We start from the raw sequence: 72,089 nt of genomic DNA on the forward strand, positions 1-72,089 counted from the left end.
ATTCTGGTGCATCATTGAAATGAAACGTACTCGCTGCTGTCACAGTTGTTTCCGATGCGGGACATCAAGAACGTGACTTATGATATGTCACACAAACATTTTTACCCATCATGGATGGTTCATTTCTTAATATGCGTGTCAAACATTGTGTGTTTTAGTTATGTACTCGTGCAGGAAAGTAAGATATGACTGTCTTGAAAGAAAAACCTAAACTTGTAATAGGCGATGTTTCGAGTAATGGTCCTTGTTTATACAAATTAGATAGAGTATAACCTTACCCTAAATTTCACCTATGCGTTTTTTGATTAGTTATTCATGGCAATGTGACTGTATTAACGGTATGTTGAGTTTTTTTTTCTCATACACTACTCCCACTGCAGTAGCAACATTTTTTGTCTTGTACGTAAAAAAAGAGTTAACTTAATGTCGTGGAATAATGAATCTGTTTTCCATTATGCATATTTTCTGTCTTAACAAATGGCATTTACAATACGCTATAATTTAGATTTAAATTCGTCTTACATGCAACCTATTCTCTCTCAGTGGATGTGCTACAATAGCAGTTGGGGCATGGCTTTCCTGGGGAAAATTGGCATCTTTATTTCTTGCTACCAGCAGCCAAATTCTATATAATTCATAAACAGTATTTTCTATGAGCTATGTATTATAAACGGTATACACGGCAAGTGACTATATATGGAAGTACTTGTACTGCACACGATATACTGTAGTTTATACACACTAACGTATTTGTCTGTAGGCTGCCAGTGGGTATAAATCGAACGCATGTGTGTGCCAACATGCCCCTCTTACACGAGTGCGGGAATTGCTGTGTTCTGCAACAAAAGCACCGCGGGGGAAATGGAAACATAGCAAAATAAATCTGGGTTTTAATGGTGGAGGAATCCAAAGTAATTTAAATTGTAATTTGAATGCCCCAAAACACGCGGTTGTATGTACAAAAGAACGAAATGCCAGGGTGAAAAGACTGAAAACGATCCTAACTTAACGTGGTTATACTGATTGAGAGTTTGACTAAGCAAGTATATTCCACAAGGTAAGGTAAATGTTTAAAACTTTTAGGCACATCAAACATGCCTCGTAGCATGTGAAAAATGCAATTATATTAATCGAAAGAACCATTAGCAAAATGAATAAAACACTTAAAAGGACCCCCGTGGTATAAATAGGGGGTGTTCTTACCGAAAACATTTGGTCAACCAGCGGAATGCGTTAACACGCTTACTCTGCGTGCTAGAATACTGCTGGCTTACAAAGCATAGAAAGCTGATAATGCTATCAACTAATAACATTTATTTTCATGGGATGAAATGGAATGGAATGTCAACGGATGTATTACTCATAACACTGAAAAGGAGCTTCATATTTTCATGAAAACACGCAAAGTATATGCAGTACCCAGGTTTAAATTCACATTTGTACAGTATTCGAAAAAGTACTCTGAGGATAAAAGTTATTTCGGTCCTTCGTAAGCATCTATACTCTACGAACAGATGAAAAACGTAACATCTCGGGAACGGCAAGACAAATAAGTCATTTATATTTTGTTGATGCACTCAGGTGCACAGTTAATGCGTTTTAGTCTAAATAAATTACGCGAAACGGACTCTATCTAATTACAGTTATAACACATTAATCATGGCACACGATGCCAATAATGACCCTTAAAAGAAGAGAACCCCATTTTTGTAAAATCGAAAATTGTGCGGTGGATACTCCGTTGGCAGTGGTGCAGACACAAATAACGCAAAATCAACAAATTCGTCAATAGCATTGCCCCTAAAGAGGAAACTTACATAATTGGCGACCTTTTGGGTAATGTTGCGCTAGAGCGTTAAGTTACTTATTGGGCATAAACACAGACAGGGTAACTTTAACTCAAATAAGTCACCGTACTTTTTTGTTATTGTAAAACCCACTTGCTCACTCACACCGTCAAACCAGTTTCACTCCCTTTTCACTAAACCCCCCCAAAACGTTCAAGTGAGCAGCAGGTGATGCGTGTGCGTTGTTGTTGCCGCAACCACACAGTAGTAAACGGAGTCTCAGAGCAATCGGCAAGAGCCACAAACACAGGAACACAAGACGTTGAGGGCGGCGGGGGGGGTGGAATGAAGCAAAAGCAAGGGCGTGCCTTGCCCGCGAGTATTCGCGCATGTGATGCATTTAACACGCGCTCGCTGCGTGTCAACAGAGCTCGGCGGCGAACATCAAAGGCGCCGGCCCGGCAGCCAATGGGCTCGCTCCTCTGCCGCTCGGCCCAAGCTCATTGGCCCTCATCCGCCTCGGTCCTTGTGCTCTTTGCTCTGCGGGGGGGGGGGTTTGGGGGAAGGGGAGATCGGAGAGTTTGGTGGTGGTGGTTGGGGTGGTGGTGGGGGGTGGTGGGGGGTGGTGGGGGGGGGTGGTGGGTGGGGTGGTGGTGGGGGGTGGTGGTGTGGGTGGGTGGGGTGGTGGTGGGTGGTGTGGTGGGTGGTGTGGTGGGTGGTGTGGTGGGTGGTGGTGGTGGTGGGTGGGTTAGGGGGTGGTGGGTGGTGGGATGTGGTGGGTGGGTTAGGGTGGGGGGTGGTGGTGGGGGGTGGTGTGGGGGGTGGTGGGTGGTGTGGGGGGTGGTGGTGGGGGGTGGTGTGGGGGGTGGTGGTGGTGGGGGGTGGTGGTGGGGGGTGGTGGTGGGGGGTGGTGGTGGGGGGTGGTGTGGGGGGTGGTGGTGGTGGGGGGTGGTGGTGGTGGGTGGTGGTGGGGGGTGGTGGTGGGGGGTGGTGATGGTGGGTGGTGGTGGGGGGTTAGGGGGTGTGGTGGTGGTGGTGGTGGTGGTGGGTGGTGGTGGGGGGTTAGGGGGTGGTGGGGGGAAGAGTAGGAGTTTTATGGGTGGCTTTTGCAGTAAATTAAAAACGTTAACGTTAATTTAAACACCAAACGCATGCAGATATGTACGGTGGTGTAATGTCAAGTTGCGTTGTTTTGGTTTGATGAAGACGTGCGTGGGAGTCTGGTGGGGGGGTAATTGAATTGACGATAGATGAGGGGGGGGCTGTTATTATTGGTAGATATTGCAGTATATAAAGAAAAACGTGCATTTAAAAGAAAACAAAAAAAACATATTAGCAGTTCAGTGTCGGATAAGGCGTTTCAATGTAGTCGTTGCTGAAATGTTTGATAAAAATTTTGGGCGGATATGACACGCGGTGTTGTTTCGTTTTAAGTTTTTTTTTGTTATAGTTAAGAGAACAAAAACAAGACGTGGAATGGTTAAACATGTGCCGCGTTTGCGGACAACCCCCCCCCCCCCCATGCTTTCAGTCACAGACGACAGTGTGTTTAAACATAAATGCTAGGGCAATGTATCTTTGTAGGCGATACAAAGAAGCAATGAGCACTTTTTTTCTGCTCTCCCCTCCGTTTAACTCTTTAACCGATGTCCGATATAGACTGTAGCAGCGAGCTTAAAATTGCGACTTAAAATTGACAACGGAGAGACACACACGAGCAGCAACAACAACAACAAAAACAAAAACATCGCGTTACGGAACAATCTTCGTCTATAATAATAAAAACCCCGAGCCCGTAATATTTAAACAAAACCACCCGATTTAAAACCCAAGCTTTTCAATACAAACCACGGACACACGCGTGTCGCCTGCAAGGGCTTCACGCTTAACATTCAACGCACAAAAGCATCCACTGGTTGTCGTAACAAGAAGCCTCCGCTATACTTTATATCCTTTATGCATATCGGAGCTTTAACGATTACGCCTGTGTTCCAGCGGAATAGTTGCTGTGTCATTTGATTAGGGTTATTTCCTCCCCCACCACCCAACCCACCACCACCTCTCTCCTGGAAGCAGCTCTTTCTCTCTCTGGCTTCTCCCTCCTCCTCCTCCTCTCTCGCTTCTTTCTCTCTCTCGCTCTCCCTCCCCCCACCACCACCATCACCACCACCACCACCACGACCACAACCACGACGACTCCCCCTCGCCTTGGGGGGAAGCTCGTGTGAAAAAAGAGACTCGCAACACAAGCGCCCTCGAATGGAGCGGAGGCGGGTGGCGAGGATTTGGGGGGGTGGTGGTGGTGTGGGTTGTGGGGGTTCTAGGCCAGCCCTGACTGATGGGAAAACAGTTTAGCTTCGCACAGAACGTGGCCCGTGTAATGCATTATTAGCGGATACAATTATCACTGAGAGGGAATGCCCCCTTTAGTGCTTGTGTGTGTGTGCTTGTGTGTGCGTGTGTGCGGATAACGCTGTTGCTCAGACCGACGCGTCCGTGGATGTAAAATGAACTCACATCAGCAACTTTTGACCGTCTGACGTGCCGCGGGTGTCAACATTCCGACCTATTTTACTTCGCCGCTGTCTTTTTTACAAAGAAAAAAAAACGCGTGTGCGTCTGCGTGTGCCTCTCTGTGTGTGTGTGTATGTATATACCTTAAAACCTTTAAAACAACAGTTATTGGCTTCAAGCGCAACACACGCGCACACGCCGATTTTAGTGGCTTACCACCACCACCAGCACTACTCTTTCGCTCTCTCCCTCTCGCGTTTTTTTTCTTTCTCTCCCCCCCCCCCCTTCTCTTTTTCTCTCGATGTCGCCTTTTGATGTGGCATTGCTCTTGCGAAGACAGAAGATGAACAAGGTAACGGTTGAACAATAGATGCTTTCACTCCACGGCCATCGAGAGTGGCACGGAGCCAGACCGACATTTACAACAAGAAGTTTGTGTTCAACGAGACGGAGAAAAAGCGACGATTTGAACCGTGTTTGACAGGACTTGTTTAGTAGGAGGAGGGGGAAGGGTGGTGAAGATGGTCATCTTAGTTTATCACCGCCGAGTTTTCTTGGGATTGCAACCGGCGGTGTTCTTATTTGATAATCCTCATCGCGTGCTGGATGGATTAGCCGCCGCGCTTTTAAACGGAGGGTGGTGATACTTTTAGATATTTTTTTGTGTTATCTCCCACCTCCTCCCCCCCCTTCTCTCTCTTCTCTCTCTCTCCTCTCTCTCTCTCTCCTCCGTTCGTGTTTGTTTGTTTGGGGCGGCCGGAACCCGGCGTGGGAGAGACACCGCTGCGTCTGGTTATGTTTCTCCACACCGACTACTTCCACTGCGACTACTACGAACGCCGCCGCCACCGCCGCCGTGTCGCGTCCTGGACGCGCTGCATCTGCAGCCTCTCTGCTGCTGCTGCTCCTGTTTCTTCTTCTTCTCCTCCTGCTGCTGCTGCCGCTGCTTCATCTTCTCTTCCTCCTGCTGCTGCTTCATCTCCTGCTCCTGCTGCTTCTCCTGCTTCTTCTCCTCCTCCTCCTGCTTCTTCCACGTCCTGCAAGCGGCGACTGAAATCGTTTGTCGTAGCCGGGGGGGAACGACAACAACAACTGCTGCAACTGCAACAACAACTACTGCTGCTGCTGCTACTGCTGCTGCAACAACAACTACTGCTGCTACTGCTGCTGTTGTTGTGAATGTGAGGACCCATGGAGTTAAAGCGCACGGCGGCTGCGGCTGCGGTGATGATGGTGATGATGGTGGTGATGGTGAAGCAGCAGCAGCAGCAACAAACTTGTTAACGCGTTTAACGGTGACATGCTACGCGCTTGCAGGGGCGCCGCAAGTGCAACGCGCCTCGATCGCACTTGCTAAAGGCGCTGTTCGAATCGTTTTTACTCTCTCTCTCTCTCTGTTGTGTGTGTGTCTATCTCTCTGTCTGTGAGTGTCAAAATTTTTTTTTACCGGATCTAATTTGTCAGCATTTGGGTGGATTTACGTGTGTGCGCTGGGGGGGGGGGGGGGGAGCCGCTTGCTCAAGCTGTATTATTCAGCTTTTGACGTGCGACTGACTAATCGACATCATCAGCCCTTCATGGTGCCAGGGCTGCGACTGCGTTGGATACCAGCATGTCCGTGGTGAGCGGTGCTGCATTAGGGGAACCGAACCCGGTCGATGCTGCGTACGATAGTGGCGACGACTGGGAAATTGGCGTCGGAGATCTGATCATTGACCTGGACGCCGATCTCGAGAAAGACCGACAGAAATTGGAACTTGGCGGAGCAGGAACCCTGGTGGGCAGTGCCACCGCAGCCGCCGCTGGTGGCAATCGGAAAGAAGCAGCAACAGCATCAGCATCATCATCAGCAGCGGCGGCGGAGTGTGTAGCCACTACCGACTGTTCTGGGAATATTAATCCCGACATAGCAGCTGGGACATCTCTGACGGAGAGCATGAAGCTCGCTGCTGCTGCTACTGCTGCTGCAGTCATGCAGCCAACCCAGACGAGCCCCGAAAAGGGCGGCAAATCCAAAGTGAAGAGAAGCAAAAACTCCAAAAACGGGAGGAGGTCGCCCTCCTCGTCGTCCTCGTCGTCGTCTGCGGTGGCGGTGGCCACGACATTCGGCGGTGCCAAGAAGGTGGTGGTGGTGGTGGACGGGCAGTCGGTGCGATCCGGAGATGCGAGTGCATCCTCTCTCACTACCACCACCACCCACGACGACGACGACCAACAACACCATAAACACTTCATCCTCCAGCAACAGCAGCAGCAGCAGCAGGAGTAGCAAGGAGGAGAAGCCGACCCGAGCGGGTCGTGGAGGCTCCAAGAAGGCGGCGGCGGCAGCGGCGAGGAAAGAGAAGGAGGATGTGCTGCAGTGCGTGTCTGGAGGAGGGGCGCTAATCGGCGGCGGTGGTGGTGGTGGTGGTGGCAGCCCTCAGTTTCGGCTGGGATCAAAGGGAGGTCCTTGCCACAGCGACAGTCTCCCGGGCAACAGTGTCCTGAGCAAGGAGGTGTCATGCCGTCTCTCCGACTTGAGCAAGGCGACGAATCTCGACTCGGGCCTGCTGGGCAACTGCATCATCGTGAAGCAAGAAGACGACGCGGATAATGAAGACGTGCCCCAGCCCGCAGCCAAGAAAGTCAAGAGTGAAAAGGTGAAAGTTTTGTTTTTACTTGTGTTCCCTCCCCTCTCTCTCCCCAAGTTGTTTTTAGACACTGCTCTCGTTTGCTGTTATCCTTTTGGCCGTGATTGTGGGGTTTTTTTTTGGGCCCCCTCGGATGTCACAATTCAATGACAGTACCTGGGTGCCTCTGCACCAGCTGCCACTTTTTTGTGTGTGGATTTTGTTGTTGTGCAATCGATGAAAAGCAATTGTGGGATGAGTTTGTGTAGTGGAGGTGGTCATCCAATGTGTGTAACGCGATTTACCTGCGTTCCTTTCAAGTACAGTACTTATAGACTGTATAGGATTTTAAAAGTTACAGAAAAGTGCTTTTCTCATTTGCAATCGAGTACTTCAGAGTGGCAGTTTCAGCAATTGTAAAGTGTTAATTATAAAAAAAATGTTGAGATATTGATAAGCGAGCTGTAACATACTCTTAATTTAACCCACGTTGTGTGAGGACAACATGCCATTGTTGCATCGTACCGTATAACGTTTGCCTTGATGTGCAGTGATTGAGCATTGAACGTTATACAAAGTGATGCTATGTGTGTACGTAATGGAACGTGCCTGTAACAGAGTGCCTTACATGATTATATTCACATGAAAGTTGTGTAATAGCTGGAGGAGCCCCATTTTAGGAAACCAAGAACCTGTGGTGCTTACAGTGACTTTCTCTTCCAGCTGATTTATGGTCTACAGTACTTCAGGATTGAGGACGTGTATCAGCTTTATTAAGTTAATTGTAAAAATGGCACTGGTTAACAAGCTTGATTTTAAAAGGAGAAATTAACTGTGTTATAAACGTCCTCTGTCGATGGACAGGGCCATTGTTAACGTATTAATAGCTTTTAAGAGTCGTGAATACATTTTAATCTTTGACACATTTACCAAAATAGGACTTTTTGTTTTGTAATACGAGACACTTCAGTAAGATATCGCCAAGATACAGTACAGTACTTGAACCAGATTTCTGAAACTAGTACTTTAAATTAGAAAATATACTTTGCATTATAATATAGTGGTGTTGGTTGTGGAAATGCCAGGTAATCTCTGGGGTTTGTTTAGGCATACTGCTGTGTCTTGATAAAGGTGACATCAATTTAAACGTTGACCAGATAATAACTTTTTGTGGTTCAAAATCATGTTCATGGTATTTTAACAAAGTTGTACTATTTAAATGCGGCTGGTAATTGGAATTATGTTGAATAATTAACTCTTTTGAGAAAGTTTCCAAAGCAATTGCAAGTTTATTTGGTTAATGTTTGTGTAATGCAGTACCAACATGGACTTGGACTTTTGTACATGTGTTCAGTCAAACAATACTATAGTCAGCTAGATGTTTAGAAAATGCTGAGGTCAGCAGCTTCAGTTCCACTTATAGTAACAACATCCAAACAGAGCTAAACGCGTAAAACATTTTCTGGTTTCCTTTTCCCTTACGTAACTACTTACACTTTGTGGAAATTCGTTTTGCTTACAAAAATATTTTCTCTTGGCACAGTAGCCTCAAAGCTACAATTCTGTTGGCTGAAGTTGTTTCCTAAACTGCCAATAGTATTTGCTGGCCTTGAGCAACTTCAGACATGCTGTCACATGGTACCAGAGAGTAAAAGAAGGCATGTTGAGGTCATGATAAACATGCCCCTGTGTGTCTCAGAAAAGTGTTTTGTCTGGCAAAGTATCCCTCTGTAAGAGTTTAACAAAGTTGTACTATAGCTTTGTATTTTCTCTCTCACTCTCTCCATGCCATTACCCTCATGCCCATAAAATAAATGTCAATATTCAGTAATTAAGTCGTTGAGCATAGATGATATATTTAGCATAACTGCATGTAAATTGAGTACTCTATACAATGAAATGCAGCAGTACATCTCAAATATTCTCATATTTATATTTTTCATTTTGTTCAGCTTACTTTATTCACCTTTTAAAACTGCTAGTAAAAGGACCCCATTGAACTACTAGTTTCAGGTAAATTAAGTGATGTTGCGTGGTGGGTGAGGTTTTTTTTCGGTTGATTGAGTGGAAGAGTGAGGCATTTTGTGCAACACTCACTGGCGTGTTCGTTTGAAGAGCAGCTTTCAGTTGCACTTGGAATGTTGAGACGCTTTGCTGTTCTGTGAAACTCCCTGTCTCCTTGATCTGCTTGATAAGGGCACTCAGCCCCTTTAGCCACTTAGACAATAGGCACTTTCAGACTTTGCTTTGCCACTTATTGTTAGCAAATTTCACATTTAAGGCGTGATTCTTTTTTTTAACCCAAGGACATGTGTTTCTCATAAATGATGCAAAACACCCCTTCCTTGAGCAGCTGTTATGAGGTCAGAGCTAACATTTCAATATTAAAACACATTTTACATATTTAATTAGCGGTCACATTTGTAATGCAGTCAGGGTTGATATTTTAAGTATTCGATGTGTGTATACAGTGCATGATACAGAACAATTACTTGCTGTTGAAGTACACGTCACTGGATTGTGTACTGTATTTCAGTATATACTAATGTTACAGTGCTGCACTGTGATTGAACGCCCCTTACAATTACTCTCCTGCATAGAAAAATCATACTGTAAAGTACAATAGGAAAGTACAATTTAAGGTAATAACATTAATTTTACATGTTTTTTTTGATAAACGCTAAACACTTGGGCGGTGATCGAAAATTATTATTTAACAGCAATATTAGGTCTTTTTAAGAGTCGGCATACGCATCTTCCATGGTATAAACATGTATAATTTACAAAAAAATAACGTGTGAACACAGTAAGTGCTATATTCGCAAGATATGCAGACAAACTGTTGGTGAATGGGGACGCTTGCAATGCTTGTGCACAAGACTGGTGATGAGGGTAAGGTCGTAGGTGAGACGAAATGGCACAAAAACAGTGATAAATCTGGGAAATTGCTAAAGGGAAAATCTTGAAAGGTGCTGAAATCTTGCTTCCAGTTTCACCATCTGTATGTTGCTTGTCAGGTATTTCAGTTACGTTTCCCTTCCAAATATGTTGATCAAATACCAACCTTCAGTAAGGTTTTTTTTATGTCACCTGAATGAGAATTCCTCCCTATTTTTCTGATTAATTTATTGAAATACAATACAATGCAGTATTCAGTATCTTAAAGTGAATAATATTGCAAGCTGTATACAGTATTGTCTCTTAATTGGGACTGGTTAGAATCAGGATCAGAATCTTTATTTATCCTGGAGAAATCCGATGAGCTATGAAGCTCTTTTTCACAGATGTCCAGTAGGGGCGGGTCATAAAGTTACAACGAAAAACAATTCAATGGGCAAGTGGTGAGTCACGTATGTTGCAACAAGTCTGACATTAAAACAGTGCAGTGTTGCATTTTGAAACCCATTAAGCGCTTAATTTTGGTGTTGGAAAGATCTTCTTGGTTCTAAAGCTTGTTCCCTACGTTGGTGACTTTACCGAAAGAACCAAGAAGATGAATCCCTGCAGTCACGAAAGCTTTAAATTGTTGGAAAGATGTTAACTGTTGACCCTACATTTTTTCAAAGATCTGCAACAAACTCCACAAACCACAGTTCCTTACAGGACTTTTGTGTGGTTCACTATCCCCTCATTGTTTAAGATATGAAATCCTGTTAAGTTGTTTATGTACACCACTGCTTCATTCCACTGTTAGTCATGGTGGTTGTTTAATCATGCTTCACCACACTGGTCAGCGCAGAATATTTGTGAATGGGGAGGGTTAGTGGTTGAAGGGACAAGGTTGCATATTATTCACCTGGCCAGGACTCTAACTTGGGTGTCCAGCCAGGTTCGTTGAACAAGTGCACTCACCACTGCGCGATTATACCGTGACGCTAATAATATTTCGTATTGCGACAGTGCTGTAATAGTACGGAAGCCAATAAAGCATGGTCCGTACGTTGGTCATATTAAACGCAGTAGTTCAATATCGGTCACGTGGAATGAATTGGATACTCAAAATGTCCAGCGCTAATGAGCTCAAAAAGGCAATGCCTGGTGCCTAGAAAAGATTCCATTAAATATTTTACAGTAATTATTTTCATACTCGATTTTGTGATTACCTTGAGATTACCGAGGACTTGATTCAAGACGGGCAATGTGACAGTCACAATTTACTTTTATTACAGATTGTAAAGCATTGTAGGGACATTTTTTTTGTATAATTGTAGTGGTGATGTTAAATTGTCCTCTATCTCTAGTTTGTCCACAAATCTTCACCAACAATGAAGTCTACAGTAGAGCGCAAGACCGTAATACTGTGCAGTAATTCTGTAATTTGTATGGCTTTGTTGTGAATGTCAGTGTGGAAGGGTATACTAAACAAGCAAGACTGTGTTTTCACTGGCTCAGTTTTTATTAACTTAGACAGGGCTGGAACTATGGTGATCAAATTCTGTCTCTTTTACATAGGGTTGGTGACAATAACATGGAGAACTGGCCTCCTTATTAACTCTGGCTGTGTTTACACACACATCAGTTTTAATTACATCCGGTTTCTGAAACCAATCTGGAAACAGTTGTGGCACATTTACACAACGTTTTATTGCCGTGTTTTGAATCATTTTAAGTCCGCCTGTTCACTGAAGACAAATATAAAAGGGCTTCCAATGCATATTGACGAAAACATTTTCCTTACTGTATTCTATTTGTATAGATCATGAGATACGGGTGATATATGCAGCGCTTGGAAAACTAAATTAGCGTCATGTTTGTAAGATTTGTAATTGTACCTAAAGTGATTATGACCACCATCACTTCCAAGACATTCCTTCTCAGGATCTCTGTAATTTGATTTGGATTAAGAACAGTGCAATGCTTAATTGCAATGTATTATTTTGTTTAATAATATATTCACCTGCTCGTCTCCACACGAAACGGCGTTCTATTTCCTAACACTGTACAGTACGTCCACACTACAAACTCCTTTACTTTAATTTCATATTTTAAACAGGTTCTCATGGCCCACAGCCAAAACCTTGCTCTTGCTCTTTGCAAAAGTCATTTTTGTGGAGGCTGAGTTGTGTTTTTGCCACTCTACCATCCCTTCGAAGTCACCGTGATGCGAATAATATTTAGCCTCTTGATCCACTAGGAGCGGTTTTCACGTGTTTGATTTTGCACACTGGAGAGACACCGTGTACAAATGTTGCTGCGTGATGATCAGCTGCTTTTTCGGCTTAATATGATTTACAAAAACAATTATGATTTTCCAATACAGTGACAGGCACTTTGCATTACTACAGTTCACAGCAGAATTCCAATAATCCTTGAATCACTGTAATGTGTGGATCACTGGCGGTTCAGAACTCCTCCCCGTAATCCATGGTGGATAGAAACCGCTTCTGCAGACCACAAACCGCGATCCGTTGAAGTAGGTGGGGCAAGTGCAAAGCTGTGGGAGCATATCTGCAGGGAAAAGCAGGATTTATGTAATGTTTAAATGTTTATTTGTAGACATTGTTATTAGTTTTGCCATGGCGGTTCAGTAGAACATAATATAGGTTTATTTTTTTACTTGGATATCAAGTGATTTTTTTTTAACGAGACGATTTTTTTTCTCTATTTGGGTCTTAGAAAATTCAACCTAATCCGCTCATTTATTGTGGATTAATAAAGCCACATGCCTGCGCTTCCCCTGTAATCGATTCTTTTTTTGCACGGATGTTTCCTTCCATAATCTGCGGCTCACCACGTTTCTGTGAAATATTCGTGGATCATAGAACGATCCATGGATTATATGGTCCCTTCATATTAACGTAGGTTATTGGAGTTCTGTTGTAATGGTCTGTCTTTAGTGGGGACGTTATTTTGTCAAATGGACATTCAGTGGCATCGTCTACCATTTGAGATTACAGTATTGTCATTCTTCTATATTCATTAGGCATTTGAATTTGTGCTAACTGCTTGCATAGATAAACAGCATGCGTTTATATTCAACCCAATTGACCTAAGTAGGATCTGCGGTACTCAATACTCTTAACGACATCTTCACCAGCCTTGAATCTCGTCGCCATTATGCCCATCCTGTTCCTTGACAGCATTTAATACTGGTTGACTACAATGTAACATGACAAATATTAAAATGCCTACATGTTCAAAAGGTTGTAATCAATTGGATCCACAGCTACCTGTCTGACCGGTTCCAACTAGTCTCCATTAATAATGTCTTCTGAAAATATCCCTATTTATTAAGATGAATCCGCAAGGCTCTGTGCTCACCCTATCATGTTTTCCCTGCATGTGAACAATCTAGAAATCTAAAACGTGCACCCTGGCATTAATATTTTTGCCTATGATACAACCCTGATGGTCTCTGGAAGTCAAGGTATGAATTGCAACTACAGCTGTAACAGGCCTTTGATAATCTATAACTTGAGCTTAATGGCTTAAAGTTAGTCGTGCTAAAAAGGCCAAAGTCACATTCTTCGGCTACTCCAAGCCTAGTTTTCCCTGCCTGCGCATTGTGTCTCTGGACTCACATCCCATTGAACAGGTTGATAACTTTTACGTATCAAGGTGTTATATTGGATTCGAAACTGTCCTTCAAGACCCACATTAATACTTTGGCCTACACGAAAAAAATGTATTCCTCTACAGAAATAAAACAGTATCCCACCTCAGCTCCATCTTGATATTTTCAAAGCCATCATCATCCCTATCTTTTGCAATAGTGACATCATCTACCACCTCGCCTCTGAAACCACAAAAAAACATCTTGTTCCATTATACAACTCGGCCCACGACTTTGCCCTTGACGCTCTCTATTGAACACATCATTGTAACCTTTATATCACCTCCAATTTGTCCCCTCCCCCCACATCCAAAGAGACCACTGGGCTGTTTTCATCCTAAAAGTCCTTTTAAACAAATTTGCCAGATATCTAAATCACCTTCTAACCCGGCAAATTCCTCGCCGCAACCTCAGAAATACCTCCCCGTTCTTATTTAAAAATACCATACGTTAAAACTAGATTTGGTAACACGTCCTTCCACGCTGCTGCCCCAACGTTACTGGAAAGCCCTTCCCTCTCACCTTTGGCTTGCCTCCCTCCCTTCATTTCAAATCTACTCCGAGCTCAGAGTGCACAGTTCTGCGGTACCTGTACCCAACCTATTTGCGGTTACATTTTCACATTCCCCTTTAGTATGGTTGGCTACGTACGGTGCGAAAGAAGTTCAACATACACGCATATATGGTAATTTTAAAAAAAATTATCGTTATTTAAGCACGCTGTTTGCCTACACCTCTGACGCATTCTGTTTCGCTGTTGCCAGTTCCTCTGTACAGATCACTCTGCTGGTGTTGTTGTTGTAGTTCTGTGTTTATGCACCACTGATTTCCATTGCAAACTAGCTGGGTAACTGGCTAAACAACACTTTCCGTGTAGCAAATGAACAGTGATTGATTAATTTATAATAAGGCCACATACTCCCCTGCCGATTGTTGTATGTTTGTTTATATGTATGGGGAAAACATATATAACTTACAAAGAGTGTGCATACATATATTGCAAAAGAGTGCTTCTTTAAGAACACCACACTGCATTGGCATAATTTAGGCCACTACATAGTGCAGTATTTTATATCGACACACACACCAAGTAGGCCTAAAGATACGAATGTTTTGTATGCACAAATATAAACAAATTGACATCCTTGAATGGTGTTTTAATGACTGACCACACATCTACATTTGTTTGTATGTATGTATGGGTGCTACTGTGTATTAGCTGCCTGACTGAATTTACAGTGGCTCTGCTGTGGAGGTGTGTTCTCACACCTGTGGATCTATATTACAAGTCGGACTCTTAGTGTGGTATATGACATGTCTTTTTCCCCCCATCAAATATTACTGCGTAATATTTTTTGTAACTTTCTTTTCTGCGCAATACGAAAAACATTGCGCCAAATAATGAATAACTCGCACGTTTAGTAAACAAAAGGCATTTACAAATGCAGTACATTACTAGAAACACAAAAAGATGTGTTAGGAAAACAGGCATTTTTGTTAAGCTCTCTTAAAGATCATTACATGTTACGGCCATGTGGCTGTTTGGTGACGCAACTCTATTACGCCCTCCGCTTTAAATGAGGTTAAATCACGCACCCAGGAACTTTGGCACTCTTCCCACAACAACCCCATGAAATTCAAAACATTTACCTCTTGATCTGCATGAGGCCCTAGTTACAATAAGACCTGGGATGTAGGTTTTTTTTTGAAGTGCTAGCAACTGTTCCTGAAGTGCCTTGGGACATGTGCATGCATGTGCAACAACCTTCTGAGGTGGGTTTTTTTTACCCTCTTCTCTTACACATTTAGGGGGTTATTAACCTTGTATATAGGTCAGTAACTTCTTGCCTTTGGGCAAGGAGTCTTTAGGCAAGAAGTCGTTGGATTATTTTTCAACAGCAGCTTAAACTGTTTCCATTGGGCTTTTCATGCTTAAAGTCCACATGGGTAACTGCTGTTTACTCTCATGCCCGTTTTAAAAACTCATTGTTTTTGTTGGAATACCTGGCGTGTTCATTACATTCCACACTTGCTGGTGGTCAGAGTTACAATGTAACTTTATTTTTTTTTACAAAGTAAAGAAACCACTTTTTAAGCCTTTTATTTTTTCATTATCTTTTTGACACTTGTATTTCAGGTTTTTAACTGGAGTAAAATATAATTGTTATCAGCATCATTTGTAGCATGTTTTTACTTTATGCAGTATTTACATCGCAATCATATGAAAAACTTTGGCATTGCATGAACAAGTTTAAAGAGTAAATGGCATCTTTGTGAAAATTATTATTGGGATAATCCTTGTCTTATTAAAATGCTAAATCATGTAACAAATGTAATTTATTTCCGATGCAAAATGTTGCCAACTAGCATCAGGGGTTGATGTTTAATTATTTCTTGCAAGTGATGTTTGTTAAAAGCAAAAGAGCGTTAAGTCATTTGTTACAGTGAGAGCACAGCCAGCTAATTCTGCTGTTAACAAGTTAAAAATAATTAAGTAAGCAAAATTAAGTTGCAGCTACAAACATAACCCATTACAGTAGATGTTGCTCTTGATTTGGTAAATGTTATTCTAGACTGTATTGAGAAATAAAAAATACTACTGTACTGTCATTTCATCATCATCAGCCTTGATCATTCCACTGCTGGATGATGGCCTCTTCAAGCTGCTGACACCTTTCACGATGCTGTGATGTAATAATCCACTTGGCACCTGCAGAGCAATTGATTTTTGTTTTTTATAAAGCTACCTCCTCCCGTGGGACGTCCTCTCGGATGAATTCCATTCCTTGGCTGCCACTCCGTCATTTATTTTTGGCCATCGGCCACAATCACTTCTAGTAATGTATCCGGCCCGAGCCCCACTTAACACTCGTTTACTGGCACAGAAAAAGAATACGTAATAATTATTCCCGTAAAATTGTAAAAATAATAATTGTAACTCGTCGAGAACCCATTGCACTGCAATGGAAAATAAGAGACTAGTAATTTCCATACTATTCTCACAATCCTGTACTCGGAACACTAAAAGTAAGCTGCTTTTTACATAATAAAATACTTAGATAAGATGTATTGTGAAGGTTTTTTATATATATTTGAAGATGTAAAGAATAGTTTGGTGAAATATTCTTCAATTACATTAATGGCACGTCCAGTTTAACAATTTTAAATTAACCGTGTCGGTCTTCTATATTACTTTCTCCCGCCTCTTCGGTTAAAGCTATTTATTACGTCTTCCGAACTTCTTCATCATCCACCTTTTCAATGCACTTCAATGTTTATTTGTCACACGGAAAATCTCGTTTAGCCAGTTACCCAGCAAACTTCAGTGGCAACAGCACGCGGTCACGAACAACAGAGTTATTGTTAGGGTAGAAAGGAGCCCATCTAGCAGCCAGCCATGAAACTTCGAGACGTATATATTTTTTTATCGTATGATTGAACAACATTGAAATTTGTATAGCATCTAAATGCAACTGCAGCTCAAGACAGGGACAACGCTGGAGACGAAGGTGAAACCTGCATGGGGCATCCACGAGGAGAGTGAGGAGACTCATGGGAAAGATTGCAATCCCGCAAGCATAACCCTTGGCCAACGAGGCCAAGTCTAGGGTCGGCAAAGTCACTGGGGGCAGCATCAATGAGTCCCAGGGACAATGGAGCTGCCAGGACAGTGCTGGCATGTCCCAGACACCAGGGCAGTACCAATAATTCCCAGAGAAACAGTAACAGGAAGGAGAAACACCAAGTCCCATGGTAACCAAGCTACCCAGGACACTCAGAGCAGCATGAGTGAGGCCCGGGGCAGCCAGGGCAGTGCCAGCATGTCCCAGACACCAGGGCAGGTACCAATAATTCCCAGAGAAACAGTAACAGGAAGGAGAAACACCAAGTCCCATGGTAACCAAGCTACCCAGGACACTCAGAGCAGCATGAGTGAGGCCCGGGGCAGCCAGGGCAGTGCCAGCGTGTCCCAGACACCAGAGCAGCACCAATAATTCCCAGAGAAACAGTAACAGGAAGGAGCCAACACCAACTCCCATGGTAACCAAGCTACCCAGAACACTCAGAGCAGCATGAGTGAGGCGAGAGGCAGCCAGGGCAGCACCAATGAGGCCCATTGATGGAGCAATGGGACTCATTGGCAATACCAATGAGTCCTGTTGCTGTACAGCATAGCTTTCTTAAGCAGAATACTGTGCTGGATATAGTACAATACTTTTTGGAGTTTTGGTGTGTGACGAAACAATTACGATTGCTTAAAGGTCACGTTTAAGATGCTTTCCTAATAATTTAATTCCCCAACAATGTATGCAATGCTTATCTCCCAAATGGCCTTGCCACATCTTTTATGGCTATGTGTTTATAGGCCAATTTGTTGTTTTATTATGTGTGCACACGTGCTTAGTGTTGTGCTGTATATATATTATAAGGGCAGTTTACTATACACTTGTGTGTTCCTGATTTGTTGTTACAGGTATTGTAAGTTTGTTTCCAAGAATGTTCAATTGAAATGTAGAATATGTAGATTACATGCAGACTCATTTGAAAATTGTAGGACCGTTCTAATGCCGATCCCCATAGAGCTGTCCTCCCCAAGCACATCCTCAGCTGTGTTGACGTTACAGACAGGTGACGCTGATGAAGTATTTATAACCAGCGGAGTGGAACACGAGTGTTCAGATGTGGTGGGGTGTGACTGGAAACAAAATTAGTGTGGGAAGCGTCCGACCAAAGTCCCTGGCAAGTCTTTTGTGCGGCGCTCACAATGCTTGCTTGCCATAGTGGTCGCTGAAGCCCACTCTGTATGCTCGTTCTCCTGCCCTGTGGGTCAAACAAACTTTCGGTGGTTGAACTGCCAGTGACCTCATCAGCGCTGTCAGTTTTTGTGGAGAGAAGATCTGAGCTTTGGGCAGCGCACTGTGTTGACCTAGCAACTGTTTGGTACATTTGAGGCCATTTAATTTTGACCCGCTATGGCTTTTCATATCAAAGACATTTAATGATTATATATTTGCCCACCTTTTTGTATGTGATGCATGGCCTTGATGTTTGACCAATCAATGGCAAGCAATTAATTTAAACATCCATATTCTGCTTAGGCTGTAACTTTCAATACATCAGGATTGATCAGTACTCTATGTAAATGTATACCAGAATATTTCATGGAATCGACATTACTACTGTAGTTACATGTGTAGTAGGATTGCACTTAAGGTATCATCATCATAAGCCATGATCTATATGAAGACCTTCCTCACGCTGTATATTCCAGTTTCCCTTCGAAAAATCCATCCAGGTCCTGCAACTGAGTGTATTGCTCTGTCTTTGCTTTGGATATCCTATTGGGTTTCCTTCGTTGGTTGTCACTCTATGGTTAGGCTCAGTGTGCCCTGCCCAAACCCACTTACTCTTCTCAACAATGTGATGTCTCTAACTTGTCTCTGATCCACGTGTCACTATTTCTTTTTTTATTCTAAGCATGCACCTATAACTGTTTCTTTCTGCACTGTTCAGCTTTTGATCCATGCTATTTGTCAATGTTCATATTTGTTCATGGATCATAGCAGCTAATATGCATGTCCACTGATTAAAAACGGTATCTTTTCAGCACATGGTTTTCTTGCTTTTCATTCCTGAGTTCAGTTTTACAAAAACACTCAAACCTGCTCTTGTCCACCTGTTTTTTCATCATCATTTCGATCCCATTCTGCCTTTAGTAACTACACTAGGAATGTGTGCTCGGGTGTGTGTTCCAGTTGTCTCCCAACATATACCTCAAAATATCTTCATTTCCGTACTTAAGATGTAACACTCTAAAATACATTGGCTCAATTATTAAATATTTGTTGTTGTTGTTGCAACATAGCCTTTGCGGTGCTTAAAATAGGTTGTGCGATTGCTTTAAAGACCCACTTTTGTCTGTGAGAAGACCACCCCCTCAGTCATTTTCAGTGAGTGAATAGCGTGCATGTTGAAAGCCCACAAGTGTGCCAGGCAGGGGGAGCTGGGATCGTGTGAGTGTGTGGGGGGAGGGGCACATAGGGACCAACATCGTGGACGTTATACATCCTCGGTCGCCTGAGATCTACGGTACTTGCTCGAGGCTTTAGTTTTTGTTCTGTTCCTGTTTCATTTTTCTCCTTGCCCCTTGTTTAATTGTCATCTTAAACACGTGGGTTTTTTTGTTTGTTTGTGTGCACGCATTTGTCCTTTTAAATGAAACCTATTCTTATTCGTCCTTTTGTTATGTTCGTCCAACAGAGATGTACATAACTGTAAATGATGGTCTCTGTATTGGTTTCACTATACTGTAATTACATATGGTTTGTTCAGCGTTATTTACAGTCAGATTTGTTAAGCAATGTGCAAAGTATAATGATTGTCTCTGTGTACAATGGCGTGCAGTAATATTTCATTTGGTCGAGTTTGTATTACTCTTCTGAACTGAATCTTTTTAGTCTTTATGCCACCACATTTTGTCTGCCAATCCTAAAATTTGCGATGCCCTTTGTGGTCCACTCGAACGCCGACACATTGGGGAAAATGAGCGAATTTTAAGAATCGAACAGGCTAAAACCTCTCCTGAAAATACACATCGGGGTTTTTGCCACTGATTTGAGAAGTTTGCTCGCTTAAAAAAACTCACTCAGTGATTTTCCACCAATTTATTGCATTGACAAATTTAGTTTTTTTTATCGCTATACATCGTCAAGTAAGAGGATCCACGGATAGTTTTTCCCACATCAATGGAAATTAGAGGAGTTTAACTGAATTAGTACTGCAACTACTTAATCGAGCAGTAGATTAACATATACGACTGTAAATTGTTTCTTGTTTAGTTGAACCACGTGATGTAACAAAAACATGGCATCTTTACACTGCAGGTGCAGAAGATGTGCTGTATAGGTTTAAACTCGTTTAACTCACTAAATCCATTATCTTCAGGTTTTCCGACTACAGTATTTAATTGAAACACTGTACTCTATTGCTCTACAGGAAATTAATTGCTGCAAACATGCCACAAGGTAATTCTATGCTTGCAGTTTTAGCTGCTCTGGGAATGTGGATTAAAAATGCTTTTTTTGTGTGCAACCCGGCATCTGCACAATCACATAGCATGTGTTGTTGCTTAGTGTCCATGGTAATGCAGCCCACTTAATGGTTTATAATAATGTAATTTATAACGTGGGGTCGTGGAGCTGTGGCACAGCAGTTGGTGAACTGTGATATGAACCCAGAAACTTGATTTTGATTTACAGCCACGACTAAAATCCAATTGGCAAGTGATGACTGTGAGTGTTTGACCATACTGCCCCCATCCCCTTTCACCATTCAACTTATACTGACCAGCGTGGTGAAGTATGGTTCAACAATGCCCATGAACTAAAGTCGTATGGAGCTCATAGTCCAGCAGTGGATAGACGAAGGTCTGTACTGTGCAGTGCTATGTAATGTACATAATCCCACGAGTGTAAGCAAAGCTACAGCATTTTAACAGTATTGAACACGTGTTTTATTGTCTGCCTAGTAATTTATATTCTCTTTTATTTAAGCTGTGTGGTTGCTTTTTGTTTTGTTTAAACACAATTAGCCGTTGATTTAATTGTACCATTATCCAGCTGCCAGATGCACTCTAAAGCAAAGAGGCAGATTTTTCCCATACCTCACTCAAGAAGTTGCAACACAAATTAGTGAGCTTTTAGATCCAGACATCCTGTCCTTATGCGGTTGTCATTTCCGTCTGTTTTGTTCAGGTCACGTTAAGACTTGCCACTCCTATGAAAGGAGGTGTAAATTTAATTCACACACCATCTAGATCAAGTAGTCAAGGTTATCATGACCACATATACTGTTTTTTTTAAAGGTTTTTCTATTCAAAAATAAATCCCCTACTGAGATGTACGGTAATTTTTATTTTATCAGTCAACTCTCATTTTCGCAGTGTTTATTTAACCAGTGTTTAGGGGTTTTTTGTCAGAACAAAAATATAAATGCAGATCTAGCTTGTTTAGTTTTTCGCAGAAAGAAAGCTGAAAATAAATTCGTGCAACTTTTTCCTGAATATCACTTTGTCACGTTCTTAAAATGTTGCAAAACATGTGTTAAATAATGCACCGTCTCATTGCTCATGTTTTGCAACACAGTTTGAGCGTTACTGAGCCAATACAATCTCTCACAACCCATTTTGTCTCCAATAAAGTGTTACGCATGCAAGCCCAATCTCAGGGAAGCAGCAGGGGATACAGTAAAGACATGACACCAGCTTGGCCTATACAATATTTAGCAAAAATATATATTCTGCCATTTTAGTGTACATACGGTCAACATAAGAACCCAACGTAAATAAAGGTGACCATCCTTTTCTGTCATTAGGGCATTGATCCCAGTGTTATTATGAAACATCTCCTACCTTTTATAGGCGTGAAACAAATTCAGCGGTGTTGGATCAGATTGGCCCTGATGAACACGTGGGCCTCTCCAGGCAAATCGGTGCACTTGTGCTTTGTGCAATAACAAAAAAAACATTTTGAAATGGTGTTTGAACAGAGTTGCAATCGCATGCAAACATTATACTCACTCATGCCGCCCATGTTAAACAGCAACGTGGAGAACATTGTCAGGGTGCACTGCCTTGGTGTGCGGTATAAGTCTTATTTTGTATAATCAGGTGAGAACTGGAGAGACCGGGATATTGATTTACAAGGATTTATGGAAATGTTGGTACTGTACGTATAATTTACTGTTCTATGTCTTTTGTATACGGTAAACCTTTTTACGTCCTAACAATAGCGTTCATTATAAAACATATGTTTTATTGTAATGTATTGTTTAAATTGTTTGTGGCACTAGCCAAAGTGCCTTTTGTTCATTTAAAGGGTCTCAAAAAATATGATTAATATAGGTCGTTGGGGCCAGGATGTGGACATTAATTCCAGTGTATTGCTTGGTAGAATGATCTCATTTCAGAAACAACAAAGAATTTTAGCTGAAGACATCGAAGCAATTATAATGCTTTGAGCTCCACGCTACCAAAGTGCAGCCTGTCACAGCTGCTAATCCTGTAATGGAACAGAATTTGGTGGTCTGGTGTCAGAAAGCGTGTTAAAATAAAAGCTAGGAACTCAATGGCAAAGCAAGGGCTGCGGCAGATAATGGCATAGCCAGCAGGGAGGAAAGCCTTCATGCCTGACTAAGCACTGAGTAGATTGCTATTGATTGGAAGCAGACATCTCGATAATGTTACTCTGGCCCTGAAAGGCACTCTTTGTCCATGTCATTTTTGGGGGCATGTATGGAGGTCCCTAAGATGGATAGGTTGTTGTCTACTTTGGATTCTAAGGATTCAGCAAACATGTCATAAGACTAAAAATTCCAAACCTGGGGACCTTACAACACATTTTTTTAAATTGTTGTTTTGACTTTTAATATTTTTAGGTTTTATTTTGGCACAGGTAAAACCCATTGGGTAAATAAATAGCCATTTTCAGTCGGAACCTGGTTACATCATATGAACCTGGTTACAGCAACAACAAAACACGTGAACAAAACAATCCAAAACAATTGTACATGGTCAAGTTCTGAGTGGCAAAGTTGTGCAGAACACGGTTATAGAACACATCACATATAAAAAAGAATGATTGTTAAAATAACAACACATTCTCAACGATAACATTTTTCACGATGTAAAAGTTGATGTGCCGCTCGACTGTTTAGCTGAAAAAATGCAACCAAAGTAGTTTTACTGCAGAAAAACTACACTTACAGATTTGCTTGTTAAGCATGTTCAATGTGACTCAAGATTGTACCTCAAGATTGTACCTCAAGATTGCACCTCGATATGAAACTTACAAAAATAATTCAACCATTTACCTCCGTAAGAATAGCATGAAAGTCAAACCTGGTTTCAGATTGGCATAAACAACCTTTTCATATTTGAGCAGCTGGCCTATATTATTACATTTAGACATGATCTGGTAGTTATTCCCAAGATATTTTGCTGGCATCTTTGAGGGGAAAAAATGTAAGCATCTCCAGATAAGAGTTATATACCTGTAGAAACCAAAATATTTATACATCCAGAAAGTGGTAGCACACACAAAGTGGTAGAAAGGAAAGGGCAGAGTCGAGATTTGCATCACAACTAATGTAGGGCTGAATGTGCTTTGATGTAGAATCCTGATTTAAAATGTTTTACGAGTCATGTTAAAATTTCAAGGGCATTTCGACAGTAGTTGATTATAAGTAGGTTTTTTTTTTTAAACGGATTGATTGCAGTGTAACACTGGGATAAATTACTATTATATTTGATTCATTTTGTCGAGTATCAAGGTATTGTCATGTTAAAACATGCCAGTTGACTTAAGCAGTCGTAGCCTTTTGTGGGCTGTTTTATCGTCTTGAGCCATCTATCATTTTGAGAGTAAGTGGGGGAGCGCACTCTTGTTTGGACAATAGGGCATCACCCCTATTGTTAAAATAAGAAATAAAATAAGAGCAACAAATACAGCCTTGTGTTGTTTTTTTGAGGAGGGTTTGTGCTGTAAATGAGTCAAAGGACAATCTGTTCAGCGTTTGTGTGTTTCAGGTGCACTTTAAATGAGTTTCACGTTTAAATATTTTTTTCATCCACACCAAGGTCTTCTTTCTCTGTAAAGGAACACATGTATTTAAAAAAAGGGTGCCTTCACTGTTTATGTCAGTGACAACACTTTTCCAACTGATCTTACTTCAAATTGAACAGTTTCAACGAGTGGTGAAAATGTGTGGTCTGTAATTAGAAATTATCGCATATTTTTGGATTTTTAGTTGGCACTGGCAATGCAGCATTATTTTGGCAACAATTATTAATTCATGCTTGATGGCAACCAAATATATGGATTTAAAGTGCGTGCCCACACAACGCTGACGTTATATTAGTACACAGTACAGCATTTTCAAAATATACCGCTGGGCAATTTGCACAAAATCCCATTCATTGTTTTAACTTTCTAGTTCGCAGAGAGCGAGCAAGTGAGGTTTGGCATGAGTTGTTTTTTTTGTAGCGAGCCAGAAAGAATGCCTGTTGAGATGGACATGTCTGCTAGTTTCAGTTATAACAAAGCATTTGTTTTAAGCTCGTTTGCAGTCCCCAGCGAAACATAAAGGCCGGCTGGTGGTCCCACCAGCACTCTGCTCTTTCCAGCCACTGGCGTCATTTGCAGTCTCCTCTCTCGGAGGTTTTTTTTTGCTTTTGTGTAAATCTCTTGGCTTCAGTTTTCAGAAAATATGTTGGTCAGAGGACACCTGAGGTTTTTTGGGTTGATCGGCAGGTTGAGCATTTTAAAAAAGATCTAATTGCTTGTCTATTACACTGAAATAGCCATAGATTGTTTTTGCAAACATTTGCAGTGGTTGTACGAATATTAATCTGTTTATATATTATAATGCAGTACTGTGTGTACTGTGTAGTTTTATATTGTACTGTAGTGTGAAATTGTAGAATACTTGTTTTGCAGTGCTATAGTTTGTAGAATTAATGTTTTTTTTCCATCTCCAAAAGCCACACACTGTGAAATTGTATTGGTTTGTAAAATGTACGTTCATGTACAGTACAGTCAAACTCCATTTATTCGTAACCCGATTATCTGTGAATTTGATTATTTGGTACCGTATTGCCGAAACCCAGTTGTCTCTTTCAAATATCCGGGGTCCAGACCATGGTTAAACAGAGTTACTTGGCAAATTATTCCAATTACTCTATTTTATCCATGGTCACTCCCCTGGATAAACGAGTGAATCCCCAGTTGGGACCCCGGATATTTGGAATCGGGTTGCTGCCCCCCCTCCCCACCCCCATTTACCCCCGAGATAAATGGAGTTTGACTGAACTGAACATGAACGTACATTGTAAAGAGGTATGTATATTTCCATCATCGTCATCTGCCAAAATAAACCTCCTTCCCATGCGGCCAGCATTTCACGATCATGTTATGTAATAATTGGAGCGCCATGGTGCCGAGATGTTAACTATCTCACCTGGTATACAGGAAGTCGTGGGTTCGATCCCAATCCGTATGCCTGTATATTTGGAGTTTGCATGTTCTACCAGTGGCCGTGTTGAATTTTCACGGGGTCCTTCGGGTTTTCCCTCCATATTTACAATTAATGTGCATTTTGAGTATTTGGCTGCTAGAAATTTTCACGTGATAAGCCACTTCGTTGAGCTATCATTTGTGACAGGTCGCTTCTGAAAAAGAGCTATACAGCTCAGTGGGCCTTACCTGGTAAAAATAAAAAGTATAGTTTATGTAATAATTCATCCAGCACCAGCATATAAGCTGATTTCCTCGGTGGTCATTCTCGTGCGCACGTTCCTTTCTTTAGCTGCCACGTACCCCCAATACACTTATATTTTACACTGCACATATGCAGAGCTGTATTTAAAAAAGTTAGCCCTGTACATAACATTGTACATGTGTGTAATGTACATATTTGCACTATTGTATTCCACAAACAATATACGGTAGTCCACCATTTTGTTAAATGTTATTTTCTCTGACAAAAAAGTTATTGGAAGATATATTATATTTCTCCTGGTTGTAATAGTGTTGCGGTTAGTAGGCGGCGCATTGAGTTTGATGCCCACTCACAGCCACCAATACCAGTGGCGATTATTTGAATTGGTCCTGGGCCTCCTCTAGGTCGAATGAGTACCTGGTGCGATGTATAATGTGATGTGTAAATATTGCCACTTGGGAAACAAAGGTGGCTGGGTCTGGTACTGGCCACCCACCCCTTTGTGTGTTGTGCTTGTCTTCACAGGTGCTCGCTAACAGCACTTGCCTCAACAGTCTGTTAAGGCTATGCAGGGAATCTTTTTCTTTGTCCATTTCATTTCCCCAGTGTTTATGTTTGAACGCAAATTGTGTTTTGGACGTATCTAACAGGATGGGGCCCTTAAAAAGCTTTTGTCCTGCTTGGAATTCACATGGGGTCTGTAAAGGCTTGGGAATGGGGAGGGGGGGGGGGCTTTGTGATTCATTTGCTAGTTCACTGATGTCTGCTTTCCCCAGTCGACTGTCACTTCCTCAGCTCCTCCCCTTGGATCTCAAGGGCTTTTACCCAGATGAGGTTGAAAAGCGAGCTGTGGCTGACTGCAATAACAATCTTTGTTTCAGTCAAACTAAAATCGACAGCTGTGCAGAAATGTTGAGCGTTTAACAGGAATTTATCTTGGAAGTTTAGCTATGTTGACATGCTTGGTGGTTGTACTTAAGAAAACATGTTAACGAGCTTTATCATAATAAATGTTGAGTGGTTGTATGTGGTGCAAGCAGCATGGGCAGATGACATTTGTAGCTGAAAAAACAATGCATTTTTCATAAGTCATGGTAAAATATTCATGCTTTGATGGGCTAATAATATCCTTTTAACATTTAACTTTTGCTGGAATAGCACATTCACATACAAGTGAATAATGGACATCATTTCATACATTCAACATTTTGAAGCCACAGCTATTTAAAATGAATCATGCGTACTCATTAGTATTTTGTTCACTAAATTCCATGACATTTACTATTTTACTCTACCTCGGTATGAAATTTGCAATAAATAAAGCGTATATATTTTACATTTGAAGTGCCATGTGGAACAGGGACGTAATACAACAGTGTATGTTTAAATGACTTTACCTGCACAGGTATTGCCCTTAAAGTATCTAGATTAGGAAGACTTTGTTCTAATTTAAATCCATACAAAATATAATTTTAAAGCAAATCATTGACTTATCGCATGGGCATGTTTCTATTAAATTTGCATCCTGTGGGGTGGTCTGACTGCTTGTGGAGTTTAAATGCATTGTTGCTTTCATTTACACAAAAGAGCTCGGCTTAAAAAAACTGCAATTGATTTCCCTGCTTAAATTAGCACTGAGGCAGGCGCTTTTCTCTTTTTTACAGCCCTGAGTCAATTGCGCAAATTCCCCATTTCTATGGCAGGTGCAGATCTCCACATTGGTCAACCACTGTTGAATTTACCCACAAAGCGGTACTCATTTTGTTGACCCTGGAAGGATGATGGGTTTAGTCAACCCCCAACCAGGTTTTTAACTTGCAACCTTCCAATTGCGTGCCGCTTACTCTGCAACTGAGCCACCTGGGCAGTGATGACAGCTGTTAATATGACTTGCAGTTTACATTGATCAATATAAAATGTTGCAGATCCTCTGTGAGCTTGCATGTCGTTGAACAGTCATTGCCTTTTAAGGGCTTAACGTGTAGATTGAGCTGCGTATGCTATTTCGAATAACTAAGAGAAAATGTATAAACATGTACAATAATAATTTGTTCAATACAATAGTGTATTTTACTATACAATAGGAGTGTTATTTATTGTCTTCTAATAGATTCTAGCTCTATTAGGCACTAATAAATAGATGTCTCATGGGGTAAAAAGTGAATTCTTGCTTTCATTACCTGGGATCACAATACATACAGTGCAGAGGGTTACACAGAGAAGCAATTACCTGGCTTTGCTTGAGAAGAGAAGCTATAAAGTGTAATGGCTTGTGCCCAGAAGCAATCGTGCGGGTGTATGAAGTCAGATCAATTACTCTGCCCTGTTATAATGACATTTAATTCAAAAGCCCAGGTGCAAAATAGCACCGGATAAGGCCATTCTTAGCGAGATGAAATTAATTGTAAATTATAAGCAGTGATGGAAAATAAGTGCACTATGGACAAACTGTGGTAATCCCATTGATTTATAGTGACGCGCACCATGGTTCAATAAATCGCAATGATCGCTGGAAAAGTGTGCGTTACCAGCTTTGTCCGCAGCACCGAGTCCAGGCCACCGTTAATAGCTGTGACAAATTATATCAAAGCCCTCTTTGTTCACTGGGGGTGGTTTATTCATGCGTCACTGGTGTAATCCGCAGCTGTCCCGCAGCAGGCTGACAGTCTCCACAGAGTCTGAGATGGCGGGTATTGGCATGTCTTTGTTTTCATGCCTGTTCTTTTACACAATATGAGCTCATTTTTCAATCCTTGTTTTTGTTTAAATGTGTCAACATGCTGGGGTTTTTTTTACTTTCGTACTGTGCTTTAGTCAGCTCCAGTGTTTTATTTAAATAGTGTGCTAATTTTAAAATCAAAGGGCTGTGTAATGCATTAATTAAAAAAATTCATTTCATATATTCCATAGAATATTGTATACATCGTAATTGTCATCAGCCGTTCTGTTTCACTACTGCATGAAAAAGTCACTGGCATCAGCATCTTTTAATAATGGAAAATCTACTTGCACTTCATGTCATCATCTTTCCTGCCGCTAAACATGTTACTTCCTTTGGCTAAAATTAACTCATTAGTTTTATAAATTGCTGGTCGTGCGTTATTGCTAAATATTCTGCTCAGCGTATGTTTTCTGCCAGATTCTGTTGGGAATAGTTGAGTACTAAATTAACATTATATTCTACTGTTGACCACATACAGGGTATCGATCAAATGAGAGAACATTTTAATCAAATACCACTATGCTTGGCTTTTATCGATTATGAAAAGGCATTTTATTTATTGAATATGGAAGCAGTCATCCAAGTTCCTCACAAACCAATCCATAAAAAAATGAACATCAGAACCATGTATAAAGAACGGACGTGTGTACATTGAGAATGCACAATGAGAGCTGTGAATTAAAAACGAAGAATCGAGCAAGGAGGTGTGCTCTCACCAAGGTTATTTACAGCAACATTAGAATATATTTTCTTAAATTTACATTGGACAAAAATATGGATATTGAAGTGCTTCACAAAGAATGCTGCAAAGTTGATCTCAAGATAATTAAGCAAAACAAAAGTAAAGTAGAGTAATCTACAACACATTTTCTTAGGAAATAAAAACAATGAAGGGATGCAATGTTAATATTAAGCAGACAATCAAAAACGAGTAATGAAACAGGAGTAGAATTAAATAAAGAGTATGACGGAGTGCCTTTGGAATTTGAAAATTATAGGGAAAAGGAGCATAACCAATGTGGCTGCATCCTTTTATCGATCCTGAGAGACAGAAAAAGAAACGCAGGGATTGGGGGAACAAGCACAAATCGTATCAACTACAGTATAAAGAAAAGTAAATGGCCTTTGATAGAACACGTTGCAAGACAATGCGATGGCCAATGAATGAGATTTGTGACGGCTGGAAACTCATCCAAGAGGACGACCACCGTGGAGATAGCGCAGTGAGATTAGTTCAATAGAGTGAGATGGGTGGCAGCAGCACTGGACTGTGAGGAATGGGGATTCATCTAGCAGTGGGTAGACAATGTCCGATGATGAACACATTATGTATAACGTACTGATAATTCAAAATAATATCCAGAAGAATGCTCTATAACACATCTGTCAAGGGAATATTTGACCATATTTGATCTGCCTGCCTTTAAGCACTGTGCGTGTGGACGTATGCGATCATGCACGTTTCAAGCTCAACGTTCCTGTTTTGTTATCGATTAATCAGCTGTTAAAACAACCATTCTGATTAATGATAATCAGGTCTTTGGTGATTTTATGGATATAATGGCCTGTTTAACATGCATACCGGGCTCTTTGTGAAAATCCAAGCAAGCGTTGTGAAGCAAGTGACCTGTTAAAAGTTGGGTCTGGCATGTGTTTGTTCTAAAGGCCATTAGGCCTGGGCATGCTCCACTGCCAGCACTGGGCTACATCTCGCTTGTAGAACAACCCAGGGCTAAGTAAACATGCCTGAAGTGCTCTTCAATTTCTTAGAAATTAACACTTTAGTGCCAACTACTGGATTCGAATTCAGTACTGTATTTGTAATGGATAAGCAACCTCAACTAAGGCACGAATATAGTCCTCTTTTTCTAGCTGTTAATGCAGCAAAAGAAATGATTGTATATATTTTTACTTTTAATTTACAAAGTGTAAAATATCCTAGTAGATGTCTAATGCATGATGAAATACTCAACTCATGCTCTCAATTTAAGTTTCCATGAAACAAGGATCATAGCTATGTTGTATGAAAGGTAAATTAACATGGGAAAAAGCAGAGGGCACACCACACTTGGCAGTGTGGGTGGCAGCTAAGGCATCATAAATAACTAAATGATCATTAATACATTTGCCTTGGTTTTACATTCACAGCCTATTTTTAATTCAATTTTTAACAACAAATGAAATTGCCGTATTCTCTGGATTATTAAGACACTCTGAAAAGTGAGATGGACCCCCAAAACTTGAAGCTGGTGTCAAAGTTACACACATCCGACACGCAGATACCTACCACAGATCATATGTCACATCCCAAACGCTTGCTTGAAAATACAGGGAGGGGGAAATTGCGTCATTCTGGAGAAGATGGCATTATAGTCCTGGACAGATATGAGTGTTTAAAAAAAAGTGCCCTGTAATGGTTGATTATTTATGCCTGGAGCCCCTGAAAGGGCCGCGGGTAGCTTGTCTGCATTTTCCAGTGCGAACTCTATAATTTGTACCCTATAAGGCCTGTTCAGCCATCTACTATTTAAATGCTAAGTCTCTGGGTGCCTACTCCCTTAATCCAGCACCCACCCCACTTGGCATGCTTGAATAGTAAACCTTTGGGATGCACGTTTGGGGGAGGGGGGGGGGGGTATTTGTAATCTGATGTTGGTTTTAATGAATGGAAATTAAAATTGGTAAATGCCGCCTCTATCCCGCGTCCCCTGCTTTTGTGTCAGTGCCTTGATAGCCCAGGTGAATACTGAGTAGAAGATGAGTAGATCTTGTTCAATGGATATTACCTTTACACTGATGTTCAATAACATCACCAAAAGCAAGCCTAAGTGTTAAAATGCACTCTTTAACATTCAGCTAGACTGCCTATTTTGATCAAATTTAGTATCTTGACTTTAAAAATGTTATTTTTTTCGTGGTGTGTGTTAATCATTAAATAATTTCCCAGGTCATAGTATCGATTTCAATCTCAAAAATTGTATTTACCCAACACATTTTTGTATTTTCAGCTGTGTTGCTGTGTTAATGAAGCAAATATATATTAAAATAGCACCGGACTTCTAATATATACTCTACAAAGATATGCTTAATTTATCACTTTCAAAGTACAATAATTAGTTTGAGTTACCTATCGGTCTGCCCAACCATTATAATGTTTAATTTTTACTTAACTTTCGTGACTGCAGGAATTCATATTCTTTGGTTCTTTCGGTAAAATCACGTAGATAGAAAAAAAATAACAAAAATTAACTTCGACGTTTCGATCACAACACAAGCGATTGTCATCAGATGGATCATCATCAGGAGCGATCGTCATCAGGAGGATCGCCTGTGTTGTGATCTAAATGTCGTAGTTTATTTTATTTACTTTTATTTTTTCTATCAAGGTGACTTTACCGAAATAACCAAATAATATACGTTATAACGTTGTATAAAAGTAACTGCGACCTGGATTAGTTAAATGCTGTTTTGTATGTCTTTGAGTTTCATCTTGTATCATATTAACTTTCCAATTTTTTTGTACAAATTTCCTCAGTGAATGGTATGCTAAATTAGACTATCTACTTGGGAGGCAGGGTGCTATTTAAAATGCGATGTATTAGTTGTTACTTTATCATATAATCTACCAGCATCTTGAAAGTTCCGTTTTTTTTACTTCCTAATATGCACATAGGGATTTACTCGCTTTGTTGAAAATGACTTGTGAGCAAAAGCACATTTAAGTGGTTGACTATCTTTCACAGTTTAAGAAGATAACACAAAAATCATATACTTTATACGCATATTTGTATTGTTTTGTCTGTTGAATTAAACAAAAATGTGTCCTTGCATGTGTGCATTGTGATATGTTAGTTAGGCTTAGCTCATTCGAGTGAATTTGAAAAATTCTCACAATGCTCAACTCCAAAAAAACTTGTCTCTTTATGTGCCTGCTCCTGAAATTGCACATTGTACTCATTTGTCTAGGTTAAGGCATGGACATATCAAGCATGACATCAGTTTGCTGATGGCAATTGTTTGTTCAACAATCCCATTGTGATCCTTTATTTGTTTTGATTGCAGGCCGATTCACAATTCGTCATGCCAGCACCCCCACCACCTCCCACAATGCTGCTGCCCTCGTCACCGCCCTGCACACCCTCTCTTGTGGACTCTCTTGAGGTAGAGGACCCTCGGCTGATGCGGCCTCAGCAGCAGCAACAGACTTTGTCCGGGGCAGTGGGAGGAGGCGGCAGTGGCACCACTCTATGCCCCATGGCATGCTCTGCTGGGGGGGTGTGCGCCTCCACGCTGGTGGAAGCCGAGCCGGAAGAGCAGATCCTCATCCGCACGCGCACCGTGGGCGTGAGCACGTGCGAGGCGGCCAGCGTCACGGAGCCCGACTGCCTGGGACCCTGCGAGCCGGGCACCTGCATCAACCTGGAGGGCATTGTCTGGCATGAGACTGAGAGTATGTTATTCTTCCTCACCCCCCCCCCCCCCTCCCTCCACTAGTTGCACCTACCTCGCAGCATTGCGGTGTCATGCCATTTATATTATTTAGCAGCATATTTACCGCATAGCCTTGAAAACACTTGATGCTGCCGGCGATGTATTGGTGAGCACAATGGACTTCAAGAGGTTGCCAGTTTGAGCTCGATCCCGGGCGCTTCAGTTGATGGACAGGACAAGTTTATTAAACCCCACCCCCTCGCCTCTGTCTACCCAGCAATATCAATGTGTACACCGCATTTAGTCGATCGGCAGGTAATGCCTGGTGGGGTAAAGTGTGAGTGCTCCTAACTATTCCAGGGCATCTGGCCAGCATGAAAGAGTAGGCCAAATGCCCTCTGTAGGGGTTTTCTAGAGCTCCCCTCCAATAGAGGCCATTCCATCAGCAGTGATTTCAACAAAACATTGCAATGTAGAATGGTGGTGCTGTGGTTAGCGCACTGCACTATAATCCCGGCGACCTTAGTTTTATTCCTGACTACTGCTAACATTAGTGGCAAATGATATATGAATAGGTCCTGGTCTTCAAATCTCATCTTCGCCGACACATACTGACCAGCATGTTGAAGCATGGCCAAACACCGCCCAGGGTTTAGAGAGGCCACCATCTCGCAGTAGTTTGACTAAAGGGCTGAAAGTCATTACCTGTATATTTTTGATACTTCACTGCAGTTTTGCCAAGAGCCTTTTGACAACAATTACATTTAATATTTAATTGCGCTCTTCAGCACACAATGGGTTTTTTGTACCCTTCTATGACCATACATCATATATCGTTGTGTGCCTGAGAATGTATTCTCGAGACGCGAATACAACTTTAACTAAGCCCATTGTTCTTTGGGTGCTTTGGTAGTATAATACTCATCAATATTGGTTTTCATTCTTCTGCACAAAAGGCAAAGCCTTCCCCCCACAGCCTTTGGCTTGACAGTGCATCACTGGAGACTGTTAGCCATTGTTTGTCTTGGACATATATTTTCACTGCTTGGTCACTGTTGGGCTTCACTCCTAGAAGTTGGCTGCTTCTCTTGTCATATGTTTGTTGGAAGATCTGCTCAAAATCCCAGTCTTTCCCTGTTGTTTTTGGGTACTTGGTTTAGGAATTCTGCCGTTAATGCTGCTTGACTGTCTCCAGCAATAGAATTATACTTGACAGCATAACATTTATATTTTTATAATTATGTACACTAAAAAAATGATTCACCATATCGTAAAAAATGATCTATACAAAGCAAATGCATTTGCACAGTCATATTTATTGCTTTCATCGTGCGGAGCATACAGGTTTAAACTATGTACTTTTATGTTTTTTTTATATACAGTACTATAAGATATGGGAATGCTGTTGTGGTGTAATGGTTAGCACACTGGACTTGCAATCCAGAGGTCACCCGTTCCCATCTCCAGACATTTGCACCTCCGATTAACACGGTTGGCTACGTACAGTGCGAAAGAAGTTCAACATACATACATGGCGGTTGATACAATGGGCAAGTTTTTTAAATCCTCCCCACCTCTCTCCACCCAGCAATATAAATGGGTGCACCATCGTTCGTTAGGTCCACCCTAAATAACACCCACTGCACAAACCATGGCAGATGCGAATACCGGATGCACAAATAGAACATTAAAACTCTCCAGTGTGTGACTGGTCATCCAAAACAGACCATACAACATATAACGACGCAATGCCCGATCCACAAATATACGAAGGAGACTTGACGGCCGACACACTAGGCTGCTCCTGATGCGGTTATTTGGCTTGACCGCCTGAATGTGAAATTGTAGTTGTTGCTTTGCATCTCCATCAGCCGCACGAAAGAAGAAGATTGGCAGGTTGCATGTGGTGGAGTAAAGTGTCGGTACCTCCACTTGTCGTCCCAAGGCCAGTGTGGAAGAGTATCCCCTCGGATACCCTCTAGATGGGCTGTCTATAGCTCTATTTACTTTTACGATAACATACTACTATACAGGATTTACGAACACAATACATTTTGTTTGTATGTTGAACTTCTTTCGCACCGTATGTAGCCAACCGTGTTAATCGGAGGTGCGTGATTTGGCACCTTTTGTCAATATCCCCATCGCCGTCATTAGAGCAAATCGCTCTAATGACGACTACTCAATCAAGATGTCAAAATGGCACTGTATGTAAAATCACAAACCAAAAAAACATTGCTTTATTGTAAGGGACAAAAAAAGTCAAGTTTTTAAATGGTTAAAAAGGCTCTGGCTATTAGGCCACGTGGGTCAATTTAATTTGTCATAATATTGCTGCCTCCCTAGTAGACACAGTTATTCCACATGGCAACTGTTCAACGACTTTCACCTTGCCAAGATATTTATTGTTGATGTCTTTGACTCCTGGTGTTTGCATTGTTGAGCCTATATTAACGATTTTTAACTGCCTGACAGTTTTCCTGTACGTAGCTAGAACCATGTGTCGACAACCATGTAATTGTTCCCTAGTTTAGCTAGTACTGATACAACTGTTATGAGAACGTATGAACCGATGGAGAATCCTGGAGTGCTGCTACATTTATTAAGAACAACTCTTCATTATCTGCAGTATTATAAGCTTATGCACTAAATATAATTTTCAGATATATGTATACAATAGTAATTGCACTAATGGGAGACAATAGGATTTTGATAGCATGCTTTGTCCAGATTATGCAACACAGCATTTGTTGTGTTACAATAAGCCTTCAAAAGTGCAATACATTCTACTCGGTAATTTCCGAAATTTAGCTTTCAAATAGCAACATAAAGTAATATATTGTAGTGTTTTTTTCATTCTCATTTTTATCTTGCCAATGAATAAGTAGTTGTATTTAAATCCAACATGCAATAGACTGTATACAATAATACTAAAAAAATACGTGTGGCCCTTTAATTAAGGTAAGGACACAAAACGTGCATCAATACTATTGTTTACTTCCATAAGTGCCGCTTTGATACAGAAAACAATGACAGGAGCCAGTTATTTTTTTTACTATTATATTAATGGACACTGAAGTATAGAAGAGACTTGAAAATGGCATAGTTATGAACGGCATGGTCACATACATCACAGAAACACCTTTCAGTTTAACACGTAGGCTTTCGCGACCAATATTACTCATAATAAACGTTTTTTGGCGAATTGCCCCATGATACTGGATGTAATTACCAGCGAAACGTCGTACTCAAAAATTGTAAATGTTGTGGATTCACTCTTCAACACACCGGTGGGCTAAAGTACTGAACTATTTGTCCTTTGTCAACGTAAAACTTTTTTTGCTGATTGGCCGTGTCGGGTGGTGGAGGGTTACGACACATTTATAAATAACGCGATCTAACCCAAAAACCTTTATTATGAGTAGAAACACCTCTATTGATTATGGGTATTCCACGTTTTTAACATAATTATTTTGTATGTATAATTAACACGAGAGTTAATTTTCAAAATCAAAAACTAACAAACGCTAATATTTCCCACAAAGCACACAGCAGCTTATACTGCATGTTACATTACTTAGTTTTACCACCTGTAAATGCAAATTCTCATTACATTATTTTTGAGTAGCAGAAATTTTCACAGGATTTTACTGAATGGACAGGGGCGAATGTCTGAAGTCCCGTAAATATTATTCGTGCAGTTACAGTTATTCTGCTTGCAAACGATTGCGAGACATGGAAACGCAGCCATGAATGTGCACTCAGTCAAATTTGATTTGTATAATGGCACCGGAGGTACCCTGCTGCAATTCTCAAAGGCGTGCGGGATTGTTGTACGAAAGTGCCATATAATTCCTCAGTCTCACACGATTGTGTCAATACGTCTACAATTTATATTGCTATCCAGTTGGGGTATTGAATGCAGTGTGTAAAATTGATGGATACCACTGAATTTTCATATTTTTGCATTGAGGATTCTCTGTGTGTGGAATGAGTTACTTGGCCTGGCATTTAGGTCCCTGAGGAGGTTCAAGAAGCAGCATGTTTCAGCGGTGCCAAGTTCTGCTACATAAAGCATGCAGAGCATATGTGTCGTGCTAATGTGAATGCGGGAGATGGTTAGGCCGTAATTCTTGTGGAATGGAAGGCGCAAGTCCAAATTGTATTAATAATGAACAGGCATATTTTCCAAAGCTTTGCAAACTTGAGAATGTGCCCATTTTTATTAATTTTCTCAGTGCTGTGTTGTGAACATTTTTTTATTCGGATCTTACCATAACATTACACTGGAAAACATCAAGTGTGTTTACATTGATTGCACAGAAAAGTAGACGGAATGTATCACGGTACTTTACATGATGTTAACTGCCTTGAGGGTTTTAAAAGGGAAAGAAAAAATGCGTTAGGGTAATTGGTAAGGGGTTAGGAACCTGGCAGTAGGGCAAGATAGACTACGTCTTGTTTATTTACCCTTTGCTTTGATTCAGTTACAACCATTCTCCTGTATAACACCGTATATTTGAACATGCATGCGGTTTTTTTCATTATTAAAGCTGTTTAGAGCCATTTTTATTATACGTTCATCCATCTCCAATTTAAAATCCTAGCAACTGATTTGCATATGATTGTTTTAAACTGCCCCAAGTGAACAGTGTCTCCTGGAGCTATTTATTGTTACAATTTGAGCTCATTAACAGATATGAGTGATGATACGCCTAAAATAATACTACTTTAATATATCATTGACGCGGTATATGATCCTTATGGCGGTACCCTGGGGTACCAAATAATACAAAATAGCCGAGGCAATTAAATATTTTATTTCTGGGACACTATTTTTTCCAGGGGTGTACTTAACTCTGCGACTGGGGTACCAATCAATCCGAAATCAGTGCTACTCCGCGATGTCGAAACGCAGCGAGGACGATTGCGCTGAAACCCTGAACGCTCGTATGCACCGTAGTGGTGCCTCATCGTGTACAGCTCGTCGAGATGAGTCGATTGCCGCATCGCCGACCATCAGCAGACTAAAAATGACTGCATCACGGACATTATGCGAGAGCCGGGGTACTATGGTACCCTGGGGTACTGCCATAAGGTTCATATGCAGATAGAAATGCGGGCTTGTGGTGGTGTGAAGTGTTAAAGATAGTATCTGTCTTTTAAATAAGTCATTGTGTGCATTTTTTTGTCAGTATTAACAAGGCGTACCCTATTTAAAATTCACATAGGTTGCAAGACTTTATGATGGGCCAATGGTCGGCCTCTTAGCGTAATCCTCTGCAATCCCTCCTGGTGCTTTAAGCAGGCACCGTCATGCCAGTGTATCTGTTGGGATGCACTTAACGCAACAAGGCAGTCTAATCCTCGTGTCTGTGTCTTCTTCACAATGCCAGATTACTCAGTTTTCACTGGTGAAGCATATTTTCGGTGTCCCTCGTAGCAAACCCAAAACAACAAATTGCCGAATAAATGTTTTGTAGCTGTAATTATTTTGTATGTTTTGAATGTGGTCGGTGAGTCAGTATGTCTTCCTTAAGGCTTAAAGTCAAAACCGCAAAGTCAAGCATTTGTTCAAGCAAGCATGCGACTAGATCTTGGTTACTCCAGTTTTGCGTCGTATTTTGAATACGGTGTTTTCGAATGTGAGAATCGTTTATACTGCGGTTGTGAAACGTGTGGAAATCCCGAGAAGCTTTTGGTTTTTTCGGTTCTTAAAAAGTCCAGTCATTTCAGAAATAAATGAGCGTGAACTTAAACCACTTCTTAGTTACCCTACGCGTAAAAAATATTGCATTAATCTGCAAATGACTACAAGACACGAGCAGCTACAGTAAAACTGTAGCCTTATTTAATTCGTGTTTTGAATTGTATGTAAAATTCAGCATTTTTCAGAGCATAGATTTACATTTTATTTTCGTGTACATTTTGAATATATTTCGGCAGCATTTGGACTTTGTTTACTGGATGTATGTACTGCACAGTATTCATTTATTTCCTACTGCGGGCATTTTTATTTGTATTGCTCCATTAAATGTGGAGGATTCATAAAGCTAAGGCCATAATAACATCTGTCGTTTGTCTATCTCCTTCAGCCAGACGGTTTTATTGGTACATGGCAGCTGCACTCTTATACGCTTCTCAGTAGAACATTGACACTGATTGTTGATATCAATTTATTTCAAAGGCTCAAAATACATATCTGCGGTGTATGATTTGGCTTTTATAGCACCGCACTATCTGTCACGAATAGAAAAAACATCGCATAACAAGTGATAGTAAAACCACTTGTTTGGTTTGCTTATTTGCTTTATTACAATTATTTTAATGCAGTGTGAGGTAATTGCTAGTCCTCTAGGTCTACAATTGTAATGAGTGTTGTTTTAGGCTTAACTGACCAAAGCAAGGCCCTCACCGGACGTAGGGACTGGATTCCAGGCTGGGTCACTGCGATGGCAAAGTTGTTTCCTATCCATTAATGTGCCCCTCTGCTACCTTAATTTGCGTTAAGCCTAAACATTCTCAAATGTTGTCCAGTGTGCCTAAGTGTTCTAATAAGCAAGCGATTGGTTAAAACAATACTCTTTGCTTTTGTAAGGGCCCAATGAAGTAAAACAAAAAAATTCTACATCCATTTGTATTTTTCAACAGTTGTTTAACATGATGGAAACTCAAGTGAAACAAGATGCAGAGGGTTTTTTTTCGTATCCAAAACTGCTTGACATTAATTGAAAAAAGCAGGGCAAGCAATCTTTGTGCCAGACTGTTTGGCCTCAGTTGTTTAAAAGGTCACTATTCAAGATCTGCTAAGACTGCTGACAATGCACATTTCCCCTCTCGCATGGCACGGCATCTTAAGCGCACTCCCAGTTGGGTTTCATAAGAACCAAGCTTCTGAAACTAATAGGGTTAGCTTGCAGTAACAAAAGCCTCTCTTTTTGCATTTCACTGTGACATTGTTCCGCCGTTGGCTATTGATTGATTCTTTCAGCAGGAAGAAATTACAAAATAAAAACATAGACCTTTTTCGTTATTTAATATCACTTGGGTGTTTTTTAGTTGCTATGTTACCAAATTATTCCTTTAAATACGGTGTTTTTTTACGTAAAAAAACACATTTGTGAGTAAATCGAAGTCGTTTTATGTAACACTGTAATGAGTGTATCCAATTGACCATAAAATACTGACTTTTGTGAAAATGTGTCAAAACACGTTCTGAGAATGGCCGGGCTGCTTTTGATTCTGCTTCTCAGCAGCGACTCTGCTCTTCTAATCAATCTCTAGGTTACACATTTTACAGGTGTTACAAGTTAGAAGTCTAAGTGTCAATGTTTCCGTTTTCTGCTGTAATTCAGGTATTTCATGCAGGATGTATGACTTTATTAATTCAAAAATGAACTGCAAACACAGCTAATGGAATTAAACTTCTGTGGCATTCCTGGTCTAAAAAAAACATTGAGGTTATTAGATGCTAGCAGTGGCTTTATGTAACCTTTTGAGATTTTAATGCAGTACGTATGTTTCAAGAATTGTTTCCAATTTTCAAAAAAGAATAAATGTTTGTTGATTATCAAAGCATTTCCGAATATAACCAAACGTTTTTCACCAAGTGAAATCACACTTACTTTGAAGCACTTAATTTACTCAACCTTATCATGTCATAGATTTGCTGATGATAGTTTGGTATTCTGGGTTTAAATATAGCATGATGAGTGTTAACCATTTCTAAACTTTGTGATCGTGCCTTGCATTGACTCAGGCCATCATCCCTTCAGGGTCAATAAAATGAGTTCCACTTGGTGGGGTAGTCAACAGTGGTTGTCTTATGTATGGGAGGACTTATCCCCCACCATATGAATGTGGAATTTCCACCACTGGGTGAGGGCTGTAAACGGTGCTCATTTGGGCAGGGAATCACAGTTTTTTTTGTTACGAAATAAGAAGCAAAGTTGTAAATGTGAATACGATATTTTGTACCGAGTTTCTAGCATGGGGAAGAAAGCTTTCTGTTTAAAAAAGAAAGTCTGAATTTTAACCAAGGTATTCATTTTTCTGATTTTCAAGACATTTAAAATATACTGCTTAATTGCTCAGCTAGATATGTGCTGCACTCGTTTGAACAAAAAAAAATGCAAGCTATTTGAATTTTGAAAGCAGCCCTAAGCATTTTTCATAAGAGGTTTGACACTGGATATTGAAATTTTTAGCTCCAGTGATGATGCGGTAGAATGTAAATTAGGCAGGAGTAGACAAGTGCTGTCACTTGGCAGCTGGCTGTTACAACTACAGTGTGTGTAACATGTCGAAATTATAATGACCTTAAATATACCTGCAGACACACAAAACATTGATATAAATCTCGAGGTTGGGATACAAACGTTGATTTTGTGATTTTAAGCCAATAATGTTCCACGTTGAACATTGTAATCTGATTACATTACTGTATTTTGTTGTATAATGCCATACAGTGGTTGTAAATTGTACTGTTAAGGATAATTTATTTTGTAATTAGATTTATCTTCTCTTTTTGTAGTATGGAGTTATGACTTAACGATACTGATACAATACTTAAATGTTTTTTTTTGGTTCAACAGGTATGCTGGTTGTTAACGTGACATGGCGTAACAAGTCTTATGTTGGGACTTTGCTGGACTGCACAAAACATGAATGGGCACCCCCAAGGTATTATTGACTTGTACAAAGTACATCCAACATGCTAAAACATTTATATTTCCAAACACATCGTAATGGGTGATGAACTTGTACTGAAAAGCACATGCTTTTTAAATTTCCAACCCATCAGCGTTGTGAATTTACGCCAGGCATTTTGACCAGAAAATGATTGAAAATGGCACGTTTAATACACATGCTAATGTTTATCGTCAATTTAGGCTCGCGACGGCGTGTGCAATTTTAATCATTTCCTTGTTGCGTCCCCCGCTTTAGATTTTGTGACTCTCCTACAAGTGACCTGGAGGCACGGGGGGGACGCGGCCGGGGTAAGAGAGCTCGCGCAGGCTCGAACGCCTCCCAAAACGAGATCAACAACCCCGGCGAGCCCCGAGCCCCACACGGCAAGGGCAGGGGAACAGGCGGCGCTAACGGTGGCAAGGGTCGCCGCGGAAGCCTCACCGCCAACGGACAGTGGAACTCGTCACACGTCAACACCGGGGACGATGTGAAGGCGAGTCCCAACGGGAAGAGGAAAGGACGGCCTGCCTCCGACCTTCCTTCACCCCAGCATGGGTTGGAGGAGGGCAGGCCAGGCAAAAGGTTAAGGCCAAGCCCAAGGACTACTAATAACAATCTAATGACACCAAGTGTAATAAACTCGCAGGCCAGGCTGGAGCTGACCCCTTTGGAGTCACAAAGCTACAAAACTCCATCTTCGTCAGTTTCATCGCCTGCCCTTATCGACTGTCCTCATCCGAACTGCAACAAGAAATACAGGCACATCAATGGCTTGAAATATCACCAAGCTCACGCTCACTTAAAGAATGAAAACAAGCAGGAGGATGGAAATGACAATGAGGACAAAAGCACCGAGTCGGAGCACAGCAGCAGCCCTGTGAAACTAAAAGGTTGTGATTTGAATGGCAGTTCTGCCTCCTTATCAAATGGTAGCCAGTGTTTGGACCTCTTAAAAGAAAAATCTAGTTCTCTGCCAGTTAGTCCTCTTGACACATCTTCTCCTGAGACTCTGCATACATCCCATTCCAAGGGAAAAGGCCTAAGCAAAAGAGGCATCCGAGAAAATGGGACCAATGTGAATGGAGATGTAAACCCGAGCGAGGACAATGCTAGTGGCAGCCCACTGAGTGAAATGCCAAAATTGGAAGTAGAAGGACCTTTTGGTGGTAAGTCTCCCAAGGAGGAAAGTACAGAAAAATCAAAAAGAGTGACCAGCATCAAAATTGAGAATAAAACATCCCCAAAACCCAAGGCAGCCAGGCCAATTGCCCCCGCACCTCCGCCACCCCAGTTGGTAGCTATGCCGGGGGCAAACTATTCCAATTCCCCCTCTGCGGGAAATGCAGCGTCAATTGGAATTCATGCCGCTACCGTGATACCAACTGTTATTAAGACAATGCCAAAAAGCCCACCGCTTAAACCTATTCAGCCAAAACCAGCTTCTATACCGGAAATTGTCGCTACGTCACCAAACATTACTCCAACGAAAGAGAAAAAGAAAAAGGATAAAAAGAAATCCAAAGACAGAGACTGTAAGGAGACGGTTAGCCTGAAGTTGAGTTTGAAAGTAATCGGGAGATCAGATGATGGCAAAGATGGGAAAGAGTTTTCAGATCCATTAACAAAGGATTACGTTGTTAAGACAGAAGGGATGTTTAATGGATCTGCAGAGGTACCAGAGAAACGAATAGCAAGTATCAAAGCAGAGGCTGCCAAGGTGTACAATTTCACAGACAATGCTCCGAGCCCATCCATTGGCAGTGCCTGCCGTGTGGAGAGTGCCCGTACCAGCTTATCAAATGGGCGGCTGACTCCACTGCATGCTGTTATTCAGAATGGTCTGGAGGGACTCATGGCCTCAAACACCAACAGCCCAGCTTACTCGGACATATCGGATGATGGTGAAGACAGGGAGGGTGAGCATGTCAAAAAGGTACCACCAACCAAAGTGCTTGGCTTCAACGATGCAGAGCTTACAACTCTGGACACTCGTGCAATACAGAGTGATGATCAGACGTCGTTTTACTCCGACTACAATGCTTACTACTCGCCGTCGTCGAAGCTACAGTCGAACGTGAATGCTCCCAATGACAGCATGCTGACCCAAATTGGACAAATTAAAAAGGAGGACGATGGCTCAGGTTGTGGAAGTGGCAATGGACAAATGGTGGACGGTGACAAAGCTGACCTCACTTCGCAGCATCAGTCCGTCATCCAGCAGGGTGCCCCACTTTCTCCTCGGTCACTTTACTACCAGCAGTACGCGTATGGTTATGGTTACTATGACCCCAGGTATCGTAGCCAGCCGTTCAACAGCAGCCCGAACTCTGACCCGCCGACGGCAATCAAACACAACGAGAAAAAGAGTAAGCATCGGAGCAAAGACTTGTCAAAATCTGGGGAGGGAAAGAGAAAGTCTGTCCCATCAGCTACTGCTAGTGCCCCAAAGTCTGCCTTAAACTTTGACACTGCCAAAGGCACAGGTTCCGAAGTCCTGAAAGGAGGCTCTGTGTTTTCTGAAGAGCTGCCAGTGATGTCTACTCAACAAGAGGAAGGTCTTGCAGCAAGGCAAACCCAAAACCACATCCCCATTACAGAGGAACTAAAGCCAACAACCGAATGTGCTGACCACTCTGGAATGGATCAAAGTGGACTCTATAAACAGGTACAGTCATACCGAGATTTCTTTTTGAATGTATGAAATAATATATTTTCTATGAATAGCAAACCAACATGGGATAGCTTTTACAAGTGTAGCAGACAATGTTTGTTTTGATTGTAAAGGTTATACATTTTTTTTTATGGTGCACTGTATTTGGTTTAACTTTACTCGTTACTGCAAGGTTGGGGGGACCAGTTCTTTACACTCGGCAGCACCAGGAATCCGTTGCCCGATAAGGCAGCCGAGTGTAAATAACAAAGAGCCGCCCTTGTTCGCTCTTTCAGGAATTCGACGTAAACCAGTGGCAGCAGCTGTATTACGCACAGTACCTGGAGCAGCACCGAGCCGAAGAGGAACGCTGGAAGAAGATGGAGAAGAAGCACAAGGAGGCGAACAAAGAGGGCGAGAGGAGTGAAAGCAAAGGGGACTCCAGGGATGGCAAGAGGCCCCTGTCGGGCTCAAACGTGACCGACACTGGGGAGGACAAAGACGATGGGAAGTCGAGCTCGGCTTCAAAGGAATCTCAGCCAGGAGTGAACGCTTCAGGCTCCTTCCTTCAGTACATGTCGCAGAATCCTTACGCGCAGATGTACGACCCCAACCATCCCGCGTACCGTGGCGTGCCCCCCATGATGATGCATTTCTATGCAGGTATGCATTGCTCGTCAAATTGTTTTTACTTAAGACGGTTGGTCAATACTGAATAATTAAAAATGCATGTCAGTTTGTAAGTATCAAGAAGATATAGAAGTTGGATTTGAAGCTTTCGTGACTGCAGGAATTACTCTTTGGTTCTTTGGGTATAGTCACGTAGAAAGAAAATAAATTAAATAATACAATACGACGTTTCGATTGCAACACAAGCAGTCGTCATCAGGTAGAAAACAAACCGAGTGAACGTCTAAATTTGTGTCTTTGTGTTGTCTCTCTCTGCTTGTGTGTCTGTCTGTATGTCTCCGTGTCTGTGTTTTGTTCTCCCTCTCAAATTTAGAAGTTCACTAGGTTTGTTTTCTACCTGATGACGACTGCTTGTGTTGCAATCGAAACGGTGTATTCTATTATTTAATTTATTTTCTTTCTACGTGACTTTACCGAATGAACCAAAGAGTAAGATATAGAAGTGCAAACATTGTTAAAAAATTTGCATCAGTTTGGAATGTAATTAATTCAACCTATTGTGTACAGTAGTGACATATGAATGCTTGAATGCTGTACTTGTACCATCATTCTCTAGTTACTCAAATATATTTATGCATGTATCTTTAACTTTTTTCACACCGTACATTGCCAACCGTGCTTATCAGAGGTGCGGGGGAAGAGTTTACTGCGTAGATTTTCACACTTGTGCTATACGGCTCTCTGTATTTACGGGTTGAACCGCATGTTGTTTGGCACGGTGTTCCCAAAGAAGCTGCCAACACGTGGAGCAAAACGTCGAACATTGTGCCGAACAGCACGCGTTACAACCCGAAACCGCATCGTACAGCTAAATATATTTTTGGAGGTTGGAAGGGTATGATTGATTGTGAGAACTCTGCTAAAAAATAATTAACTTTTTTTTTTTTGCTGCTCCCAGGAGGCTACCTTTCTCCAAGCCTGTACTACACTGGCTATGGGAAGATGTCTGGCCAAGAGGAAGGCGAATGTGAGAGGCAGACGGGAGGAAAGTCCATGGAGGGCAAGACTTCTGATCAGCAGCTTTCCAGGCAGTCACCAAACGTAAATAATTTAACTTGTGGTTAAATGTAAATGTGGATTAAAGTGTCCAGACATTTATTCATTACACTTATTTGCAAGCTCCTGAGGGGAGTAGAGTTTATTTTGAGTTGATAGAACATTTGCTGCTGGTGTCGTCTAGATTGTCACTGTTTAAGAATGTGTATCGCATGGACTGCATCAGCAGTGTAGTGGCTCAACCTTTTGCAGTCAGCTTAATGATATAGCACTGTCCACAATATGTAAATTTTCAGAGAGTGTGGCAATCATTGTTTTGACCGGCTGCGCTAGGGCCAAATTATGGCTGCTGAAGTTGATTTATATTTTATGAGTGTTGAATATTATTATTCGTCAGGTGTCAAAGTGCATGGATAGAAAGGAGCACTATTTAATTAATGTAGTGTTACTCAGTGATGGCTTTGAGAAAGGTAAAGACAAATCCGTAATCCTGATAATCCGTTCCTTGCATTAGATGAGTGATAAGTCGACCTTGGAGAAGGACAAAGAGGGTGGCGGAGAGAAGGGTAAAAAGCGCCTGACGCCTCCTCCACAGAGGCACTCCCATCACTCTCCCCACACGGGGGTGGGCTACCCCGGTCTCTCTACGCAGTACGAGCACTACCCAGGTGAGGCCACTGTCCAATGTAACCTGTACCTCGCTCCCTCCCGTCCGAGTTCCCGGCCACACAATCGTCTTAATAAAATAAAATAATTTGTACATTTGGCCGAAGTACCATTCTTATCGCGCCCACGGCTAATCACGAAGGCGCAATGTTTTGCAGACCTATCAAAATAAATATTTGGGAACAATTAGTGTTTTGCTCCATTCTTATATCATAAGGCTAATCATGAAAGATAGCAGAAGTTTTGCAGTAGGAGGGTGATGTTGCTATATGTTTCCCAATTCAGTAATTTGCAGGTGACTTTATAAAATTTTGGGCTGTGATGCTGGCACACATGGCCTACCCTTTGTTGAATAACATTAACGTCCACTGTAAAGCAGATGGCACGTATTTATGAATCAAGTACCTGAAGTATTTGCAAAGGACAGTCATGGGGCTGAAAACACAAACGTCTGCAATGAGCGAAAAACCGCGCGATCGCTCGGCCATGTCACTGCCCTGCGAGACATTACATTCATCAAAGTTCGTAAAACTTTGACAATGTAATTTACATTAAAAAGATCATTGCAAGATTGTATTTTTGTAATATCAAATCCCCTTATGCAATAATGAGTCTTTAATATCCTCATATTTCCATTTATGTAGTAGTTTTTATACACATTTATATTCCAAAATTCAAGTTGGGTGTCCTTAATACTCTTATCGAATGACCAGCTTGAGAGTGAAGTTCAAACGATCCATATTAACATGAGCTGGGACATGCATTCTGTAAAACAAAGGCGGCTCATTGTACCAAAATAACAAGGAGCATGCATTAACCCTTTTAAATTATTGAGGCTTCTACAAAGAAAGAATTACACTGAGCATCAAATAAATATCATTGCAATTCTAAAAACAGTATATTCGAAATCTAGCCCAAATGACCATGATTGATTTTTAACTGAGACTAGTGGGCCATAATTGATGATCAATGGATAAACCTAACATGCATTTGAAAAGAGAGTGCAATTCGGTGGCGTCATCCAGATTCAACTGGAATCGCTCAGAATTGATCCGAAATACATTAACGCTGATAATTTGGCATTGCTGCAATTGTGTAATTTTTTTTGCAATGAAAGTTTGTGCAAAGTGGGGTCAGAGTTCACATATATTCCACCAACCACGTGCTTCTGTGTGTGTCTGTCTATGTCAGCAGGAGTCCCCTCAGGTCCTCCTGCCACTGCCCAGACCCCGTCCTCTTCATTTACATCCCAACAGAGGTGAGAAAGTGAGTACTATAATAGTTTACACTTGTTTAATTAATACAATCACAGCCTCGCTGCTGTAGCTATAAAATGCAGTTACATGTTTCTAAAACTGTCTTTCAATTCACATGCAGTATATATATACTTTACACAAACCTGCGGGTAGATTTGACAGTATTGTATATACGTTTGTGGAAAATGTATAGGTTTATTTTCAAGCAAGTCTAATGAATGTTTTTCTCCTTGTTTTTGCAGAACAGAGTGTAAAGGGACTGATGAAGCCTTTTACAGTATCATGTGATTGGATCACATGAAATGATTCTAGCTGCTTTTAGACACATCAGTTCAATGGTGTACTTGTATTTGCCTTGCTCTTGGCAGATTAAACCCAATTACCCCAACCTTCCTTACTCTTCCCCTTTCCAGCTTTGTATAAAGATATTGTTTTATTACTGTGGATTAGAGTTAATTTTGGCCAATATCAAACCTTGAAAAAAACAACAACTCATTTTGTTTTGTCAACAAACTACATATACTTCACAATCCATGTTGTATTAAAAACAGATGCTCAGTGTTCCTTCAAATTAGTTTTATTAAAAATGTATTGTTTTACAATGGCGGTATGTTAGTAGAGCTGTTAAAGGTGTTACATCCTCTTGCGCTACTGTCCATTTAATCATGCACATGTGCCCGCGAGTTGTAACCCGCATTTACCTTCCACCAGTGTCACTATAATTTATTAACCGATCTTTTACATTGCAAAGCAAGAGCACGCTTGACAGTAAAGCATTCAAATACCATGAGATGTTCGAAACGCGTGTAAAATGTAATTTATAAGCGATTGGATCGTGTCATCATTTACCCGTTCCTCTGATCCCATTTGTTTACTCATAGGATGTCCATTCATGCACTTTGTATCACAATGCATACTAGAAAAGAAAAATGAAACGTTTGCACATTTGCGCAACTAATCGTAAAAAATAGGCCTACCTGTAGAAAGAAAGATATTGGGGGTTTTTGATGGTGCTTTTATCGCTGTTTTGTGAGATTTCCCTCAAGCTGTGCCTCATTGAATGTACAGTAGCACACCTGCATAACTTCCTTGCCCATGACTGCAGTGCTACAGGTACTGTGGTCAAGACCATCAAAGGCTGCTCAGAAATTTGCTTCAAAACCGATATGTGAATTTACCTTTGCCTGGACATGCGCTGCTTGCTTTGTCGAAAATTTTCGCATCTTGGCAACATGAAATTTGAAAGTGGCTGCCATTAGAGAAAATTTTTACATCCGTTGTTTGGACCATGGTTGTAAATGTGTTTCCTCAAGAGGTGCATATTTTTTAGCAAGCCGGCTTTGTGTGTGTTTTAATGAGCATTTTCTGTGTTCAGTACAGTTTGGCAGTTACCTGTACATCATGGGTCAGGGTTTGTGTGTTTTGTTACTTGAAGCTGTAGTTATTATATAAAATGTTTACACTAGACACCTGTACAGTTTTTTGGACGTCATGACAAGCTGTGTTCTGGTTTTATTTTATGTACATTGCACATGAAAAGTTTTACTTTTCATTTTGTAAACTTGCCTTGTATTATTAGGCGGTTCAATAAAAGATTACTTTTTTGTACAATGTATCGCAGTCATGCTTTTTTGTCTATGTTGTCATGCATAGGGCATATTCATTCCGTAAAACGTTCTACACAGCTTAAGCATCGGTGTCTTCACAATGTATCCAGTTTACTTAGGCAGCCTGAGACTAAAAAAACAAAGAGTGCTGTACTGTGATATAGTGAACAATGGAAGATGTTAAGGTCCAGTTGACTTAAGTGACATGAACACTATGTAGTGCTGTCCGAAACACCCTGTATGCAAATTGCATTTTCAAAGTATAAAAATGAAATAAGGAAGAAAAATCACGCATACGCATGATTCCAAAAAAATGCAATTGTCTTCAGAAGTATTTAAATTAGCGATAATGATACATTCGAAGCTGTGCAATGAGGATGACTTCACAACACATGACACGTATGTTTTAGTGTGTTTTTGTGTGTGTATGTCGTTCCATGTTTTTCGTGTGATAATGTAACAACACTCAACACAAATGTCACAGTACCGCATGCATCTGGCCGCACACTCCGTGAGGACATTTTTAGTCATACGGACGCCTCGATAGCGCATCGTGAACGTTCAAGTGCCAGTGTTGGGGCGAGCTTTGGGCATGAGTACCCTGATGCCGGACGAGTAATGGAAACGGGGGTTTTGTGTTGAGGTGAAATTTAAAAATAAGGATAGTACTGTACACACACACAAAATATGGAGAATGACTCGGCATCCTGGGGTGTGACGTGGCGAGATGTCTCCTCCCTTGCCTGGTATTCAGGAGGTTGTGGGTTCAATCCCGACCCTGACGCCTGCTCTATATTTGGAGTTTGTATTTCCTCATAGTCGTGTGGATTTTTCCTCCGGGTCTTCTGTTTTTTTTTCCTGCACATTTAAATCCATTTGCTTAGAGTAATTTGGCTGCTATAAATTTCCACATGATAAGCCACTGCATTGAGCTATCATTTGTGGTCTGGTCGCTTCCAAAAAAAGCTAAATAGCTCAATGGGCCTTATCTGGCAAAACATAAAGTTCTGTTTAGTGTTTACAATAACGAGGGTGGAAATCATGTAGAATTAGTTAAGGAAGGAGGGTGTGATCATTTTGGAGACAGGAACACAACCCTATTTTTGCCCAACAGCATTTTCCATGAACGTAACCCCCGCGTTCGGCGAGGTCTGCCTGATGCTTAAAAATATATATACAAGTATATACTTTGTATATTTGAACGTATACTCGAAATATTATTTTTATTTATAATCCTTTAAAATGATAATTAAATACAGTTGTGTTTTCATATTTTTGTTTATAAAGTGATCACATTTGTCAACTTTTCTGCCAAAGAAGGATCCTTTTATCTTTCCCAAAAAAAATGTGAACTGTGATAATTTAAATCCCTGTACATTTGAACGTTTTTGCTTTTGGCTGCATTAAAGTTATTTTCCAAGATCAAAGGAGCACTACATTCCTTCCTCCACAGTGAAACACAAGTCAATAGCTTCCAGCTGGGAAATTAATGTTTAAATGTCTGACTCAAAGAATTAGCATAGAGGAGGAGCAATGTGGGACAAATGGATGGCTGTCTCAACCCTGCGGAAACTCACCACGTTACCGGCAGGCTCGTGTGTTGGGACTTTCCATTTTGCGGTTGATATTTTCACAGATAATAAAGCCAATAAACGTGACATGCGAGTTGGAAAACGGCCTAAAGTTATCAATACATAATTTACCAGCACATGTTCGTCTCCACTGTTTTCTCTATAATTGTGCGTGTGTGTGTTTTTTAACGCACACGTTACTGCGGGTTTGGTGATTGTAACAAAACAACACCCTCCACAACCTACAAATCATCCATAATGGTATATTGCCTGTGCCATTCAATTTTGTCCACTTTCAACCCAAAGGGCAACAGCTGCTGCTGTAAATATGGTGTTTACGTTGGCTGTGAAGAAGGCTATTCTGAATTTGAGGAATTTGGCATCTTCACACATTTTGCTCGGTGTTGTAATTCAGGACAAGACATTTTCCTGACCAACCAAACTCCCTTTTCGCGACCCCCCTCGTATGTGCACGAAAAGAAGCTGAAACGACCTTCAAATGCACTTTGACAGAAACTATGGGAGCACGAAAGCGCAGCCAATTATTATTACAGACGATAGACTGTATTTAAACGTAAATTTTGATTTAAAGCTTCCGTGACTGCAGGGATTCATCTTCTTGGTTCTTTCGGTAAAGTCACATAGAAGGGAAGTAATAAAATAATAAAATAATATATTATTATGTTATATTAATATATTACTTTAATTTATTTATGATATTATCACATTATTTTATTATGTTTTATTTTTATTATTTTACTACTTCCCTTCTACGTGACTTTCCCGAAAGAACCAAAAAGATGTATTTAAACGTATTTCTTGTTAATAGTTTTTTTTTATATCACTTATTGTGGCAACACAGATTAGGCAGTAGCAGTGAATGATACTGATCAGAACACAACTGTTAGCACAGCAGTGAAGAACCAAACTGCATGAAAAGCGTTTTTTTTTTTTGCCAGATTGCCACAAAATACCCACCGTGTTTCTCATTACTTTTTTTTGCTCACTACACGACAAGAGCTTTCACATCAGTCACAATTCAAGATTCCATTATAGTTGCCTTGGGCTTTTATCACATTAAAGCCACATGCACGGGCACCCAAGACACAGGCACAGGGAACAATTCGCCGGCAGCGGACCCACCTCGCATCTCTCTGCGCACGAAGCTGGAGTGCTTTCCCTGACATACAATCCTATCTTTCAAGTTCCTATAGTTGCCTTGAAGCTCTGGCTACCCTATTTGAAGAATTCTCAGTGTTTTTCTGTTGTTGTTCCCTCCTCTGTGTTAACTGGCGGCAGGAACGTACAAGTTCAGCACTTGCCGTGAATGGCGAACAGAAAGTCATCGTACTTGAAGGGAGTGGCAGTCGTCTTAATGACCGAACACGTGTTTTTTCATGTGCTCCATTTCATGTTTTGAGTCATTGTTTTGGCTTTGTGTAGCTGTTAAGACATTGAATCATGTTCATTGCGATGTACACATTATATATCATAAGGGAACTGTAAGCATTTTGTTTTACAAAATTGAGTGAAGCAAACTGATGAATTTGCATTACTGTGTTTCAATTGTCATATGTGTAGTCGTTGATCAAAGTGTATGCGTCGCTGTTGTGTGTACATGGAAGAACGTCTTGGTGTCTCACAATCTACTTGAGATCGTATTTACGATACGACTACTTATAGCTCTCCCTGAAGAAGCTGCCAGCAGATGCGGCGAAACGGAGGACATGCCAAAAGACACATGGCATAACCCTAATAAAAACACGTTGAAGAGCAATGCAGCACAAGAGAAAATACCTACACAGCAATATGCCTACTTTGTTCATCGTAAAAAAAATAATACACGGGTGGATGCTAACGTGATGGATGTCCACACACATTGAGTGGTTCTATAATGTCTTCACATCCCTTCCCCGCATACCGGGCTGCATTCACTTCTCTGCCACATCCTTAACAGGAGTGATGTCATCACTCAGTGTGTCACCTCGCTGCCTGGGTTGTGCTATCACAATCCCGTGGCCATCCCCGCTCTCTCGTTTGGATTCTGTTTTCTTTTGAAAAAAAAAAGTATAGCTGTAAACCATGTAAAAAAAAATCCTGAACGTCTAAAGAGTTCAGCTAAAAAACTCCAAAATAAAATCAAAGGCATGGGAGTTGAAATTGAGGCCTCTCGTGCAGAAAACGTCGTCGGCCTCAATGGGCTCTCACCTTGTTAACGGAAAGGATATCAATCAACCGACCGATCAATCATTCCATCAATCCTAAGAAAGAGTTGGAATTTGTAACCATCATTTTTTTCCGTAAGCGCAGCAGCCACTCCCAAGATATGACAAAAGACTCAGGAGCCAGACATTTAACGTTATACAAAAACAAATTACAAAATTCACCGCAGGAAGGAGAGGAAGAGGAAGATTATATAAGCGTGGATAAAAAGCAGAGACCAGTCCCATAAAATGTCTCATTGCTGCAGTGGACACGTCGGGGTTTGAACTGCACATTCCATTACCCCGATCAATTTCAGACCCTACCAGCAACACCCAACTCGAAGCACCCCCATCTTTCTGGCACATTGTAATTAACCTTGCCGCTTGGCTGGGGGTACAGCGTTGCCCTTTCAAAAAGCACGGCCGGGAGAGGAAATGGAGGGCGAGAACGATGCCGGTTATATGTAATATTAACCACCTCGCCACCCCATTAATCATACGCAGAGAAGTGAGTGGTTAAAAGCTGTCTTTATATACTTATGCCGCTGTAATTATTGTGGGCCTTTATGCTATTGTGATAAGGTGATGTTATGATAATTCCCACGAATTCTTTGTCATAAATATTGGAAGTTATAAACGCGAGGCCACATGTGAACATGCAATTAAAATGTATATGGATTTAATTATTCACGTGTAACAAAAAAAATCCACCCATTTTCACAGTTTTCCAAGGCCGTGGTATTTTTATATTCTTTGGATCTTTCGGTAAAGTCACGTAGATAGGTTCAAGGAAAATAACAGATCTTTCTGACTAACCTTTTATAAAGTGGGTATACAAACTTCAAATGATAAAATGTGTTAATTTTAATGCAGTAATTGTATACTCATTTAAATGTTCACGTGAGTTCTTAAAATGTATTCCTTGGCTGTTATAAAGACTCGTATGTCAGCAAAACTCAGAGCTAATACTTTATCTATTTTGTGTTTATGCTTTTATTTCTACAATCGAATGTTTGTGAAAATGTCTTCTGATGTTCATGTGAGGACCTTTGGTGAGCGTTTCTCTTTGACTGACTCTACTTCTGATTTGTATTTTCTCTCTCTTCGCACAACCTCAATGTAGTAGTTCCATGTTTATAAAATATTTCATAAAATCTATTTTTAATTAAAACTTCAGTGTTTCAAAACCTTTGGTGACTGCATCAGTATCCACGAAATAAAATGTCCTTTCATATCCTTTAAAAAAGGTTCGTAATTAATTTCTCTTTTCAATGATCTGATGGATAGTTTGTGGTCAATGAGGTTTGATTATAATCATTTGTCTTTTCTAGATTCTGTGTGTGGTCAATCATAGAAAGCAACAAATCGCTCTTGTAGTTGGTTGGCCTCCGAATATTTTGATTCTCTGCGACCTTTCTGAACAGTTTACATCGTGTCATAAAAGGCGAATGGGTTTATTAACTCGTCACGTGGTAGTTTTAGCTCCCTTTTTGAATATAATAATGATTGAGGGCATCATTCCCAGATCGAGATACTTAATTTCTGTGTAAGCACTCAATACAGTGCACGGTTGGTTACGTACAGTGTGGAAGAAGTTCAACATACATAAATAAATATGGCCACTCATTTTGAGCCCACAACCGGTCATGAACATTCAATGATGTCCACAGTTTTTCCATTTGTTCTGGGAGATGTCCCTTCTTTCACAAGTGTCTGAAACATCCTCATTTGCCTCGAATGTACATTTCTTTCCGAGTGTATATTATTTTATTGCTGTCAAGAACCTGATATTATTTCTTCACGAGTTTTATGATTCCATTTTCATCATTTGGTATGTTTCATCCTGTCCTCTAATGGCTACTATTTCCGATTTACCAATCATTATTAACTTCCTTTTTGCTGATTTCACGCTCCAGTTGCTTGTTTTGACATCTTCAATCATTTGCGCGTGAATGCACGTTCTCTAATTACTTTCCTCATTATTTTCCTAATGGTATTACAAAGTTCTGCATTTTCTAACCCAAAAATCCTCTATTATGGATTCTGTATTTTGTTTGGCTTTTTCATCCCCCTTTCATACATCTGCTTTTTTTACGTGCTGTTACGTAGTTTCACACTGTGGAGAGGCATTTGACGGGAGTGAAAACCAACGCAGACATCCCAGTTCTAATAAAACAATGCTTTTACAAAAAATATAGAAATGATCAAAATCTTCTCTAAAGTTGGAAAAGCTACATTTTGAGATTGCATAACGAAAGTATTCATATAATAACAATGCAATTCACAGCAATGGTTGAACATATTTTCTGATTTTTTTATCGCAAAACTAACAGCTTGAAACTGAACCGGGAAAGTATTTTCCCTCTAATGATCTGCTAACGGCATAGTCGTTATAGCATACAAATTGGACTTAGCTACAGAAAATGATCGAATAACTTAATAAAGTAGCTACAATGTGAGGCTAGGATTAATAGCAGCAAAATGAAAGTCACATACAACATCTTGCATTTCATGTTGTACATTCAATATTTTTCGTTGAACAAGAAAGACATGTTTCAGGGACACAACTGAAAAATAACCATGTACAGCAAAGGGCGATTACTGAAGGTGAACTGGGATCAAAAAATTGAAATAAAGTTCAAGCTAATTATTGATTAACCAGGTGAGCACTCAAGAGACCAGAATGAGTCTCATTTGCAAGCGTAACGTGGAACATTAGTCTGCCAATAGGGAATGATGATTGCTATATACAGTAATACCCCAGTTTACGTGGGAGATGCGTTCCTGAAAGGTGTTGACGACGAATATCAGAACGACGTCAATCAAAGCAATTTACGGGGTAGGTGGAGGCGAAGGTTGAGGAGATGGATACGAAAAAGGACGGACGATGCTGTCAGCGACGTAAGTGTGGTTTTAGGCAACACAAATCAGGTAGTGGTATTAATAAAGAGACGATGTATTTGTGAAACAACGTATAAGGGGGACACGTAAATCGGGGTACATGGGAGAGCACATGGATCAGAGAACAACCAAAAATTTGAGGTGCATTGAATTTTCACAAAATAAATGTCTTGGGTGGGACACTTTGCGAGAAGGAACGATAGCCGATAGACACGACGAATGAGGGAATGGGAGCCGAAGGAGAGAACGTGCCGGACAGGCAACCACCGTGGAGATGGACCATTTTGCAATCGCAGGAGCACCAGGAAAGGCAATGGCATGGGAAGACCTTTATCAAGCAGTCGATAGATTATGGCTGATGATGATGATGGATTATTTCAAATTATGATAATGCAACTATCAATTTAAGAAACCAAGTTAAGCATCAGCATATGAAAGGCCAATCATGACAAGGCCGCTGTAAAGGGACCTATGTGACTGTGGATAGCCATGACATTGATACAAATACAATGAATATGAACAAAAGGCCAAGGGACAATGCAATCACTTTCATGCATTAGCAGCATTAACATATTAGGCTGCTTAATGACTTGGGGAATGCACATAAACAGTGTATTAAACACATACATGTACACATATTATGTAAACAAGTGCCCACGATGAACGGAATTTCACATATATTTCACCAATTAATTGTTTTTATTTTTAGCAAGAAAATAATGACATCCACAAGCACAACATTTACATCAAGGTTGGCAGGGGCCAGTGGTGAGACATGTAACATACTCCAGGGCACCATTACCATTGCAATAAAAATAGAATACTTAGCGATTACAGGAGCCCATGGCAAAACATGACATATTTCATCGCATTCCCGATGCGTTTAAACACTGCGTTGGCCCATTGTGAATCCGTTTAACCGATTGGAAATAAGCGTTTGCACAGACTGAAAAAGGCTTGCGTGTTTTCTGCCGCTTGCATCAACTTTCATTATTTGTAAATTGGCCTGATTTTTTTTATTTGTCAAACCATAATCCACAATATATTTCCCAACAAACGGTGGTCGTCAAACAGTATTGTGCATATTGTCTATGTAGTTCAAATGGCAAACGTTACAAATTGTCATGCCGTGCAATCTGTCATAAAGTTTAATGGTTGATATTTAACTTGTAATTTTTGCAATACAACTGTATGGCCGTGTATTTTGAATGTTAGTGATTTGGACATTGTAGGCTGGGGGACGGGAATTCCACAGCACAGAAGGCTGGGGGACCGGAATTCCACACCCGATGGGGTTCCAGGCCAGGCTTTCTTCGGCCCAGCGAGCAGCAGTTACTCCCGCATCTGACATGTTCCCAATGTGCCATTGGCAAAAGCACATCGGAATGAAGGAGCTAATTGCTAAACAGCTAATGTTTTAAAGGATACTCTTAGCGTGCACAGAAAATTGCTTCACCATATTGATTTTGCATGCTTATTTAATACGAGGACAAAGGGCATCAATGTGCTATCATGCCCAATCACACCCAACTCCAGTCACTTGATTTCATTGGCAACCATCAATTGGTTTCCATCGATCAAAAGCAGAAATAAAAGGAAATGAATAAATAAGGCTGCGATTCTAATTTGCTCTAAAATGCTAATGAAATGCAATTTGGGTTTACGGAGTGTGTAAATGTGACCAGTCGTCTCAAGCTGCTGTAGAGAAGCAGTAGGCATATTTGCCATTATAGAGAGACGAATAGTCGGTCAAAGGCAGAGGTCAAAAGGAAGGTCTTTGAAGCATGCACTTGAACATGACAGGGAGTCGACAGCACAGAAGGCTGGGGCTACGGGAATTCTACACTATTCAGTTTATGGACGAATATTAGACACCTCCTTTCTGATGGGGGGCTTCAACAACAACCACAGAGCTTCATTTACTTCTGTTAAGTTCACTTTTCATGTGACCATCGACATGCTCCATCCTTAACATTAGGAGCGCCACCCCATGCCCACAACCCAGGAGCATAACAGAGCAAACCAATCACAGCTCCCTCGACAGGGAATCATCACACTCGAGCCTACCCTGTTTCATAACCTCAAGCCATCGTTTTCCACAGTAACGACACTTCCCAAGCAAATCAACAGAGACCACCACGATCACACCCAGAGAAACACATATAATCAGTTTAAGAATCCAGAATTAACCCTCGAATTAATAAATGAGTCAACATAGAACACTTTGTAAAATTGCACACATACTAGAATGTGGATATTCCAATCAAATTGATGAAAAACAGTGAAAATTGGCTCGAAAGAGCCCGGACAATTTTCTTTTTTAGAGGACCTGATAGGCACCCCATTGCCAATGACTGCCACTCGCAGGGCGTTCAGACATCCTTCCACTGTGCATTCCAACTCTTGGAGCACTCCACAAATTATGGGATCCCAGGCACCTTGACACCACACCAGCTCACACAATGTTGTCCGTGGCAGTTATAGACCCCCCATGGAGGGGGTCTTTGGGACTTTAATCAGAGGCATTACATCCTCGCCCCTTATAATAGCCAGGCCCAGTCTTATCCCGATTTAATCTCCTGGTGCCAGACGCCGGCCCCCAAGGTCCGGCTTAAGGGAGAGAGGGCAAAACTTTGTCTACAAACGGGGCCAGGAGGTCTGGATTGGTTCGAAAGAGTCGGGGGCTACCAGGATTTCTCGTGTTCTTTCTCTGTCTAGCTTTACGGGAGGAGAACAAGAGCTGGGGATCAATAACAACTCCAAGGTGTCCGCACTCTTTGCTTGGGTTATGCCAGAGTTTAGGAGGTGCATGCTGAAAGTGGAGGGGACTCTTTGCCAATGAAGAGGACTTCGATCTTGATTTGAAGCTTTTGTAACTGCAGGAATCCATTACTTTTTGGTTCTTTCGGTAAAGTCATGTAGGTAGAAAACTATTATTATTATTTTTCTACCTATGTAACATTACCGAAAGAACCAAAGAGAAAAGGACTTCTGTTTTGGCAATATATCTGGAGGAGGTTGGAATCAATCTAGTATGAGACCTTGTGAGAGCAGGATGTGAAAATGGACAGTCGGGTTAGGTTCATGGATCCAATGGTGATGGCTAAGTAAGTCAACATTATTTTAAAAGCCACTTACAAATTAGGAGTCAAAGTAAAAAAAAGAATTTGGAGGCAGACTAAGTGGAGATGATGGTATAGAGTGGGTGCTGGTTCAATCGGTCAAAAACTAAACTCCAAACTTCCTCCTACCTCGAATTAAATTCCATCATGTCACGAACCAGTAGCCAATGAAAAGGGTACCAATTCTGTTAATTAGAACGCTATCCAATTCCTACATTCTACATGGCTCAATCTGCATTTTATTACACTTACTTCTCGCTTCCTGCCTCATTCCCCATACACTGCTAGGCTTTACGAATCCCTTCCCAGTGTCTATATTCTTCTTCTTCCACCCATTTGTCCCACTCATGTGGGGTCCGCTGTCTTTGCCACCCTTCTCCACGCTGCCCTGTGCTGCGCCATTTCTCTTTCCGCTCCACGGCCACCATGTCCTATCGCACCACATCGCCACTCCCCCACCACCTCTTCTTCTGCCTTCCTCTTGACCTCTTTTCTTCCACTTGCATCACTTGCACCTTCTGACCCAAATAATGTTCCTGTCGTTTCTCAACATTACAGAACCACACCAGCCTTTTCTATTTCATCTTCTCTGTGATTTCTACCACCTTGAGTCTTCTTCTCACTTCTTCATTTCTCATCCTGTTCTCGCATTGTCTCTATTCTCCTAGCTTATATTACATTTGTAATGTGAGGATATATCCGGGTTGCTGATGGATCACACCTCGTTACGATGATTGGCTCTACCGGTCCTGGCCCATAGCCAATGGGGGGAAGTCTAGGGGCGTGGCCCTGACGTAATGGGAAGGGTGACATCTGTAAGTAGAGGATTGGATCTGCTTGCTTTAGCCACAGCCAATGGGGGGACGAGTCAGGGGCGCGGTCCTGGGAACGTACGATGGAGTCTAGAAGATTCCATAGAGGTTAACCAGGATTGGTGGAAAGGTACCACGTGACCCGGGTATTAAAAGGGGTGGAGACGGGCAACACGTGGTCAGATCTGGAATGAATGGAGGGTGAGGCCACTGCTGGATCGGGGTCCAGGCTGCCACGTGGCCGCGCGTGTCTCTCTCTCCCTTTCACGCTGTCTGTCAGCAGCGTGAAGGAGTAAGATAGGAGTGTTGTGAACGAAAGACAAATAAAGACCAGATTCCAGAAGTCGCTTCCACGACCTTTATTACACATTTTTCAATTCAAGAAAGGCACTACAAACTCTTATCTCTTGCAACTTTAATCGCGGTGTTTGTTACTGGTCACTGGGCATTTTTGGAGCCTTTTGGCTCAGTGGCTCCTCGGCAACCGTTGGGATTCTGGAACTTTCATAACCTTCTCTGGGAAACCATTGAATATGGTTTTTTAGGGTCTAGCAAATGCTTTCAGCATAAAAAAATATGACTGGGTCTGCAGAATACGTTTCCCTTTCCACTGAAAAAAAAATCCCCAACACTGTTCTATTTATATTTAAACTGGCACTCTTATTTGGCTACACAAGCCATTAAAGGCAGTGCCCTGGGCAGTCCCTTAGCTTGCCCACTCTTAATTAAGGCCAGCCCTCATGCACAAACCTTTCAGTATCCATAAAAAAATATATTAGACTACACTAATTAAAATAATTATGTTTATTGAACACAAATAACATTTTCCCCAGGTAATGCTGTGTTTAAGGCATTACATATGGAAATGTCACATTCCACCACAGTATTAAACTTTTAAACTTACTCATTAAAGGTAAATGTTGGCTGAAAGCACTACTGGACCCAAAAAATATATATATAGTATATAAATATATATAATACAATGTTTTCACAGTGAGCATTACGAAAGTTTAAATAATTCAGCCTTATAAATATTGCAATGCAATGTGATGATGGAAACAACAGACAAAGGTGCCCAGAAATAAACCTACTAGGATATTGTGATTATTTTGAACGGAAACGTTAACCATCTTCAGACTGCCATGCCCAATCTGTCTTTTTGAACTGTATTTATTTTTCGCAGGAGTGTGCAACTGTCCTCATGCAGAGTTAAATAAGTGTGAGAAACGAAGCATAAACAACATAGATTCCTTGGTGTCTACTCCAACTACTGCGAAAGAGGAAACATTTTTTATGGGCTTTGATTTGATATCATCTGATTCCAGGAGCAGAGCAAGGTTGGCTCTTGTCAGGGCTTGCTTGGAGGCCCACCAAGGGGAAATTATGTTATTGAAAGATATGCTGCTGTTGGCCTGGTGTGTAGCACTCTCTATTCTGAGTCGGATGTTAACCAATGGCCCAGCTGTTACTAGGGGGAATAAAACATCGTAAAAGGAGCAGCCCTGCATTTACTTGCTCACACCACTGCTGGCTGGAGATCCTCCACTCGATCGCACTCTTGAAGATCCCCCTTAAGAGGGTGTTTTGGTCTACTCTTCCAAGCTGGTCAGACGTGGTGGGAGTGCCCACACTTTGCCCCACCACAAGCGAGCTGCTGATGAACGAACGGTGGTGCACCCATTGACACTTCTGGGTGGACATTATATTTTATGTCCTGGTTAAATAAAGGATACTTAGATGGGGTAGGGGGGGGGGTTAAGAAACCTTCCCATTGTTTCAACAGCCGTGACCCACGTGAGATAGAACCGGCGACCTCTGGATTGGAAGTCCAGTGAGCTGATAATTATTACACCGCAGCAGCCTCCCTTTGGAGATACAACGCTGCGGGGAATCCTGCCCTTCTAATCAAGGCGCTGTGGGCATTGTTGACATTAAGTATATTTTAGCACTCTTACAGTAACAGCACAGCTGTTATCGTACATGTATTTCCAAATATCTAACCACAGAAACATTCAATTTTTGGTTCGGTAAAAAAAATATGTAAGCTTCACATTCGCGCATAGTTATTTTTAAAAATTGTGGCTATCTTCTCTTTTAGATTTTCTGAAGAGCATTTCAAAATAAGAGCTGTGAATTTAATCATACATTACATCACAGCGCTTCATTAGTCAAACTAAACATCATGCGTGCCCAGCGGAATGCTTGAGCTGAGCACAATTTCTTTTGCGGACGATTCCAGTGTCATTAATTGCATCATCACGCCAACAGGCGCACCTGCTTAAAGCATCAGCCGCTATTCCCCTGACACCGGAGTTGGTGTTACCTTTCAAACATATGTGGCACAGTGGTAATGTGCCAGTTGGCCCGTGTTATAAGACTCGAGTGGTAAAAAAAAAGAACCTTGCCAGAAACTGAAAGGTCAGCAAACATGGCAAGTCAGTAGCAATTAAGTTAAACGTTTATTGCATTGCCATGGAGAAACAGAACCATAGTGGGACTGCACAACAGAAGAGAAGCATGGAGACTTTACGACATAGAAACAGCAACAGAGACTGCACTAATCTACTTTGAAATGCTCAGAGTCACTTACGCACTTCGTGACGTGCAGTTACACAAATATTATATGTTCACCGATGATTTTAAACAATACAATCACTTCCAGAATGACCACTACAGAGGATTAAGAGCTGTTTCCCGAGGTTGATAGCACTAAGCTTTAGCCGAATTGAACCTCAGTTTACGAGGAAGTCTGCCATTCAAAGCGGTCACGTATTTAAGCCACGCATTTAAACAGGCAATTCATTTCAACCGGAGGAGTAAGAGACAGATGGGCTTTGTGGTTATTCACAGAAATCTTCCAAAACTCCATTTAACTGTGGATGAAGCATTTTCATAAAAAAAAACATAGGAGAGCACGCCTGCCCTGGGATGTTATCGCAGCTCAGAATAACGCGGTTCCTTTGTCCCGGCTGTAAATTATGGATGCCAGCACTGCTTGTTATCTTGCTGCTGGTGTAGTCAAGTATGAAATGGAAATAAAAGGGGCCTGAGGTGACGGGCACCCACCGTGGCACGGTACAACACATGCCATGGATATGGATGCTTTCAGGGAAAGAAAAAAAAATCCCCAGGGTATCAGAGGAATGTTTGGTTTCATTAGTTGCTGCTAAAAAAAATTGTTCTGCAATCATTTAGTCGTAGCAGCTCACGCATTATTTGTTCTCTCTTTCTCTGTGTTGTCACGGAAGTCATATCTGTCGAACTGAATCGTCACGGGTGATATTAGCACCTATAATAAAACGTCATAACCTTCACCGATGCAGAGCTATGATGGTCTGTGTTTTTTTTTTCATATTCCTCCTCCCCCCCCCTAACGCACACTCACTCCATGAGATAGGAAATGATGGAAGACACTTCAATCACTGAGACAGACTTCCTATAGGGTTCAATACGAATTATATTCAGTTTCTCTACTTTCATTATTTCCCTATTGGAACATCATAAAACAGTGCAGTTGCTTTTACATTACGTGTGCATTTATTTAATGTGTAATAAAAGGACTCAGACGCTTCTCGCTGACTCCGTGTCCTTTATTTGGGGTTCGCGTTCTCCTTCCCACACGGCACTCCTCCTGAGACTCTCTCCCTGGCAGCCCCACATCTGCCTTCGCTCCCGTAGCCTTCCACGCTCCTGCAGCTCCGCTGCAGGCTCTTGGTACAGCCCTCTGGCTGCTCCCCCAGCAGCTCCATCGCTGCTCCCTGTTCCTCCGTGCGTGGCGATCTCGCCACCTCCCAATGTCAGCCCTTCGTGGCCTCTATGGCTATCTCGCCATTTCCTACCTCAGCCCTTCGTGGCCTCTGTGGCTATCTCGCCACTTCCTACCTCAGTCCTCCACTCTCTCTTCCACCCCGCTGGCTGGCGCCGTCATGAGCCCCTCAGCCACCAGGCTGAGGCACGGCGACCACCCAACGTGTTCGCCACCCTTCACTCCCCCGACTGACCAGATAGCTTCCTGTCTCCCCGCTATAACTTCTCCCCCACGTCACCCTGACTCCTCCCTCTTGGATCGTCATATCCGCCCCGCCCATTTACGCCCGCATTACAAATGGACTGTTATCAGATGTAGGTTTTAAACGTAACCTTAATTTACATGTTTCACTGTCGTGACTAATTACTGGGTCCTCCAACCCCGTCTCCTCCAGTTCTCCCCCGCCAACCTCCCTTCCCCCAAATGGGGGAGGGGGGGATATTTTCTGGAGCTCAGCCCCATCCGGGCAGCTCTGGCAGAAATAAAGTCCTGGCCATAAGTGTCTTGAGCTGTCAATACTTTTGTCAGACCACAACAAATAGCATTACTCGGGAATTATTTCAAAACGTTGAAAATGCTGTTCTAAATGGCACAAACCCTCAAAGAACGCTTTCCTCGTGTGAGTTGCTTGAAATCCATCATGGGAAAAAATATTCAAATTCGGCCAATTGACTGGCGGAATTGCCTCTTCTACAATACCAGATGTATGCACTCCACGTCCAATACAAGTGTAGTGACATAGAATAGGTGCCCCACGCCAGTTCCTGATAGAGAGGGGAATTGGGAGTGTAGTAGCCCTCTCTGCCGTAGGGCATGCAGTGTCATAGAATGGGTCCTGAGGGGGTGTACTGCTGGTGGCTGGCAGAAAGGGGGCATCTGAGGACGTAGCAGCCCGGTTGACTAGCAAGGGCACGGTGATAGGCCAGGGTTAGGAATGCGGGCCAAAGGTGACAGAAGGGACACGTGGAGTATGGCCCAGAACCTTCTGGTAGGTTCCAGAAGGGGGCGAGGCCGAGGGCGGAGCCAGGCCATGCTGGGGGCATCAAAGAAAGGTCCCGAGGCCGGGTCGGGGCTGTCTGCTGGAATGTGAGTCCTCCGTGCTGCGTCTTCTCCTGGGTCTTCGGTCTTCGGTCTTCGTGCTCGGTATAGTGGGTCAGGCAGTGTGCCGACTGTCCTGACCCGGTTTATGTCGTTATCCCATTGTGGTCCATAAAATAAACGTATTGCCTCCTGAGCTACCGTGTGCCTCTCAGTGAACCCACCACGTCTGGTGTCAGAAGTACTTAAAATAATTAGCGGAAACTTCTAGTGGTGTGCGATGCTCATGAGAAAGAAACATCTTGCCACGGTGTCTTCGGACGAGGAAGACAGCGGGGAAGTGATTCCCCGGACAGTCCCGGGGACTGCGACCCTGGAGAATTTTCTTGAGGCAGCTTTCCCGGCAGAACAGCAGGAAGAAACCGACATCACCACACTACCGTCGTTGGGACGAGCATGCCGAATACGCCGCTCCCGCCTTGCGGACCTGTAGTCCACAGCAGCGTTAATGGCGGAGTTGGACATGGAGGAGCTGGAGGAAGACGCCGGAGTGCAAGAGCCACGTCTGGACAGCCCCGCTGCTGTTGGCTGCCAAGCGCAGGAAGTGGGGGAGCTCCAGCCCATGCGGGCGGCCGCCATTTTGCCGGCTGGGTGTGGAACGACGGCAGAAGTTTGCTGCGCGAAGACGGGGGAAGACCGAGACGCCCCTTGCCTTCGGCACCAGCGTTGATGTCGCTGGCGCAAGCCGCCTACCCCAAGATGGAGCAAGCAGGGCTGGACTCTTTGGTGTTGGAGCACATGTTGATGCTGGCCCAAAAATGTAATGTTTTCCTGCCCGCCACAGAAGATGACGACTTATCTTCACTCAAGGTTGCGCGATGCATTCAAGCACACTTTAACTTGTGACGGTGAGTTGGGGTGGCTGCTTGCGCAGGAGTTTCGGGGAATACGGAGGTGCCTGAAGGCACAGAGCCCCCCCAAGTCTGTGCATCGGTCAACGTTGATTCTCACAGCAAAGACGATGCAGAGACCAACAGTGTGGGACTCTTCTTCTAGGGTATGCCACGCCGACCAGGGGAAATTCTCCATGTCGGTATCATCTTCCACCCTTCCAACCTACGCTCCGCCAAGTCCACAGGCGAGTCGCGATGCATCACACACCCGGCCGTCACAGTCACCTTATGCATATTGTTCGCGTGCCGGGTCGGATTCGTGTATCGTTACTCCCTGCCGTGTTACGGAGCACGAGAATCAGGTTTTGGCGGGTGGTCGATGGCCGCGGCGTCCGGGTCAGTGGTTGGCATTGGGGCATCGTATCATCGCTGCGGTGGCAGGATCATCGGCAGTCATTGGGATTGTGCAGGGTGTTGAGGTGTGGGTGCTCATTGATACAGGAGCATCCACTAACATCATTTTGGAAATGATTTACAGAACCTTGCCACAGAATTGGTGTGAGTCCCGCGAGAAGACCATGTTTTGCTGCTAATGGTGGCTTTTTGGGTATTTTTGGACAGGTATCGGCAACAATCCAGATTGGAGATATCCAAACGGCAGGTCAGGTGCTAGTTTCGAAATCATTGGCTGTACCCCGTCTGTTAGGTACCGATATTATTGAGAGGATGCCCCTTAAGATCTTAGTAGATCAAGGGTGCATTGAGTTACCTTCCGGCCGTCGATTGGCGTTTTTGTCTTCCTCGACTCGACTCGATTGGAAACTGTTAAAATTCCCCCTGGAGCGCACGCAAATGCTGCGGAAGCAGCTCGACCAGGAAATCACTGCGGAGAGGCTTCTTTTAACCCCTTCGAACTAAGCAGCCCGGGGCCTTACGCTGGTGGGAGTGCAAACTATTGTTCGGGACAACCAGGAACCTTTTATCCAAGTGTTAAATGCTGGTCTGGGTGCCACAGTGATACAGGCAGGCATGGTCCTGGCTCACGCGACAGCCGCGTGTTGCGATGGAACCAAAGGTGGGACCGCCAAAATCGTGGCTGCAGTGGAGCATGGAGGGGGGACGGACGAATCTTGGTTCGATGCACTTTGCTCCAAAAGACCCGATTTATTTAGCGAACATAACGCCAAGTTGCGCACACTTCTCAGCTAATTTTATGATGTCTTCAGTAAGGGGAAGCGTGACATGGGCCAAATGTCTCTGATGCATCACCACATTGATACAGGTAGCGCCGCCCCCATTTGCCAAAACCCGTATAAATTCAGCCTGAAAGAAAAGGAACATGTTAGACAGGCGGTCGACGAGATTTTTGCCACAGATATCATTTCCCCATCAAACAGTCCATGGGGGACTCCCATTGTCCTTGTTAAGAAGCAGGACGGGAGTTAAAAATTTTGCATGGATTTCCAAAAGCTTAATAAGGTTTCCGTAGCAGATGCGTACCCGCTCCCATGGATGGACGACTCATTGGACGCCCTATTGTATACGTGGTTTTTCTCCACCCTGTATTTGTTGTCAGGGTTATGGCAGTTGCCTCTGGATGAGAGGTCAAAACCTAAGACTGCGTTTTGTACACCTCAAGGGTTGTTTCAATTTAACTGCCTCCCAAATGGGACTCCATTCAGCTCTAGCCACGTTCCAGAGACTCATGGAGTTGGTATTGTCAGGACTCCAATGGGATTCGTGTCTGATTTACCTCGACGATGTGATTGTTTTTGGACAAACGTTAGAGGAACATTTACAGTGATTGCGAGTGGTTTTTGTCAAGATGCGGTCAGCTGATCTTAAGTTTAAGCCGCAGAAATGCCACCTCTCGAAAAGATCGGTTCGGTACCTGGGGCATATTGTTAGCGAATCCGGGATAGCCACAGACCCGGGCAAAACGGTATGTGTGTGCACATGGCCAACCCCAATGTCGGTGGGTGAGGTGTTCAGCTTTGTAAGGTTCGCGTCTTACTATCGCCATTTTGTGCCTGGGTTCTCGACAATTGTGAAACCTCTCCATGTTCTCACTGCAATGGGTCACGAATTTCGGTGGGGGGAAGAGGAGAAGGCAGCATTTGTCGTGCTGCGTGACAGCCTGGTCAACGCACCTCCCCTTCGGTACACCAATTTTTCATTGCCGTTTATCCTGGACACGGACGCCAGTGACACTGGAATTGGCACTGTACTGTCGCAGGTTGTGAACGACGTGGAGAGCTTGGTCGTTTATGGGAGTCGAATACTGTCCCCTGCAGAGCAGCGCTATTGTGTGACACGCTGAGAGTTACTGGCCATCGTTTATTTTGTGCAGCAATACAGTTCGTACCTGTATGGTAGAATGTTCGGAGTATGCACGGACTATGTGGCTCTCCGATATACAGCCATCTGGGCAACTCTCCAGGTGGTTTGAGATCTGACAGGATTACTCATTCACAGTCGCCTATAGGAAAAGTATCCGCCACTGCAATGCAGATGCACTGTCGCGACTGCCGCCAAAGATCCAGTGTGCATGTCTTACAGGTGCCGGGCGCTTTAAACCTGTGGAGGCAGGTTTATCGCACACTGTTGTGGCGTCGGTAGATATCCTACCACCTAACACGGCCGACGCGTGTGATAGCACAATTGCTCTCCCACTCACGGAGTGGGGGCGCCTCCAGGCGGAGGACACCTCCTTGTTGAAATTGCGGCGCCGCGTCGGGAAGGCGGAGGGTGAAAAGGGGCGACAGGGAATTTCCCTGGTGGTCCTCAAAGAGGGGCTGCTGATGAGGTGGGACAGGGAGATGCAGCGTTATAACATCATTGTGCCAACTGCTCTGTGGGGTAGAGTTATACGGGCTGCCCATGAAAGGTTGATGCACATTGGGGTGCAGAAAACATTGTCGACTTTCAGACACAATTTCTTCTGGCCCGGGATGGCAGAAGATGTCTATAATATGTGGAAAGCGCTCACTGAAAACCCCCACCGAGGATGGGCTGACCACCATTGCAGCCTATTAGTGTATCACGTGTGAACGAACTCATTGCACTCGATATCCTTGGGTCCTTCCCCACCACTCTGTGGGGGAATACAGTCGGCAGCGTCCATCACTGAAGCATTCCTTCATGGTTATGTGTTGGATAAGGGTGCCCCGGAACGCTTCCTTACAGACCAGGGCCGAATTTTTTTGTAGAAATTGTTGAAGGAGGTGTGTGATTTGTTGGGCACTAAGAAGGTTCAGTCTTCGCCCTACCACCCTCAGACTGGTGGGATGGTGGAACGTCCGCATAGGACCCTGACATCTATGTTGTGTCAGCAAGTTAACGAGGTGCAGTCCGACTGGGATTTGCACGTTCCAGGGGATTTCGCGGCCTATAGAATGACCTCTCATGCTTCTACCAGATTCCCACCATTTTTCCTTATGTATAAGTCCAATTGAATATGGAGCCGGATAAGAAGAAGGTTGCTATACCAGGCATTATATATCTTACCCTTAAGCGGTTGTCGGAAGCGCGGGAGGCATCCTGAGGGAATTCATCCATGCGGAAAGTGGAAACTGGGGGATAAGGCTTGGCTGCACTGCCCCCAAGTGCAAGTGGACACGTCCCCTAAATTGTATAGACCATGGCAGGGCCTGGTTGAAGTGATTGAGGTTAGGAGACCCCAGTGTATACGGATCCAGTTTGGTGGCAGGCGTTGGTACGTACACCCATCACGGCTGAAACCATATTTCCCGCCTTGCGGGATCCCTTCATCTCCAATACCCGAGGGCTGGATGTCTGATACGTCCAACGAGCTGGGACATGCAACTGCGGAGATTGTGCCTCAGCGGATATATCCACCAACAGGATCCCGGTACGTAACACCCACGAAACCACTGGTTGAACCGACCGGAAGCCAGCTGAGGAGAGCGGAGCGGCCAGCATCCACTCCTTCTCCTCCTGCTTTTCTTTCTTCCCGGGAGGGGCCGCGCCCACTAGGCCATCTTCAAGTTGTCCCCGGGACCCCCAGGGGAACCGCTCCTGCCCCACCTGGAGGTCCAGCGACGAGGACCCATTCAAAATCTATCTATTTTAAATAAACCACCTCCAGCGTCCTATTTATCCCAATGCCGTCTGTCGGGGGTTGCATACACGAGCCGGATTGTGTTACCGGTTGAACTGGGTCTTTTCTGTGCTCGTGGGTTGTGACACACTGATGGGTATTGGGTGGTGAACATTGTCTGGGGGTTAGGTTGGTTATTGTATGTTCGCGGGAATTTCATTTATTTTTCAAATCTTCTTCTGTAAGTGTAGGTATTGTTTTTGTCAACGTTTGTTATTGTTTTTATCGTTATTATTGGAATTTGTTGTTGGAGGTAGATCGTCCTGTTATTTGAGGTATGGGGTCAGCCAGGACAGCTGAGTTTTATAAGGGGGGGGGTGGGGGGGGTGTGTAGTGACATAGAATGGATCCTTACGGCGCCTAGCGCCAGTTCCTGATAGAGAGGGGAACTGGGATTGTAGTAGCCCTCTTTGCCAGTAGGGCATGCAATATCATGGAATGGGTCCCTAGGGGGTGTAATGCTGGTGGCTGGCAGAGAGGATGCATCTGAGGACGTAGAACCCGGTTGGCTGGCAAGGGCACGTGATAGGCCAGGGTAATGATGTGGGCCAAAGGTGACAGAAGGGTCACGCGGGGTATGGCTTCGCACTCGGCCACGCCCCCTTCTGGAACCTACCAAAAGGTTCCGGGCCATACCCCGCGTGTCCCTTCTGTCACCTTTGGCCCACATCATTACCCTGGCCTATCACGTGCCCTTGCCAGCCAACCGGGCTTCTACGTCCTCAGATGCATCCTCTCTGCCAGCCACCAGCATTACACCCCCTAGGGACCCATTCCATGATATTGCATGCCCTACTGGCAAAGAGGGGGGCATAAAAGGGAGGTCCCCAGGCTGGGTCTGGGCTGTCTGCTGGAATGGAGTCCTCCGTGCTACGTCTTCCCCTGGGTCTTTGGTCTTCGGTCTTCATGCTCGGCCTTGTTGGTCAGGCAATGTGCCGACTGTCCTTACCCGATTTATGTAGTTATCCCGTTGTGGTCCATAGAATAACCGTGTTGCCTCATGAGTTAGTGTGTGCCTCTCAGTGAACCCACCACACAAGTAGAGGAAAGGACAAAAGAGCTTTGCAACAAAGACCATCGTGGTGTATTTTTAAGTCGTTGGCAAACGCTGACCACAACTTGTGGACACGTCAACAAAACACCGTTTCCTTGCGGGCATAATCATTTAAAATTTTTCCATGATTTTGTGCATCACAAAATCAATTTGTGATGCACAACGCTCCGTTCACTTGTGAGAAGCCATCTGTCAATAGGTGGCTCATCCATCAGCACAATACAGACCCTTCTGGATAATGAAATGGCTAACACGGTTGACTTTAGGGAATGTCTTACCTTTTGGAAAATAAAAATTAAATAATGGTGTTTTTCTTTCTTTCACATAGCCAACACAGATTTATGTTTATATATTGTGCCATCTTGTTTTGCACATTGGTATTTTATCAGTCTTGTCGTATACAGTGCAATAGCGGTGGTGCATTTCAGCTTATAGTGTGTTTGAACTCTCCCCGGCTGAAAATCAGCCTTGTGCAACTGATACATAATACATCATTCATTTTTCATGAATACTAATGCAGTCATCTGTCTCAAGCACGGCAAGCCACCTCATTGTAACGGCCGCATTAAATCCCACAGCGCCAAAAAGCAAGCACATGTTTTAAAGATAAAAATGCATATTGCGCATGTGCAAATATCTGAGCATTAATATTCCGTGCGGTAATAATTCAAATAATTATCGTTGTGAAGTAATTCGCGTGCCCACGTATAATTTTATTAAATGTGCAATTTTCTCCAAACCGGCATATTGAAGCTTGCAATAAAATGGGACAGACCATGAGTACATACAGATGTTTCAGTCTTATAGCTATTTTAATATGTTCGCACCTTTTATTGCAAATTAAATTAAAATGCCACGGCAATGTATTATTGCAGAGCCATATTCTGACACATTACAGCGCTGTATTACGCACGTACTCTGCAGGTGGAGCGGTGAGTGACGTGGACAGAGGGCCGTTAAAATTATTGGAAAGCCATGAGCACCCGACGTCCCCTCCATGGACAATTAGGGTTTATGTAATGCACACTGCGTATTTCAAATAAACAGCGATGCTTATAAATAAGTGACAAAAATATTGCTGCCATTGCTTTATTTAAGAGACATCTTTGACGAGATGT

The 72,089-nt window shown here is 42.4% G+C and overlaps 1 protein-coding gene across 1 annotated transcript; it reads left to right on the forward strand.

Annotated features, from left to right (window-relative positions):
- The first annotated feature begins 4,005 nt into the window (after positions 1–4,005).
- LOC133343745 (zinc finger protein 608-like) lies at positions 4,006–49,454 on the forward strand. The gene is given in 10 exon segments (XM_061553518.1): positions 4,006–6,495; positions 6,497–6,940; positions 32,524–32,911; positions 41,487–41,574; positions 41,839–44,248; positions 44,530–44,896; positions 45,822–45,964; positions 46,434–46,587; positions 47,777–47,843; positions 48,084–49,454. Coding segments are annotated over 10 exon segments (4,689 nt in total). The 5' UTR covers positions 4,006–5,913; the 3' UTR covers positions 48,130–49,454.
- Positions 49,455–72,089: the final 22,635 nt, after the last annotated feature.

The sequence above is a fragment of the Lethenteron reissneri genome, chromosome 18 (genome assembly GCF_015708825.2).
Source record: "Lethenteron reissneri isolate LAM-NWPU_2019-01 chromosome 18, ASM1570882v1, whole genome shotgun sequence".
Classification (NCBI taxonomy): Eukaryota; Metazoa; Chordata; class Hyperoartia; order Petromyzontiformes; family Petromyzontidae; genus Lethenteron; species Lethenteron reissneri.